This window comes from Canis lupus, chromosome 31 (assembly GCF_011100685.1).
Source record: "Canis lupus familiaris isolate Mischka breed German Shepherd chromosome 31, alternate assembly UU_Cfam_GSD_1.0, whole genome shotgun sequence".
Lineage (NCBI taxonomy): Eukaryota > Metazoa > Chordata > Mammalia > Carnivora > Canidae > Canis > Canis lupus.
The window spans coordinates 6,685,399-6,757,487 of NC_049252.1; positions in this window are offsets into that span (position 1 = coordinate 6,685,399).

Below are 72,089 nucleotides of genomic sequence, written 5' to 3' on the forward strand. Positions count from 1 at the left end.
CAGTAGTTAATATTAATTTTTTTCTTCATAACAGCTATACTGCTTTAGGAAGTATATTTTTGTCTACTTTAAAATATCACTTTGAATGTCTTTATTTCATGTGAAACAAAATGTTTTATTTTGCTTTACTTTAAATAAATGAGTTATACCTAGTTAATATGTATTGGTAAAATCAGTGTATATAGTCTTACCTTTGTCTTGTTATGTTATAGGAGTAAGGTTTGTCTTTTTCTGACCATTAAACAAAATAGGACATCCAGTGCCTTTAGAACACAATAAAAAATTCCAACAAATATTTTGTCAGTTACAGTCATATTTTGAGAGAGCACATTCTTAGAATTTCTTGGAAAACAAGAGAATTTAACCAAATATTATGTTAAAGCTAGTATAAACTTGTAAATCTACTTGTTATTATATTGTGTTAAAGAGAGGAGGATACTGTTGGGTGATTCATGGTTGACAAGAAGAAATTAGTGAACTGCCCCTAAGTACTATCAACCTACTGTAGATTAGGACTCTTCTTCCATCTGCTTCTCATATTTTCTGTTTCAAATTCTTCATGTAGCAATGTCAAAAGCAGCTGTGGGTGTTTTTACCTAGTTGCTGTATTTCATTGTCAGGCTGTTTTTATGATTCATTATTTGGTCCAAAAGGATCCATATTAGATGAATCTCTAGCCTCAGATTATCCTTTGTCATCAAGCACATTTACTGCCTGATATGTATGACTACCCCTTGCTGAATATAATATTTGTTACAACTGGAGCTTCTTACTTTGACTTGATATTTGGAGATGAGATTAGTTCTGTTCTGCAGTTCTACTTTGTGCTATAGTATTTTCAACAAATTTGATAATAATGCATGCAGGTATATATCTTATATGAATTGGATATTTTCAATTTACTTTTCCCCCCATTTCATTGTGTTATCTCACCTTTTAGGGAAACATGTATATGGATATTGAATAAAACAAACAAACACAAAATAAAATAAAAACAACAAAAAATAGCTTTGATGTAGGAAATAAATATGTCACTTCAACTGTCATTTACTAATTTTTGGAATTTGGAAAAGGGTAATGATTAAAGATGACAGAAAACAAACAAACAATTTTTTTTTCTTTGGAAATCCTCTGCCCAAGATAACTTCAATATTACTATTGGGTAAAGAAGGATTCTTTAATGAATGCATTGATATGATGCCTTTTTTGTAAGCAAAATAACTCCATGAATATGCTAACAATTTGTGGTTTGATGTTAATGAATAGAGAGTGGGACAGTAAAGCAAAGAATACTGGATGGGTGATCCAGCAGCCCACCTCAACAGTTTATAAAATAATTTTGGTATGCCAGAAGAGAGAGAATGAGATCAGTGAGGGCAGCTTTGTATATACTTGTAGCTCCTGATGTTTAGGTGAGGTGAGGACAAAAAAACGCTCATTGGTTTGCATGAACTAATCCATGAACATTTTGCTAGATCAGTAAATGGACAATGAGAATAAGTTCTTTTTCCCCCTACTTATTGTTACTACTTCATACTAGAATTAGAATCACAGGGTAGCATAAAATGTTGCCCACGAAAAGGATTTTCAAAGTTATATATGATCCCTGATAAAGAGGATGATTCTTCAGAGACATGTCACTATCACTTGGAATCTTTGTGAATGTTATCAAGAGGGGAGAACACAATCATTTAAACCTAGCCCACTTTGGTTTTTGATAGCTTTAATTGTTACATACCTTATCTTATATTTTTCTTATATTTTCTTATATTCCCTGTACTTTCCCAGTATAAATTCTAGTCCTGCTTTCTGGAGAAATTCAATGTAAGGTTAAACTCCATTTGGAAGCCAGAAAAGTCCTTCAAATATCTGCAGATGAGTATCAAATTGGTCTTAGATTTTTCCCTCCCTCATTCTCCCTGAATGTCAAGCATTCCTCAGGACAAACTCTATCTATACCAATACAAGCTTTAAAAATTTGGTTTCCCAAACTGACACAATGCTTAGGATGTTGCATGACACATCCAGCATTTGGTTAATGTACTATATCTGTAAGTTTCAACACCTTATTTTCTTTAATCATTTCCCATTTTAGTACTGAGTCATATTGCTAATCCTTTCATAATATTAGTCAACAAAAACTTTAGGCATTTTTCATATGAACTATTTTTTGTCAAGCTTTCCTAAAAATATAATTATAAAATTGATTCTTTGAGCCCACTTGCAGGATATTTATTTTGGTTAAATTGATTTGTGTTAGTTTGGGCCCATCATTCACCCTGCCATTTTTATTTTTGCACCTTGATAATATTAATTGCATTAGTTAATCCTCTCAGATTTGGATAATCTAAAAATTTAATCAGCATTTTTCTTTCTACATCTAAGGCATTAATAAAAGTGTTAACTGGCTCAGAGTCAAGGACAAAGTAAAAAACTATGACATTTATTAAGCATCTTTCTAGTTACATATTGATCCATGGTTCAATGCTTTTGTGTATTCATTTAACAAGTATCTATTGAGTTTTTATTATGCGTCAGAGACTAATCAAGGTACTGAGGATATGACAATTAAAGCATACCAAATGCTTGTCCTCATAGAAAGGACTATTGATGCTTTATATTGCACCTTTGTGCAAATTATTAAAAAAAAGTGAAATAAAACAAAACAAAGTACCCTGTCAGGTGAATTCAAGCTTTTAAAAATTATTAAATAAAAAGTACCTCTTTTATTGGAAAACAGTCAAGTGTCAGTTGAATGATTTTTTAAGAAGAGCTGGCTGGACATCAGTTTCCAAGAGATCTGCAACTGTCAATTTTATTCGATGTACAAACTGTACAACTTTCTATGATGAGCCCTGCACAGTCTGTTATATTCACATTCAACTCTTTCATGCCCTTATTAATTTTTACTCATTATTCGATATTCATATTTGTTGGACTTGCTTATAATGCTCTTGGAAGCATTATAAGCATTCTACTACATTAGAATGAAGAATGATTAATCTACCTTATAAGAATTACAAAAACAAGAAATGGAGGAAATGTGAAGGTGGTTTAAGATGATGATATAAGGAGATCATGAACTCACCTTCTTTCAGAGACACAACAGAAGTATATATAGGAAAAATCCTCTGGAAAAAAAAAAAAAAAAACCCGAGAACTAGCTGAAACCTGCCACACGACAAGGATAAAAGAACCACACTTTGAGATGGGTAAGAGGGGCAGAAACATGCTTTCAACAAAAATCCCACCACCTTGTGCAACAACCTGTAGATGAGAGGGACCTCAAAGAATAAAAACCAAAGATTTCTTTTTCTCTGAAAAGGATGAAAGAAAAGATTGGTACTCCACAACAGGCAACTCAATACTCAGGTTCTGCACTGGAGACATAAGCCCCAAACATCTGGCTTTGAAAATCAATGAGGATTATGTTGGGGGGGGAGGGGGGGAACATAGGGTCATAAGGAACAAAGATTCTACTCTTTTAAAGGGTTCATGAGCAGACCCACTTGTCCTGGGACCTAGCACAAAAAAAGAACAATTTGGGGACCCCTGAGTGGCTCAGAGTTTGAGCGTTTGCCTTCAGCTCAAGGAGTGATCCCAGGGTCCTGGGATTGAGTCCCTGAATGGGGCTCACTGCAGGGAGCCTGCTTCTTCCTCTGCCTATGTCTCTGCCTCTCTCTCTGTGTCTTTCATGAATAAATAAGTAAAATCTTAAAAAAAAAGAAAGAACAATTTGAAAAGAGCCCAGAACATAGGTAAAGAGATTTGCTTGCTAAACTTAAAGTGTCTGTCGGAGGGTCAGAAGTCTGTTGGTACTCTCTCCAGGGGCAAACCACTGGTAGATACCATCTTTATAGTCTCTTTCTACATTGTTGGCACTGGCTTTGGAAGGTGCCATTTTTGCACCCTCCTTCTAACCACCTTACAATGGCAAGTAAACAATGAAGAAATCAAGGAGAAATTAAACATTTTTTAAGACAAATGAAAATGGAAATATGGCATTCTAAAATTTATGGGATGAAGCAAAGATAGTTCTAAGAGGGATGGCCATTTCATAACAATATAGACCCACCTCATGAAACAAGAAAAATTTCAAATAAATAATTTAATTTTATCCATAAAAAAACCAGAAAAGAAGAACATATGAGGCTCAAAGTTAGTAGAAGGAAGGAAATAATAAAGGTAACAATGGAAATAAATGAAATAGAGGCTAAAAAATAATAGAAAAAATCAATGAACTAAGGACTGGTTCTTTGAAAAGATAAAATTGACAGACCTTCAGCAAGGCTCATGGAGGAAAAAGGGAGAGGGCCCAAATTAAATCAGAGATGAAAGAGAATTTACAATTGATATCACAGAAATACACAGGATCATAATGGAATAGTATGAACAATTATATGCTAACTAGTTGAACAACCAAGTATCAACCAACTTGATGCATTATATTAACAAAATGAAAGATAAAAACCATATATCATCTTAAGAGATGAAGAAAAAAGCATTTGACAAAATTAATACCAATTTATGATAATAACTCTTAACAAAGTACATATAGCAGGAATAATAATAGCAAAGGCCATAACTGAAATACACAGCTAACATCATACATGATGGTGAAAAGTTGGAAACTTTTCCCTTAAGATCAGGAACAAGGCAAGAATGCCACCCTCCTCACCACTTTTGTTAAACATAGTATTAGATGTTCTAGCCACAATAATCAGGCAAGAAACATAAGTAAAAGGCATCTAAATTGGAAAAGAAAAAGTAGAACAGTCAGTAGTTGCAGATGACATGATATATTAAAGGGTACACCAAAAAGCTATTAAAACTAATAAACCCAACAAAGTTGCAGGATACAAAATTAATACATAGAAATATGTTGCATTTCTATATACTAATAGTGAACTATCAGAAAGAGAAATTAAGAAAACAATCCCACTCATAATTTCATCAAAAAGAATAAAATACCTCGGAATAAATTTAATTAAGGAGTTGAGAATGATACTGATGAAAGAAATTTAAGAAGATACAGGTAAATAGAAAGATAAACTATGCTCATGGATTAGAAGAACTAGTGCTTCTAGAAAATGTTTATGCTGGGTAGCCCGGGTGGCTCAGCGGTTTAGTGCTGCCTTCGGCCCAGGGCGTGATCCTGGAGACCCTGATCCAGTCCCATGTCGGGCTCCCTGCAGGGGGCCTGCTTCTTCCTCTGCCTGTGTCTCTGCCTCTCACTCTCTCTCTTTCTCTCTCTCTCTGTCTCAAATAAATAAAATATTTTTTTTAAAAAAAAGGAAAATGTTTATGCTACCCAAAGCAACCTACAGATTGAATTAAATCTCTACCAAAAAATCTCTACCAGAAAAAAATCCATGCCTATATGGTCAATTAACTTACAACAAAGGAATCAAGAAAACACAATGGGGAAAGGATAATCTCTTCAATAATGTTGTTGGGAAAGTTGGGCCACTATCTTATACCATGTATAAAATGTAACTCAAAATGTATTAAAGATTTAAATGTAACACTGAAACCATAAAACTTCTTAGAGGAAAATATTGTCAGTAAATTCCTTGACATTGGTTTTTAGCAATATTTTTTCTGATCTGACTCCACAGGCAAGGGCAACAAAAGCAAAAACAAATAACACTAAACAAAACAAAAAAATGTTTTCACAGAGAAGGAAACTACTAACAAAATAAAAGGCAATGTACTGAATGGGAGAAAATATTTGCAAATCATGTATCTGACAAGGGGCTAATATCAAAGATATACTAAGAATGTATACAACTCAATAGCAAACAAAACAAAACAAAAAACCAACAACAAAACCCAGAGAATCCAACTTAAAAATAGGCAGCTTTGAACAGACATTTATCCAAAGAAATACAGGTGGTCAATAGGCACTTGAGAAGGTACTCAACATCAATAATCATTAGGGAAATGCAAATCTAAACTACCATGAGCTATCACCTCAAACCTGTCAGACGGCTATTATCAAAAACAAAGCAAAACAAAACAGCAAAAACAAAAATGAAACAAGAAATAGCAAGTGTTGGCAAGGATGTGGAGTAAAGGCAACCCTTTGTACTGTTGGTGGGAATATATATTGGTGCAGCCACTAGGGAAAACAGTATGATGATTCCTCAAAAATATTAAAAATAGAACTACTGCATGATCCAGCAATTTTGCATCTGGGTATTTATCTAAAGAAAATGAAAACACTAACTCAAAAAGATATATGCATCCCTATGTCTATTGTAGCATTATTTACAGTAGCCAATATATGGAAGTGACCTAAGTGTTCATCAACAGTTGAATGGATAAAGACGATGTGGAATATATTTACAATGGAGTATTACTCTGCCATAGAAGAATGAGATCTAGTATTTGCAACAACATGGGTAGATCTTAAGGGTATTCCACTAATTGAAATAGGTCATATAGGAAAAGTTAAATACCATTAATCATTTATATATGGGATCTAAGAACAAATACAGAATAAACAAACAAACAAAAGAAAACAAAACCAGACTCAAAGATGTGGAAAACAGACTGATAATTACCAGAGCTGAGGGATTTGGGGATTTGATAAAATGGTTGAAGGAGATCGAGAGATACAAATTTCTGGTTAAAAACTAAATAGGTCATGAGGATGTGATGTACTGCACAGGTAATATAGACAATAATATTTTATTAACTTTGTATAGATGACAGATGGTAAGTTGCCATACTATGATGAGCATTTTATAATGTTTATTTTGTTGTACACCTGAAACTACTATAACATTGTATTTCAATTATACTTCAATTTGGGAAAAAAGAAAATAAAAAGAAATAGAAGAAGCTCAACTGAGGCATGTTCTTTCCTTTTAGAAATATCTTTTTAAATTTTTTTTGAAGAATTTATTCATGAGAGACACAGAGAAGCAGAGACATAGGCGGAGGGAAAAGCAGGTTCCATGCAGGGAGCCTGATGCAGGACTTGATCCTGGGACCCCGGGGTCATGAATGACCTGAGCCAAATGCAGATACTCAACCAGTGAGCCACTCAGATGTTCCTAGAAACATCTTTCTAAGAGAACAATTACTATTACTATTGGAAATTGTGGAAGGGACAATTATCTGTCCACTAAAGATTTGCATTCCTGGTTGTAACTTCCTCATTCTCTTTCCCCAGTTGCACATGAAAAGAAAATACATGATGCCCTCCTGTAGTAGGTCTCAAGATCCCTCCCATTGCAAGCTTAAACAATACCGAAGATCTCAAGAGCATTCATATTTATAAATTATATCCATCAATACTTACTATATTAGAAATGGAAATTGAAAAAAATTGGGATCCCTGGGTGGCACAGCGGTTTAGTGCCTGCCTTTGGCCCCGGGCGCGATCCTGGAGACCCGGGATCGAATCCCACGTCGGGCTCCCGGTGCGTGGAGCCTGCTTCTCCCTCTGCCTATGTCTCGGCCTCTCTTTCTTTCTCTCTGTGTGACTATCATAAATAAATAAAAATTAAAAAAAAAAAAAGAAAATTGAGAAAAATTTTAGAATTATTTATTTTAATACATTTACCATAAAAGTAAAAACCCATTACATAAACAATTTTTATGACAAATAACTATATTTTCCAAAACAAAAATAGAGTCAGAAGGGTGGCATTGTTTACATTTTGAAACTCTTTCTTAATTCCTCATTCAAGTGCCTATATCAGATATTATATAGTTTTTGAACATGCAACTATTCACCTCTGGGATAAGAATGAAAGAAAACAAATGGCATTTTATTACTATGTTAAAGCTAACTTTATTTCATGGATCCACTGAAAGTGTCTTGGGATTTTTAGGGGTTCTGGATCATTGCTGTCCTATGGGAATCCTAGGGAGCCATGACATAGAAGGAGCTGTGGTTTGTGAATCAAATGGAGGAAGCTGAGGTTTCTGAAGGAGATGGGATTTCTGGAGTATGGAAATCCACATCCTACAAAGAACACACATTCTTTACATGAGTAAATGTACTGTATAGTACATGAGTAACATGACTGTTACATGAAAGAGAAATAAAATGCTTTTATGTTAAGTCACTAAGATTTGGGAGTTTCTATATTACAGAAGTTAGAATCATCCTGTCTAGAACAGAAATCCACAGAATATACTAATTCTGATATAGGAAATTTTACTTTTTATGATGTTTATCCAGGAATGGCTCTTTTTTTATTCCTAGCATACATGCCCAGCAAAATCCAGCAAATGAAAACTGACATACAATATCCACAGGAGGCCCAAGAAATAATGGGATTTATTTGGTTGGGAAAAGAATTTTAACAGGAAAACTAAAGGTATTGATCTAGCTTGGAAATGAGATGGCCATGGGAACTTACTATTACTTTTTAAGTTTATGAAGTCTTATCTAGATGATAGCTTATAATACTGTGTGTATGGGGGGGGTATTGGTAGAATGACAGAGAAGAGGCTGAAATTAGAGTACCTCGAATTTGGGTTAATCAGTAGAAATGATGACATGATCACTATTGTTTTGAAACAGGAAATTGCGTTCTTCAGAGCTCTACAAAATATTATTCTTTAGAAAGATGAGTAAAGATGTGCTATGAAGAAGTCTTCTTGAGAATGGTTAATACAGAAAGAGCACTGAGTACGTGTGTACATAATCACATATAATGATAAACTCACAATAACAATGAATATTAGGTGGAATTACTGTTATAACCAATCCCAGAGAGGGAACATGGAGGGAAACTGAGGCCTGATTTATTTATCTTTGAAATTTATGCACTGTGAAGGGGAAGAATTGGTCATTTGAACCCATTTTTAGACCGGTTTCAAATGATTTCTTTTTTTTAATCTTCGTAAACAAGTCTTTATTTAAATTCCGGTCAGTTAACATATAGTGTAATATTAGGTTCAGGTGTATAATACAATAATTCAACACTTTCTTGAACTCATTTGATGGAAGAATTGATGAATACCTATACAGTGTTGTGTAAGCTTGATTGGCATCTATTGTTAAGAAAAAATGTTCTGTTTGTAATAGCTAAGTCTTGACACCATGAAAATTTTTTTTCTCCCATTTCTTACTTAAGAAAAAAGTATCAGTAATTACATTTATTGAGCAACACATTATAGTGCTATGGTAAAAAATACTGTTGGCGGCTTCAACTCTTGACACTCAGAAATTTAAGAAGAGAACTGTGTCACATTTGATAATTCAAAGAGTGATCTGTAATTTATTTTGGGGTATTTATTATATAATGAATTACTGAGTAAGCACTGGAAAAATTACTGTGTAAGTACTGATTTAAGGATATCTATAGTTGTCATTAGACGTTATAAAATTTCTCTTTAGGATTTGGCTTATGGCTTACAAATCTTGGGAAAACAGAATTATTGACTTCACAAGGGATATAGTCTCACTTTCCTTCTTTTAAGTCACTTTTCTCCCGTATTCAGCACATGCACTATTATTTATAAGCGTTAAGATGCACACTTACATACTTCACTGAACACAAAATTAACTACAGAGAACAGAAAATGGCTTATTTATCCTCAAGCAAGTGCAGATTGAAATAGAACATGAAGATGGGAAAAGAGAGTCTATTTTGATTTATTGATCTTTGGTCTTTCTTGTTATTCTGTTCCTCAAATACTTCCTCTGTCCTGTCCTTTAAGGAACCGGGACTTCAGATGGATCTTTTGACTTTCTATGAGCTTCCTTTCGAGAAGTACTTCTCTCTCATTCTCTTTTTCTCTATGTCTCTGGGTCTTTGTCTGTCTCTGTCTCTCTTTTCTTCCTCCAATTTAATATTTTGCTTTCCTCAGTGCGTCTCAGTACTTGGGATGGGATACTTGGTGTGAGGTGTTACATGGGAATTCTGTGCTTCCTGTGGTAAATGACAAACAAGAACAAAAAGACAAAATGAGAATGGGTCCAATGGTTTATGCAAATGTTGGTGGTGAGACAGAGAGAGTTGAGGGGCATGCAAGTGGAAGAATTTAATAGAAACGCACAAATATGCTTTAAGGAGATGTGAGTCCTGTGTCTAATTTCCTGGTTCATGCGTCTGAGTTACTGACCGTGGCAGTAAAGTAGGTAAACAAAGAGTCCTCCTGTCACCTCTAACTAGGTGAACTCTAGGTGCCTTAGCCTGGACAGCTCACACGTGTACAAACTAAATGTATATAATAAATGTGAATTTTTACAGACTCTACCAATAGATTGACCAAGACTTATGGTGTATGCCATTGTCAATTTTATCTTGTCTGTGCATGTTGTCATGTACACGTTAGTGATATGTTGGGGGATATTTTCGTCATGAGCCGGGTGACAGATGCCATTTTCAAAGAGAAATTCTCTTCTCTATTTGCTTTTGAACTGCAGATATGCAAGTTTCAGCTGCTAATAACTCTTTGGTTTGGGCCTAGTAATCTCTTTTAAAATGGTTTCTACTTCAGGAAACCTTCCAAATCATCAGTTGTGAAAGAGATGACCGAGAATGTTTGGCTTCTGGCTCAAAACATGCTTGTGATTAATACTACAATGATTTGAAAATACTGTGATTTTTCCCTTTAGAATAAAGGTATAACTTTAATAATAATAATAATAATAATAATAATAATGTCCTTTGACCAAAAAGTTGCTTAATTGAGATGCACAAACAAGACCTATCATTATGAGACCACATCCAGCAATTACTCTGAGTCTATTCCTCTATTTTGGCAGCTCCAGGGAAAAAAGAAGAAATTCAACTTTAGCTAGTCAAGGGGAATCCAGTACTTTTTCAATCACTAGCGTTTTCCTGGGATTGAATCTGAACCTAGTTTTAAGGACCAAAAGGTTCAACACTATTCATTATTCCACTGTTCTGCTTCTGAAATCAGATGCACTGTTTCACTTTCAACTGTGAGGTTTTTCTAGTGTCTGAGCTTATTACCATACATCGGTTTAAGCAGATTCTCATTTTCTTCTATTCTGCCCCTCTTCCTTCCTTTTTGGTTCTTCTGCATGATTTCCCTATCCTCACTGTGTCTGCTTTGTGTTTCGTTGCTCATCTTAGAGCAAGCTTGCCTACTTGCAGCATATCTATCCTCCTCGGGAGGCATTTAAATGGCTTGTTGTTTGCAGCCCACTGCACTCTGGGGCTGCAAATGGAAATAAGAGGAGGGCTTGTGGACATTTCCCATTGTCCTTAAATATCCAGGGAGCTACACTGTGATGAATTAACTGAAGATTGTAAGAAACATAGGAACGAACAGATACAGTCTTCTTTTCTAATCCGTGTTATACAATTTTTGTGATGGATTTTTTCCTGATTCATCTCGTTCCCTTTTTGCTCGGTTTTGTGAAACAGGCTGAAACACATTTTATTTTCCTGCTGTGAAGCAGCCTGCACGAAAATGAAGCCCATTTCATTTGTCTGGTGTCACACTAAAATACTGCAATTAAACATATATAATAATTTAATTAGGATTCATTCAAATCTGCTCCTCTCCTATTTATTCTATTTTCAGGGAAGGATCATTAAAATGCCCAGAGATGTCAACTCCTGTTGCTTTCTAGTTTTTCTCTTACAGATACAATGGAGGATTAATTGCTGCATTGTCTTGAAGACTCTGAATGCTATCAACAATATCATTTTCAATCTTAGAGATGGGTCATAGAGTGCACGCCTCTTATAAATCCTCATCTCTCTTCTTTTAATCCTACCAGTTGACTAATTGAAATGAGAAGCATTTCCTAGCAGCATTTCCAAGACCTGATTTTCAGCCTACCTGCCTTTGCCTGCCTAGTAAAAGAATGCACACTCCGTAAAAGAATACAAGAGTCCCCTTTCCCTCCCACTCCCACTCTTACAGGTTTTTTCAGATGGCTATAATCAAAATTCTGCAGCTTCCTCTCTGATGTTATGTTCTTTACATGACATCTAGAGGCCAAAATTGATGTGAGCCATAATTAATCTTTCCACGTGGCAATGCAGACCCTTGGTATATCAGGGATGAGAATCACACTGTCTGCATACTTAAACTTACAGAACATCCCAGCACCAATCTATATTCTGAGCAATGCACAGTTTGATCCCATCATCCTACGGATATAAAAGATATAGGAAAAGAAAGCAGCCTTATGAGGAAGGAAAAGACTTAAAAGAACAAAACTCCTTTCTTCTGAGTTTGCGCTTTATATGCAATAATGTCTGCTGTTAATTTCCACACAAATTGTGAAATAATCTAATTAGTGTTCCTGACATTTACCCATGACAGTCAAAATCCTGCTGGTAATCAATAATGTAAATGTAAAGTGGCTGATTAAATTTCCTTTTTTTTCCCCCTCAAAAATTTTAAGGGCAAAATTCATTTTATGGTCCCTCATGTATTCTCAGAACAATCTTCTGACTCTAGCTTTAATCTGCAAATTCGCAGAAGGCAAAGAGAAGAATTTAACTCATGTGAAGGATAATTGATACTGTCACCACTTGGCTATGAAGCAGTTCTCTGCATTTTTTAGTAGTCCTCCCCAAATAAGTATCAGAACCATAGAATCACTTTAGCTGTAATTAAGGACATATTCCAAGCTTCCTTTTCTTAAGATCCGAATATCAGAAATTATAAATCCTACCATTTTGTAACTGAATCATGGGGTAGATTAAAATGTTTAAAATCCTTATATACTGCAGTGATGCAGTAGAAGGAATGTTTATGTCCTCCCCCAATTTCATATGTTGAAATCCTCAGCCCCGAAGTGGTGGTATTAAGAGGTGGGGCCTTTGGAGGTGATTAAACCTGAGGGTGAAGCCATCATGAATGAGAATAGTACCTTGATAAAAAGAAACAGGGATGGGGGTGGGGAATCCCTTCATTCTTTCCCCACTGAATGAGAATACCAAGAGAAATTGGCAGTTTATAATCTGAAAGAGGGTTCTCACCAGAATTTGCTATGCTGGCGCCCTGATCTTGGCTTTCTAGCCTCCAGAACTGTGAGAAATAAACCTCTGCTGTTTATCAACCCCTCATTCTATAGTATTTTGTTAGAGCAGCCTGAACTAAGACAGAGGATAACCTTTTAAAATATGTTTCACACACACACACACACACACACACACACACACACACACACACACACAGTTGATTAAGTCTTCCATAAATATTTTGTGAAATTTATTTTTTACACACACATATCTGGTCTAAAATTATATTCCAACTCATTCAAACAATGTAGTAAAGAATTATTTTTGTGTACCTATTTGTGTGGGTGCACGCTCCTGTATGTGTGTGGGGTGACCTTGATCACTTTCCCGCTCTGCTTTGCAGCCATCCTTGTTGCTCTGCCACAAGTGGCTTCCTGCATCTTGATGCTGCGTTATGGTCCACGCCTACTACACGTTACTGACCGATTCGATTCCCTGGTAACTGCTACTCTAGGACGCCCACATTTTCTATTACCATGGAAAATGCTAAGTCTCTCTATATATATCACGACACTGATTTGTGCACGTGTTTTCTGGAACATATACTAAGACTGAGATTTCTGTGTCATAGGAAACACGCATACGCAATTTTGCTAAATATTGCCAGATGGCTTTCCAGAATGGCTGTTGCAGTATAGACTGCCAGCAGGGCGTGAAAGTTCCTGTCTACCCACATTCTTGCCAGTAATTGGAATTAACCCATATTCTGAATGCAACATTCTGATGAACATGAAATTTTAACTCGTTGTTACAACTTGCAATTATTTCGGGCAGCCCCAGTGGCTCAGCGGTTTAGCACCACTTCAGCCCAGGGCCTGATCCTGGAGACCAGGGATCGAGTCCCACGTCGGGCTCCCTGCATGGAGCCTGCTTCTCCCTCTGCCTGTGTCTCTGCTTCTCTCTATCTCTGTGTGTCTCTCATGAATAAATAAATAAAATCTTAAAAAAAGAAACAAAAAATCAAAACAAACAAACAAATCAAAGCAACTTGCAATTATTTCATTAATAGTAAGTTTGAACAACTTTACGTATGCCTGTCAGATATTTGGGTCCTTCTACAAAATGTCTTTTCAAATCTTTTGTTCATTTTTCTTTTTCTTTTTTTTTTTTTAGATTTTATTTATCTCTTCATGAGAAACACACACAGAGAGAGGCAGAGACACAGGCAGAGGGAGAAGCAGGCTCCATGCAGGGAGCTTGAGGTGGGACTCGATTCCCGGTCTCCAAGATCAGGCCCTGGGCTGAAGGAGGCGCTAAACCGCTGAGCCACCTGGGCTGCCCTTTTGTTCATTTTTCTATCATATTTTCTTTCTTTTTCTGGGGACTTGCAAGTATTTGTATATTCTCTTTTTAAATCATTTATCATAAATTTTAGATGTTGCAAATATATTCTTTCAACTGCCCTCTATTAAATTGGGCATATTTACTTTTCTGTAATTGGTTCCTTAATCTGAAGGATATGTTTATCTATTGTGTAAAAGTAGGGACCCAGATTTAACTTTTATTTAAAGTATAACTTAATACTTCCCTGGACTATTGTGAAAAAAAATCATCTATCCTTTTCCCATGACTTTGTGATGCCCTCTTCCCTCAAGTAAGCTTTTTTGAGACATAATCGACACATAACAATGTGTAAGCATAAGATATACAACTTGATTTGATATACATATATATTGCAAAATAATTATAGCAATAAGGTTCGTTAACATTTCCATCTCCTCACATAATTACTTAAATTTTTTTTTTTTTTTTGGTGAGAACATGTAAAATTTGCTTTCTTAGCAACGTTCAATTATATAAGACAGATGTCATAGAGTATTGTTAACTCTTTTCACCATGTTGTATATTAGGTCCTCAGAAATTATTTGTCTTAAAACTGGGAGTTTAAGCCCTTAACCAACACCCAGCCCCTGGCAACCACCATTCTATGCTTTGTTTCTATGAATTTGGTGTTTTTGTTTTTGTTTGATTTCACATATAAACAAGATCATATGATGTTTGCTTCCCTCTGTCTGACTTATTTCGTTCAGCATAATGCATTCGATTTTCATCCATGTTGTTGCAAATAACAGGGTTTTCTCTTTTATAATGGCCAAATAACATTCCATTTTTATATATGATACATTTTCTTTGTCCATTCATCCTTGATATGCACTTAAGTTGCTTCCATATCTTAGCTACTGTGAATCATGTTACAATGAATATGAGAGTGTAGGCAACTCTACAGATGGTTATTTCGTTTACTCCAGATGTATACCCAATAGTGGAATTACCAGATCATATGGTAGTTCTATTTTCATTTTTAGTTTTTTGAGGAAACCCTATACTGTCTTCCATAGTGGCTGTACCAGTTAATATTCATACCAACAGTACATAAGTATTCCCTTTTCCTGAAATCTACTCCAAACTTATTTTTCAAAATATTTTTTCTTCATTCAAATTCAAATTGCCAACATAGAGTATAACACCCAGTGGTCACCCCATCAAGTGCCCTCCTTAATGCCTATCATCCAGTTACCCTATCTCTCCACTCATCCCCCCTTCAGCAACCCTCAATTTGTTTCTCAGACCTTTGTTTTTTAAGATTTTATTTCTTTATTCATGAGAGGCACACACACAGAGAGAGGCAGAGACACAGGCAGAGAGAGAAGCAGGCTCCCTGCAGGGAGCCTGACGTGGGACTCGATCCCGGGTCTCCAGGATCATGCCCTGGGCGGAAGGCAGGCGCTAAACCGCTGAGCCACTCAGGGATCCCTTGTTTCTCAGACTTAAGAGTAGCTCATGGTTTGTCTTCCTATCTATTTTTTTCCCATTTGGTTTCCCTTCCTTCCCATATGGTCCAGTGCACTATTTCTAATTTTTCACGTATGAATGAAACCATAATCTTTCTTATAATTTTGATAGTATCCATTCTAACAGGTATGAGGTGATGTCTCATTATGGTTTTCATTTGATTCAATGTTGAACACCTTTTCATGTAACAGTTGGCCACTTGTATGTCTTCGAAAAGTGTCTAGTGAGGCTCTCTGCCCATTTTTAATCAAATTAGTTTTATAGTTATTATTCGCTCTTAAGTTGCTTGAGTTCCTCATATATTTTTGGACACTAACTTCTTACGCAATATATGGCTTGCAAATATTTCTCCCAATTTTTTAGGTTGCCTCTTCATTCTATTGATTGCTTCTTTTGCCATGCAGAATCTTTTTAGATTGATGTAGTCCATCTTATTGATTTTTGCTTTTGTGGCTTGTGCTTTTGGTATCATCTGCAAATATTTTTGCCATGACCAATGTCAAGTAGTGTTTTTCCTCTGTTGCCTACTAGGAGCTTTATGGTTTCAAGTCTTATATTTAAGTCTTTAATCCTTTCAAGTTAATTTTTGTAAGTGGTGGGATGCCTGGGTGGCTCAGTGGTTGAGTGTTTACCTTTGGCTCAGGGCATTATCCTAGGTCCTGGGATCCAGTGCTTCATCAGGCTCCTCACAGGGAGCCTTCTTCTCCCTCTACCTGTGTCTCTGCCTCTTTCTCTCTGTGTCTCTCATGAATAAATAAATAAAATCTTAAAAAAACATTTTTTTTGGAAATGGTATAATAAAGGGTTCCAATTTCATTCTTTTGCATGTGACTATTCAGTTTTTGCATTATAATTTATTGAAAAGACTGTATTCTTCTCATTGGGTATTCTTGGCTCCCTTGTCAAATTAGTTGACTGTATGTGTGGGTTCATTTCTGCATACTCTATGCTATTCTATTGGTTTATATATGTGTTTTTATGCCAGTATCATACTGTTTTGATTACTAAAGCTTTGTAATGTAATTTGAAATTAAAAAGTGTGATGCTTCTGGCTTTGCTCTTCTTTCTCAATATTGCTTTGGCTATTTGGAGTCTGTTATGGTTCCATATGAATTTTAGGATTTTTTTTTTCTATTTCTGTAAGTAATGTCATTGAAATTTTAATAGGGGTTGCACTGAATCTATAGATGGCTTTGGATGGTATAGGTATTTAATAATATTAATTCTCCTGATTGTGGTGCCATCTCATTGTGTGTCAAGTACTTATTTATACATTCTATTATTTAATTTATTTACCTGTTCTACACTGGTACTATACCCATGTTTTGTGCTAAACTTTCTAACTATGCTTCTGACTGGTTGGATGAGTCATATATCTTTGTTCTTTATCAAAAATTACCCTATGTATATGTAAACTCTTATATTCAACATGAATATTATAAACATTTAAATTCAATGTGAATATTATAATTATTTTGTTAAGTCTTAAAAGTATTTCTCCTCGTGGCACCTGAGTGGCTCAGTCAGTTAAGTGTCTAACTCTTGATTTTGGCTCAGGTCATGATCGTGGGGTCCTGGGATTGAGTCCCATGTCAAGTTCCATGCTCAGCAGGCACTCTGCTTGAGGATTCTCTCTCTCTCTCTCTTTCTCTCTCTGCCCCTTTCCACTCCCTCTCTCTCTCTCTAAAATAAATAAATCTTTAAAAACTAAAAAAAAATTCTCCTCGAATATAATTGATTTTGTAGATTTGAGAGAAATTTAAGTGCTGCCATATCCATATGAATATAGAATATTTTTCCACATATTTAAACCTTATTTTTGTCTTCTAATAGAAGTTATAAATTTTCTCCAGAAAGTTCTTATTCATTTTTGACTGCATTAATAATGAGAATGATTCCTCATCTTCTATTACAGTTTCTAATTGGTTGTTGCTGGCAAGGAAAACAGCACTGATTTCAAGTTGATTATGTGTCTAGAAAACTTGAGGAACTCTTACAGTAGTTATAATATTTGATTGTTTCTGTTGGATTTTCTTATAGTTTATTGCATCATCTGGGGCTAGATTCATTGGCCTGAGGAGATCTGTTGGATATTCATTATTTGCCCCTTTAGATTAACTTCTCATCATTCTTCACCTTACTATGTGCCCTGGGAGGCTATATAACAGAATCCACTAGCTGGCTTCTTTGCCTTCTGGCTTTTGATTGGATTCAGTTAGAGTTACAAGCTGGAGGATTCACTGGGTGGCGCAGCGGTTTAGCGCCTGCCTTTGGCCCAGGGCGTGATCCTGGAGACCCGGGATCGAATCCCACGTCGGGCTCCCGGTGCATGGAGCCTGCTTCTCCCTCTGCCTGTGTCTCTGCCTCTCTCTCCTCTCTCTCTGTGACTATCATAAATAAATAAAAATTTAAAAAAATAGAGTTGCAAGCTGGATATCAGAGGGTATCTGTCAAATGAGTCTAGGGTATTTATTCTGCTGGCTCATTCTCAGCCGTTGCCACTATTCTGGTAGTGGTTGGATTTCTCTACTGATGATCACAGGTTCTGCTAATAGCTCTTTTTCCTATAGCTTTGATTCCTTCTCTGACTTTGGTAAATATTTTACTGTTCAGGCTTTGGTGTGGTAGCAGCTTCCATTATTGCCAGTCCTGAGGTACTGTCCCTTCATTTGTTAGTTTTCATTAACTCTGTTTACAAAATGGGAGGAAAAGAATCAGCACTGGGCAATGTGCCACCCTCAGAGGGAACTAGTGCCAATTCTATACATGCCAGATAAGACTTACCTTTTCTTCTTGCCACAGTCCAATATTAGAGGATCCAGGCATCCTAATATAAGGAGGATAAGAAGTAGAAAACTAAGATATGGGAGAACAGAGGACTCAGCATTACTACTCCACCCAGTCCTGACTTCTGTGTTGAAATCAATTAAAAGCTGGGTGGGAGAGAAGCTTTATATTAACTAGGTATTTTATCATTTAATTAAGACTGTTGTTGTGAATGAAAGTGGCTAATTTTTTTTAATATCTAAATGTATCCAGGAAAAGTTGGCCTTGTCTAAAATTTCATATGTAGCCAGAGAAGAACAATGAGCAATCATGAAGATTGTGATAAAAAGGACATCTGAAAGAATATATTTTTATTTGTTTTGTCTATATTCCATAGAGTTCAACTCGTTTTATAAAAAGGCTACTTATATTTTATAAAATATGGAGGTTCATTTGCATGGATATTTCTCACATGTTTGTCTCTTCATAGTATTAGGATATGAAGAGATAATATCTCTTTGGGATCAAGAAGGTCTAAAAAACTTGTTAGAAACATGGGAAATATTGTAATCTATAGAGAATGTAGTAAAATTATGATATAAAAATTAAATATGTGTATTGGAAAGAAAGGAAACAGGGAGGGAGGGAGGGAAGAAAAAAATTTTTTTAAGATTTTAATTCATTTATTCATGAGAGACACAGAGAGAGAGAGAGAGGCAGAGACATAGGCAAAGAAAGAAGCAGACTCCGTGCAGGAAGGCCGATGTAAGACCCGATCCTGGGATTCCAGGATCATGCCCTGAGCATGAAGACAGGCGCTCAACTGCTGAGCCACCCAGGAATCCCTGAAGGGGAAATTTTAACAACAAAGAGTACAGTTTCAGAAACTGACTATTTTAAAGATCCAGTAGAGCCCACCTCTGACCTTCCAATATCCCTCAGTCAAAGATGACCAAGAATACCCTAGTAGCTGAACAAATTTGATTTATTGCTTTGTTGCAGTGAAAGACAAAATACTCCAAGGGGAAGGATGGGGAAGTTTCAGTAAAAATGTTAGAAAGTCTTATTACAGGATTTAAACTTGTGTTAAGTAATTTTGGAAAGGTTAAGAAAGCAAATATTTGCTCTGGATTGAGCAACATTGGGTATATTAATACATCTTACCTAGAAGAAGACAAGACTAGAATGAGGCTAATGCTGTAGCTAGTAAAGGGGCAACAGTCATTGTTACTATTCAGTTATAGGGGATGGCTCATCATTTTTGCATCTTGGACAATGTTCATGATTTGTTTCTTTATCATTATCCATCATAGTTACAGACTATTCTTGTCTGATGTGGATATTCTCTTAAATTATTTACATCTAGTAAGAGAACATCAAAATCTGTTTTTTTTTTTAATGAAAAAGCATTTGAATGGCTATTAATCATAAAGGCTTTTTTAAAAAGTTTTTTTTTTTAATTTTAATTCGAGTTAGTTAACATACAGCCTTATATTAGTTTCAGGTATACAATATCATGATTCAACAATTCCATACATCACCCAGTGCTTGTCGTGGCAAGTGTACTTTTCAATTCCCATCTCTTTTTTTACCCTTTTCTGACCCAACCATCAGGTTATTCACTAGAGTTAAGAGTCTGTTTCTTGGTTTCTCTCTGTCTCTCTTTTTTTCCCTTTGATCATTTGTTTTGTTTCTTAAATTCCACATGAGTGAAATCATATAGTATTTGTCTTTCTCTGACTTATTTTGCTTAGCGTTATACTCTCTAGTTCCATTCATCATGGCATTGCAAATGGCAACATTTCATTATTTTTATGGCTGAATAATACATATATATATAAATTTATATATATATAAATTTATATATATATATGTATATATATATGCTACTTCTTCTTTATCCATCCATTAATTGATGGACTTGGGCTGCTTCTATATTTTGGCTATTGGAAATAATGCCACTATGAAGATCAGAGTGCATGTATCCCTTTGAATGAGAATTTTTGTATTCTTTGGGTAAACATCTAGTAGCGTAGTTGCTAAATCACAGAATAGTTCTCTTTTTAACTTTTTGAGGAAACTCCATACTGTTTTTTACAGTGACTGCACCAGTTTTCATTCCCATCAACAATAGAAGGGGGTTCATTTTTCTTCACATCTATACTACCACCTTTCATTCCTTGTGTTTTTTATTTTAGCCATACTGAGAGGTGTGAGGTGATATCTTCTTGCAGTTTTGGTTTGCATTTCCCTGATGATAAGTGATGAGTATCTTTTCATGTGTCTGTATGTCTTCTTTGGATAAATGTCTTCTGCCAATTTTTAATTGAATCATCTGGGGTTTTTTGGTATTGAGTTTGATTAAGTTCTTTATAAATTTTAGTTACTAACACTTCATTGGATATGTCATTGGCAAATATTCTTCTCCCATTCAGTAGATTGCCTTTTAGTTTTGTTAATGATTCCCTTCATTGTGCAAAAGCTTTTATTTTGATGAAGTCCTAATTATTTATTTTTTAATGTTGTTTCCCTTGCCTCAGGAGATATTTCTAGAAAAAAGTTGCTAACACTGATGTCAGAGAAGTTATTGCCTGTGCTCTTTTCTAAGATTTTTATGGTTTTGGGGCTCCCATTTACATTTTTAATGCATTTTGAATTTGATTTTGTGTATGGTATAAAAAAGTGGCCTTGTTTCATTCTTTTGCGTGTTGCTGTCCAGTTTACTCAACACCATTTGTTGAAAAGACTGTTTTTTTCCCCATGGATATTCTTTTCTGCTTTGTTGAAGAATAATTGACCATATAATTGTGGGTTTATTTCTGGGTTTTTATTCTGTTTTATTGATCTGTTTTGTGTGTGTGTGTGTGTGTGTGTGTGTGTGCCAGTATCCTACTGTTTTGATTACTACAGCTTTGTAATATAACTTGAAGTCCAGAATTGTGATTCCTCCAGCTTTGTTTGTTTGTTTGTTTCAAGATTGCTTTGGTTATTTGGGGTCTTTTGTGGTTCCATATGGATTTTAGGATAGTTTGTTCTAGTTCTATGAAAAATGAAAAATAGTAGTTAGTATTATTTAGTAGTTAGTTTAGTAGTTACTATTTTGATACAGATTACATTGAATGTGTAGTTTGCTTTGGGTAGTTATAGACATTATAGACATTTTAACAGTATTTGTTCTTCCAATCCATGAACATGGAATGCTTTCTATTTCTTTGTTTTGTCAGTTTCTTTCATCAGTACTTTATAGTTTTATAATTTGTGCTGTCTTCAGCTCTTTCATTAGTGCTTTTAATGGAAGTACAGGACTTTCACCTCTTTGGTTAGGTTTATTTCTAGATATTGTATTACTTTTGGTGCACTTGCAAATAGTATTGTTTTCTTAATTTCTCTTTTTGGTGGTTCATTATTGGTATACAGAAATGCAACAGATTTCTGTACCCTGTTCTGTAGGATTTTATATCTTACAACCTTGCTAAATTTGTTTATGAGTTCTAGTAGTTTTTTGGTGGAATAAACAGGGTTTTCTATATATAGTAAGTCATCTGTAAGTATTGAAAGTTTTACCTCTTCTCACTAATTTTTATGCCTTTTATTTCTTTCTATCATGTGATAGCTGTGGATAGAACTTCCAGTATTATGTCAAGTAAAAATGGTAAGAGTAGACATCCTTGTCTTCTTCTTGACCTTCAGGGAAGAGCTCTCAGTTTTTTTCCCATTAAGGATGATGTTAGTAGTGGGTTTTTCATATATGGCCTTTATAATATTGAGATATGTTCCCTCTAAACTTACTTTGTTGAGGGTTTTTATCATGGAATGATGTTGTACTTTGTCAAATGCTTTTTCTGTATCTATTGAAATGATCATATGGCTCTGATACTTTCTCTTGTCGATGTGATATATCATGTTGATTAATTTACAAATATTGGACCACCCTTGCAACCCAAGAATAAATCTCATGGATCATAGTAAATGATTTTTTTTTAATGTGCTGTTGGATTTAGTTTGGTAGTATTTTGTTGAGGATTTTTGTGTCTATGTTCACCAGAGATATTGGCTTATAGTTCTCTCTCTCTCTCTCTCTTTCTCTCTCTTTTCAGTATCTTTAATTGGTTTGGGTATGGGGTAATGCTGGCCTCATAAAATGAATTTGGAAGTTTTCTTTCTTTTTTTTATTTTTTATTTTTAACAATTTGAAAAGAATAGGTATTGACTCTTTTTTAAATGTTTTGTAGATTCTTCCTGGAAGCCATCTGGCCCTGCACTTTTGTTTGTTGGAGTTTTCTGATTAGTAATACAATTTCTTTGTTGTTAATCTGACTGTTCAAATTTTCTATTTCTTTCTGTTTCATTTTTGGTTGGCTATATGTTTCTAGGAATTTATCAACTTCCTCTAGGTTGTCCAACTTGTTGGCATATATTTTTTCATAATATTCTCTATAATTATATTTCTGTGGTGTTGGTTGTTACTTTCCTCTCCCATTTGTGATCTTATTTATTTGAGTCTTTTATCTTTTTTTCTTCATAAGTCTGGCTAGAAGTTTATCAATTTTATTGATTTTTTTTTTTCCCGAAGAACCAGATCTTGGTTTCAGTGATCTATTCTATTGTTTTTTAGTTTCTATATAGTTTTTTAAAAGATTTATTTATTTGGGGGAGAAGGGCAGTGAAAGAGGGGAAAGAGAATCCTCAAGCAGCCTCCACACTGAGCATGGAGCCCAAAGTGGGGTTCAATTCCAGGACCCTGAGATCATGACCTGAGCCAAAATCAAGAGCCAGACACTTGACTAAATGAACCACCCAGATGTCCCTAGTTTCTATGTCATTTACTTCTGCTTTAATCTTCATTAATGCCTAGTTTTGAATGCCAGGTCAACTCATACCAACACCAAGTTCTAGCTGATATATCAAGCAACTAATGAATGTCAGGGGATGCTTTTCAATTTTTTATACCCCATATATTCAACAAGCCCTGTTTCAAGTGAGAGCACTTTCAAGTGAATGATAACAGAGAGGTAATAGGATCCCTAAGAGTTTTCCAGTGTATGCAGAGAAACTTTGTATAAAAGTAGAGTATTTTCTCCTAGAGTTTTGTCATTGAAGGAACAATTGGATAGAAAGAACATCTCACTGTAGCACCCGATGAGTGAGCAATGGCACTGACAAATATCCAAACTGTATATTCTCTAATACCAACCAAATAATGGCAGCTCTTCATATGTCCATATATCCAATTATACAGACTGTTTTTCACCTACCTCCTACCATTTACATAGGTCTAGGACTCAGGACCTTCACAGATTTTAACAAGGTTGCAAACATATAAATTCAGTGTGTGAATTTTTGAGGTCTATATAGAAGGAAAGGATAATATATTAAGTAGGATGGAGTGTCCCAGGACATATAACAAATTGTTATTCCCCAAAGTTCCTCCTCATCATGCTGCCATTTTAGCTCTTCGATGCTTTCCCTTATAAGACTCTAGATCTTTGATTGCCTTCACATATTTTAGATTTTGATTAGGACCACCAAATTTATTATCTCTGCACTCTTAAGAAATCAAATAATGTAAGCCACTCTTTAAGAAGAAAAATCATATAATCATAGATATAGCCTTTTACAAAGAAAGAATTCACCTTTAAAGGAAAACTATAATTTGATCATATGGAACTTTTGTTTTTCTTAGTAAATTTTGTTAAAATTTTGTTTTTCTTAGAAAATTCTATTGTTTTGGAATATTTATGGCTATACTTTGTTTTATGCAAACTTGCTAGCTATTTATTAGACAAAAAAAAAGCTCACTTTTCCACCTATCTTTGGTTTTGACAATTTCATGGTATACTAAAAAATGTCACTTAAGTTTGTGCATATTGTAAGTTAACCTCTAATAAATGGCACTTTTAGGTTTGTGCAGCGTACAACCTATATAACTGTACATGGGCGTCCTGGGTGTACTGATACCCCAAATCTTTTTTTTTTTAAGATTTTATTTATTTATTTATTCATGAGAGACACACACAGAGAGAGAGAGAGAGAGACAGACAGACAGACAGACAGAGACAGAGACACTGGCAGAGAAAGAAGCAGGCTCCAGGCAGGAAGCCTGATGTGGGACTTGATCCTGGAACTCCGGGATCAGGCCCTGAGATGAAGGCAGATGCTCAACTGCTGAGCCACCCAGGCATCCCTGATACCCCAAATCTAAAAAGATAATACCTCTCTAAGGTTATTACAGGGTCTATCATAACTTAAAAAATAGAAATAATTGTTTATCCTATGTATGAGTATCAAGGTCTGTAAAATATACTTTAGATAATAGCTAACAGAGGAGATAGTGATATTGTATAAGTTATATCTGCATTTAGTCCCTTCAGGTGTAGGTAAATAAAGCCATAGGCAGTTCATTGAGATATATGTAGAAGTTTGTTAGATGAAGGGTGAGGGGATAGAGTTTAAAGTGACTCTCAGTTTATGAAAGCTTAAAGGGAGAGAGGATATATATGAAGATTTATATGTGATAGAAATATAATGCTGAGAGTTTAAAGTATTTTATTTTTTCTTGTATGTAACAGAGAATATGAGGCAGAGAGTGGCTATATATGACAAAGATTGAGAATTTTAGTGATTAGTCAGTGGCTGGGGCTAGATTTCAATAGAGTTTTAAACATACTAAAATTTTTAGAATTAATCTCATGGCGAATTCTATTTATTTGATTTCTTTTGCTGTCTTTTATGATTTAGCTTTGTTTTTGAGGGGAATAACTTATAGATAAGAAAATACTCAAACCATAGGTGTACAGCTTGATGATTTTTAAATATGTGTATACCAGCCAACTAGATTATTAAAAATATTCAGTATTTCTCAAAGCTTCCTTTCTGATATCTATATTTGTTATTTATTTTTGTTGCAATATTTCACTAATAACATGTCCAAATAAAGCATTGAGTAGTTGTTCCTAATTCTTGGGGGAACATTTAAAGTTCCACCACTAAGTTAAATTATAAGATATGAGTATTAAAGCAAAGAAGCATGGGGGGAAAAGAGAGAGGGGGTGCAAACCAAGAAACAGTCTCTTAGTTATAGAGAAGAAACTGATGTTGACCAGAGGGGAGGTAGGCAGGGGGATGAGTTAAATTGGTATTTGGGATTGAGGCCAGCATTTGTGATGAGCACCAGGTATTGTTACGGTAGTGCTGAATCACTAAATTGTACACCTGAAACCAGTATTAAATTGTATGTTAACTAAACTGGAATTTAAATAAAAACTTTAAAAAGAGACGTGGGTGTTTTATAAATGGCTATAAGAAAAAATCTGAAGCTATTGTTGATGTTTGGCTATGGGCAGCTTTTAAGTCCTACCCTCCTCCCTCTCCTATTGTTTTACTTTGGGAGAGCTGAAAAGAAAGCCTAGTTACTTCTCTTGTGCTGGTGGAAATGTCATACCATACATGTAGCAGCATGGGAGAGGATATTACATACTTGATTTCTTAAACAAATAAAGGATTATTAAGAATTGGTTTCAGCTTTTTTTGAGGATATGGTAATTAGAGAAAAAAAATCTCTCACCACATCTGTGGTTTGAATGTTTCTTTGGTGTGATGTCCGCAGAGACACAAGAGCTCTGCACAGGTTATATCACGTAGCAGCAAAAGACAGTAATTTTTTTTTCATAGATTGTGTATCCACAAAAATGTAACAAGCAGACGTTGTAATGAGAAGATGGGTGGCTCCTGGACTGTGTCACGGGCCATTGTGCATAGTACCTCTAGCTCTGCAAAAGGGCTGCAACCAGAGCTCTGTCACCATCTCTCATTCATTTTTCCTTTTATGGGCCCCATGGTGTGGTAGTCAAGTTTTTCTTCCTCTACTTTCATAAGAATTTGCCTGTCTTAATTAAGTTATGAAACCTATTGATCTCAAGTAGTTCATAATATTCCATCATTATCCTTGTATGGTGTATAAAGTCTGTAGTAACGTGCCCATGATATTGGCAGTTTCAGGTCTCCCTAGGAGCTTATTAGTTTCATTAGTCCTTTTAATAATCAAACTTTCTCTCTGTTGGCTTTCTCCATTGTTTGTTTATTTAATTGATACCTACTTTTATTACCATTACTTTATTTACTCCTATACCCCTACTTATTTTTATTTTAATTTGCTCATCTTTCTTCTCTTCCTAAGCTTGAAAATTAGATCACTAATCATTTTAAACTATGTTTCTTTCTGAGCATCGTCTGCATGTTCAATGATCCTTCTGATGTGCCAACTCAATACATTTGATGCTTCAGAACTTTGTTGTTCTAGATTTATTTTTTATTTTCCTCAGATGTTCCATTTCTCTTTTTCTAATTCTTAGCCTGTTATATCATGTATTTTTTAAACATATGTATAATGATTGTATATAAGTCTTTCCTATGACCAATAGATGGTTCATCTATAGATCCACTTATATTAGAATTTTAAAATTGTGAATATAATTTCTTGCTTTGTATACCTCATATCTTTAAAAAAATATATATATGTATATATATATATGGAAATTCTGATAAAAACCCAACAATTCCTAAGGTAGTAGATTTTACCACTGTCCTTAACCCCAAATGTGTAAGCCATTTATTCTATGCACCAATTAAAATAAGAGGCTGATTTTTCAGATTCTTCTAAAATCTATTTAATCTAGGGCATCTGGGTGGCTCAGTGGTTGAGTGGCTACCTTTGGCTCAGGCTGTGATCCCAGGGTCCCAGGATCAAGTCCCATATACTCAGTACCCAGGCTCTGGTGTTGCTACCACTGCCGTTATGATTGTTCTGATGTTCTTAGTATTTGAACTGGTAGTATATTTGAACTGGTAGTATATATAGTAGGACCATAGTTTTAGATGGTTTTGATTTACCAATATATTTCATGTGAGTAGTAACCTGGAATCCAAACACCACACGATATATAGAATTGTATGAATTTTCTCTGCTTTCCAGACTTTCTCAAGTGTCTCAGCAAATTTCTAGGAATGGAAGAGTAAGTGGAAGAAACAGTGACTTTAATAATTATTACTTTTGCATTTGGGGCTTTTCTACTTTATAATCCATTATACCTGGCAAGAGTCTTGACAAAATTCATCTGATTTCTCTCAGCCCACATTGGTGCCCAAATGAAGTGCTTACTTTTGGAATGAAAGTTGCCATCACTCTTTGTTCTTTGAGGAATTTCTCATTTTTTCCTGAATTTAATTCAAGAATATGTTGTGCATTTACTACTCTTTGATATTCCATATTAAAGTATACATTTTTAATCTGTCCATTTTCCCTTTTGTTGTTTTCACAGATTTTCTCTTTCCTTGTTCAGCTAGAAATGGAATTCTCATTACATTAAACAATTTTATGCAGGTCAGCAACATACTTAGGTTTTATTTTTTAAAAATCTATTTTGATATATGGAGACTGAGTAAAAGGAAGGAAGATACCTAGCTGAAAGAAAAATTAAGAGAGAGAACAACAGTTATGGAGAAAAAAATATCCTAGCTTATACTTGGGTAATGTCAAATGAAGAATATTGGGTAGGTTTGAGAGCATCCTTTCAATGGTAGCACAGAAAGAACTTGATTATTGATTGGGTACTAGGGTGAGAGAACAGCAGAATTACAACTGATATTCAGATGTCTGGGGCAAGTAGATAGATCTCTAGAATGTAAATTCTATGAAAGCAGGTATTTTCATCCATTTTATTCATGATATATCACAAATATCTAGAACAATACCTAGCAAATAGAATGTGATACATAAATATTGATGAATATGATGGATGAAAAAAAGGTTAGAGCGGTAGGGAGCATTTTGTGATCATTTATCTTGACTTTGAAGTTCAGTGTTTAAATTGGAGTATATGGTAGGTATGTCAATCTGTAAACTAAAAGAAAAGCCCTAGCTGAAGACAATTATGTTGTATAATCATCATTCAAGCCTTTTTAGATCTTTAACAATGACTAACAATTAGATATTAGAAAATAATGAACATATTAAATTTACATGTTTATTACAGATAAAGAGAGTCTATTATATGAATGAAACTTTGGCCTAAGTATACAATTACTAATGATGATGATTTTGTTATGCATAATATCTACAGAGTTTTATTCACAAAATTGTTACCATGTTACAGTGGTTTCAAATGTCTTTTATAAAAATCAGAATTATTCTATACCTTTTTGTTATCAGTACCTATAAAGTTTCAGGAAAATGCCTTGAAATGTACATTTTAAAGTTTTGATGAGCCATACATATTCATGAAATCAATATCTAGAATCATAGAAGTTGCAGCAGTAACTCTTATTTTGTGAAGAGACATGTTTTATCAATGTATTAGTTTTGATTAGAAAGTCTAAAAATAGGCTGATGGCTTTAGTGAATCTTGGAATATAAATCTACATTTCCTTTGTAATAAAAGATAAAAATGAAGTTGGATTTTAACATGATAATGTGGAGTTTACCAAGAATTCATTTCTACTTATCGTTCTTTAAAAGTAGTAGGGGATATTATACTAGTTGTTCAGCTGTCCTAGATTTAAAACTATAAAGTCAGAAATGTATTAAAAATAACAAAAATCTTCAAGTGACTTTAATATCATCTGGAAGGGTGTGTGTATGTGTCATGCATACACCCCACACTTACTCCTGCCTTAGTAAAGTTTCATAAGTTTCTAGGGTTAGTAATGTGTGAGATAGATAGACAGTATTACCTCTTTTTTTGTGTGTGTGGGGATTATATCAAATTATTTATCATGTAATTTATTTGTGTTGCATATTGATTATACCACTACTTCCTAAATATAATACTTGATATCCAGTTAATTATTTTGCGTACACAGAGAGGCATTTTATAAATTAGTGTTTTTAATATCATTTAACTTCAGATGAATATTAGTGTGTGTTATGTGTGTGGTGATAGAAATTTCTTTGTAAATATCCCGATTTTACTGATCATTTTGAATATGATCTTTAGTATTGCACTTCCTTCTGGACAAACATAGTAATAGAATATAGAGTAATATTTTCTACTTTTTTATTGACTTCTTTATATGAGTAATGTAAGATTATAAAATATACATTACAATTTATTTGTAGATGATGACATTACCATCTAATATCCATTGCTGCTATATCCAGTATCCTTCTTTTATTTCCATACATAAAAAGTTCTTTTATTTCCACTGCAAATGTAATAATTACCTCTTCTTTTTATTATTTGGGAAATATAATATGTCTTTAGGTATGTTTGTATTATTATTATTTGACCAAAGGATTTCTTCAAGGAAAATGCTTACTTTTAACTTCATTATATTTTAGCTGGAGACACAGAAGATGAACAAGATCATGAGTCAAATATATGATATTATAGAATGTGGTTAATCCTATGAAGAGACACAATACAGGAAAGTGTCAGTGTGTATATGTGTGCATGTGTGTAGGGGTTTGGAGGCTGTAACTTTCAATAGTATATTAATTTCCTGTGGCTACTATAACAGATTATCAACAGAAATGTATTCTCTCATATTGAGACATCAGTAAGACCACTCTCCCTCCAGAAGCTCATTAACCTGCTGGTGGCTGTGAATATTCCTAGTGGCTACATCACTCTATTTTTGTCTGTTTCACATTGCCTTACTTCAGTATCCCCTCCTCTTCTGTCTTAAATCTTCTTCTGTCTTTCTATTATAAGTACTCTTGTCATTGGACTTAGGGCACTCTTGAATAATTAAGGATTACTCCATCTCAAGATTCTTGACTTAACCATATCTGCAAAGACTCTTCTTCCAAATAAAATAATGTTCACAGATTCCAGTAATTTGATGTACCTTTTGGTGGTAGCAGTTTTTCAGACTATCACAATGATTAAAGCCAATCAGATTAAATTCTGAAATGGAGCAAAGCAATGTTTGCAAGGAGGAAGAGAAATGAAAAAATCTTGAGATATACAACTTTGCAGGACTCTGCAGAAATAAAAGTTTATGCCTTTGCTATTTAATTAATTGGGTAATTAGAAATAATTATGGAAAATGTGTATGCCAATGTGTATATTGGGAATCAAGCTCTCCAGTCCCCATTATTAATTATTATATTTTCCTAGGGGAGCAGCTAGCCCCAGAAATCATTAGCACTGCAGAATAGCAGACAGCTTTAGGTCCCACACTGCATAGCACCATTATTATAAACATGAAGGGCCAGGTTGAATATACCAGAAAGTCTTTAAATAAAGATGGATGCAGAAGGCATTTTGAGATATTCTTCTATTACAGAAGTTCTTTCATGTTATAAGTGAGGGTGAAGTACTTTCTTGAGAAGCACACTATGGAAGGAACTTATACCTCAGGGAGGAGACAAACTGAAAATAATTATATTTAATTAAATTACAATGTGGTTAGTGGTACATTTAAGGTAACTATATGATGTGGGTGAGCATCAAGGGTTTTTCAAAGCCAAGGAAACACAATACAACTAAAGTAGCAACAAAGAACACATCATTCAGTGGTGGTGAGAATGGTGAAATGGTGTGAAATAGATTGACAATAAGTGAATTTCGTTGAAGAAGGAAAGGTGGTAAATGATGGAGGTTTTGGATATTCTTCCAGAAATTAGTTAACTGTGTTAAGGCTTTGGTACTTCAGGGAAGCATCCCTAAAGAAGCAAGAGTGATAAAGCTGTGTTTGATATAAAATAGAGCTTCAGAAGAAGGACAATAGCTCTATGCTCACTCTCCTTTCCAAACTGAGAGAAATGATGGTTAGCTCCCTGCTGATGATCAAAATATTTGATTCTGACTATCTTTCCTGTAAATTTGTGAAAGCTCTGTGTTGGTGAATTGGACCCTAGAACTGTGAAGCTCTAGATAATGTCTGGCCCAGGATTTTTTACAGTGCCAAAACAGGAACAGGACAAATTTGACATACAAGCTATGTTGGAACTTTTAAATATCACTTGCCAAACTAACCTATGTCTACCAGTAAGACGACTTGTGATGAGACAAAGTATCCAAATATGGATGCTGTGATCTCACCCTCTCTTACCTCTACCCAAACCTCTTCAAGTGTGGATTTTTCTTTTCATTTTCTGATCAGAGTACAGGTGAAAATGAGAAAATAAATAGAAAATGAAATGATTGGATGACCACGGAGCAGGTTTATTTAGAGTAGAGGAAGAGGGAAGGGAGGAGAAATCAGACAGATGCAGGTTGCTAAGAGTGAGGTCTGGAACTTGAGGATTGAAGAGTTTTGAGAAATTTTCTTGTGCTATCTACAGCCTATTTCCACATCAACTTCCCATACAGATAAACATATTGCATCAACAGGAAATTTCAGTAGAGAGCTACGCAATTCTTTGGTGCTTTTGGAGTCAGATTATTCTTTACAGAATGCCAGCATTTTGTATTTATCTTTTTCCTTCCTTCCTCCCTCCATCCATTCCATCCTTTTCTTCCTCCTCCCCCACCCCCTTTTTTTTTTTTTTTCTATTTCCTGTCTTTCTGTCTTCATACATTTCCATGAACACTTACTGTGTTCTTTCTTTTGGAGTATCTTATATTCTGAAATCTTGTTATTTTTACATTTTAACTTTATAGTTTCTTAATTTCTTTTTTCCTGTACTTTTTTTTCTTTTACAAAATTATGTCCAAAGTGAATAGACGTTTTTACTTGTTACCTGACAAATAATGTTAAAAATATTATGCTTGTTCCTCCGTTAATTTATGTGTTTATATATAAAGTGATATAATTTGTTCTGTAGGGGATCCCTGAGCCACTGGGTAGCTCAGTGGTTTAGCGCCTGCCTTTGGCCCAGGGCCCGATCATGGAGTCCTGGGATCCAGTCCCGCGTCGGGCTCCTGGCATGGAGCCTGCTTCTCCCTCCTCTAGTCTCTCTGCCTCTCTCTCTCTCTCTCTCTCTCTCTGTCTATCATAACTGACTAACTAACTAACTAAATAAATAAATCTTAAAAAAAATTATTTGTTCTGTGAAATCCAAATACTATCTCAGGGGGTAAAAAGGATCAGTGAAAATTAAAAAAAAATTACAAGGTTTGATCAGATTAATCATTCACAGAAAGAACTTTGCAGTGTGGACAGTGGATAAGAGAAGGGATAATAGATGATGGGGAAAATCCTGTGGCTCAGCAAATAAAGTAGGAATTTATGAGTATAGATCAGGGGAATGATAATATAAACTATAAGAGAATAAAAGTGAAGAGGAAAATGTATGCTGAAGGTGAAGTTGCTTTTGCTGTTTTTAGCAGAATAAACAATGTTTGTTGATAAATTAGATATGAATGATAGGAGAAACGAAAAGGTTAGGAGGCTCTGTCTTCAAGCTTACATGGATGAGTGAACAGAATCACCATAATGTAAAATAGGAACAACAGTAGGAAATACACATTTTGAAAAGGAGAGAAAGTAGTGATTATTTTGACAGATTATAGGAGGTCTGTAAAACCACTCAGAAAACATATAAAAACTGGGAAGAATCTCCCAATTACAGAAAACACTAAAACAACAAAAGAAAACACAGAAAAAACTCCCAAACTTAAATTTATCTGAAAAAGTGCTTTATCTAATTTCGGTGCTAAACAGTGTTGGCAGAGATAATACATAGATCTGTGCCTTGATAAACGTGGAGTTTCATTCTTGAATATAAGCCTGAGTTTTCCAACTGCATGCAGTTACTGTGTGTGTGTTTACGCACGCACTATCTACTCTGTGTATGTATATATATGTATACATTCCATACACACGTGGTATCCGTATATTTATGTATCTTATAGCCTTGATGAAGTGTGATTTGCTGGAGTATTGAAAAGACTGTAATTCTCTAGTCTCCTAATGTTTTCAGTTTTATTGTGAAACACTTTAATTATTTAATTTATGCTTATCTTCTGAATACACAAGCCAATTTAAACTTTTAATTTTTTAATTTATTTTTTTCCACCAAATAGAGTGCATTTGTAAATACAAGTTGCGTTAGTTTTCCGTGGCTTCTGTAACAAATTATCACACATTTATGGCTTGAAACAACACACATTTATTATCCAGTAGTTCTGTAGGTTAACGGTCAACATAGGTTTCGCTGACTAAAAGTTAGGTGCTGGCAGGGCTTCATTCTTTCCTGGAGGGAGACTCTAGGGGAGAATCTATTTCCTCACCTTTCTCCAATCTAGAGAGGCTGTACACGTTCCTCCTCTAGTGGTCCCTTTGCTCTCTCTTTAACATAGCATCTCTTGACCCTAATTCCATTGTCCTATCTCTTCCTCTGACTCTCTTCTTTTACCTCTGTCTTTTATTTTTAGGATTCTGCCCTTGTGCTTACATTGGGCCTGTCCAGATAAACCAGGATAATCACCCTATTTTAAGGTTAGTTGATTACCAAACAGTTTAATCTGAAACCTTAATTCCCTCTGCCATATAATGTGATATTCTTGGGTTCTGTGGATTAGGATGTGGACATCCTTCGGAGGTCATTATTATTCCTACTACATAAATTTACTGGGATTTTAGGTATTTGTCTGGATTCTATGATTTCCTAGAATATTTTAGAGGGTTAAACAAATTCCAAACTCCTTTCATATCTATGAGAAGCTGCCTTTAAAATGGCTTCAAGAAAAAAAAAATAATAAAATGGCCTCAAGATCTCCACATTCCGTTATCCACACCTTTGTGTAATCCCCTTCTCAAGTATGAGCTGAAATTATTAAGTTATTTTTAATCAATAGAGTAGGGCAGATATAATGGGATGCTGCTTCTGAGATTGCATTAGATGGACTGTGGCTTTTATCTTAGTTGCTCTGTCTTGATCTACTGCTTCCTTCTTCACTTGCTTGGATGTCAGCCAGCTGCCATATGAGCTGCCCTCTAGAGAAGACTTTATGACAAGGAATTCAAGTTTCTGGCTAAACATGGTAAATATCTGAAGTCTACCAATGGCTATATAAGTAAGTCTGGAAGTGGAACCATCTTCAGATGGAAGACTTGAGACTATCATCCAGCCTAATACTTTATTGTAGCTTTGGAAGAAACTACTTTTATTTCATAAAAATGACCCCCAACTAGGCCATGCTTAGATTTCCTACCCATGGAAACTGTGAGGTCACAACAAAACAACAACAACAACGACAATGACAACAATTTAAGCCATTAAGTTTTGGTATACTTGTTATAGGCTAATAGAGAAATAATGCATTTTTTTATATCTAAATGTAGGAATCTGCCTTAATACACACATAATATACATATATACACATATATTGTATACATATATGTATTGCATACAATATATGATATATAGTTATATATTGTTAACAATATATGTTATATATATTGTTATATATATACACACACACACATATATATGTATAAAACTTTGGATATAGGCAATAAGCAAAAGCTATAAAGATTTGAGGAGGGGTTAGAGAAAGCCTAAATTGCACTGGACAGACCATTCATAGAAATACTGACCTTGAGAATTCTGCTGAGGAGGGCTCAAAAGGAAGTAAATAATATCTTATTGGAAACTAGAAGGAGGATCTTTGTTTAGTAGCACAGAAAGCTCTGCACCACTGTTGTCTACAGTAATATGGAAATTAGAAAATGCGCCTAATGAATTTGTTGATCTAGCTAACAGTATTTATGAACAAAGTGTTGAAGATGCAACCATATCTTTTATAGAGAGCTGAATTGAAGGAAGGGCCATGGAAATAAAAGGACTTTATGATTTTGAAAATTCTCAGTTTCTAGATAGCAAAGATGCTGTAATTAAGAAATGACTTCTGAGCAGTTTTCAAATACAGGACATTGCCGGAAAATCTGGCCTGGAGATGAGGATGAGTCTCTGTCTCATAGATTTTTCTCGCTTAAGCAGTATGGCCTATAAGAAACTATATGCATATAGGGAAGAGATTTGTGGGTGTTGTATTTTGCCTAATGGGAGTGATATATTTATAGAAGGTTAGTATATTTATAGAAGGTTCATCACATTAAATACTGCCAGCTTGAAATGAAAGGGGTAGAATTTCACTACAAAATGTAAAGAGGCAAGGAATAGTCTCAAATTTCTGTTGGCAGGGAATAGGCTGAGAAAACTATTCATTTGCAAACTTGTACTACCTTTCCTGAATTATGGGATTCCCCAGATGGTGAACCCAAGAGTGAGGACTGTTACCAGGTTAAGAACAGTTATCAAACTTACGAATTTCAAAAATTATCTTCTCTGCTGATACTGGAGTGGTTCTAATTTTTGAAATACCTATTGCAATATTGTAAAATTATTTTTCCCCATCTTTAATTCTATTACATACTCAGCTATGAGTTGTTTAAAGTATGAATTTTGTTTTCCACCTCTGTGACCTTATTACTTATCAATATCTGGCACTAGATATAGTGCTTGATAAATATATATTGAATGAATGAATGAAAGATCAAATTCATGAATATATGACTTGCTATTAGAAATAGATGTAAAATAACCCCAAACATTCACTGATGTTAATGAAAATTTTTTTACATATGTCCCTAAAGCATAAACATCTTTTATCTTTTTTTGATATGATTAATAATTTTTACTTTTAGGAGAGTTGCTTTTTATTTTATTTTAGCAGCACAGGGACTATTTTATTATTTTATTTTATTTCTTATTTTCTTATATTTCTTTGCTAAGGCTTTTTTTAAAACTTATATTAGAAAATATCTAAGAAATTTTCCTCTTTGCACTACTTTTATTTTTAAAACATACTTTCAGCAAGATTGTCTTTATCATATCTTATAGATGATATCTCAGTTCAACTTTAATTCATTGTTAGAAATCATTTTGGCTTATTGGATTATCTTTAACCTATTTTCAAGTTGTGATTTGCCTTTAAATTTTAAATTTAGTAATCCTACTGGATGTCTGATAAACCTGTCATTTTAAAAATTATACTTTTTTATCTTTCAATTCTGTTTCCTGGATACCCAATGAGGTGAGAGAGGGCAAGGAAACATGACCACTTTGGTGGCTTTTTATTTATCATCTTCTGTGTACCTACTTGTTTCTATTCTGAGCCTCAAGGGGATGTTCTTTGTAACATCTGTCTTATTATTTAGAATGTATTTTTACTAATAAAAACCTAGAATTTAAACATTTCCCCAGTAAATCTTATTTGTTTTCATAAAAGTAGCTTAAAAAATCTCCTTTATGGTAAAATAATTAATTTCAGTCCTATATTGTCATGAGGACTGTCATGCAGTCTTTTAGTATGTGTTTATTCTTCACAGTTTATAATGTAGTGCACCAGAAGAATTTTAATGATAGAAATCTGCTATTTCTGAAAAACTGACCAATTATTTCTTGCTTTCTTGAAATTGGTTTATGATTTTTTAAAAGGATTCTATTTATTTATTCAATCATGAGAAGCACAGAAAGAGAGAGGTAGAAACACAGGCAGAGGGAGAAGCAGGCTCCATGCAGGGATCCTGATGTGGGACTCGATCCCGGGACTCCAGGATCAGGCCCTGGGCCGATGGCAGGCGCTAAACCATTGAGCCACCCAGGGATCCCCGGTTTATGATTTTTACAGTGTTGGTGCTTCTCTTTCGAGTTTGATATGTCTCATCTATTAAGGATATGACTACTGTTCTTAATTATATATTCCTATATTAAAGGCATAATCTTTCTCTCCTTAATATTAAAATCTTCATAATCTTTAAAATAAGAATATACTCTACATACATTACCATAGTTGTACTTCAATTTAAAAAAAATATAGAATGATATGGGTGCCTTGGGAGCTCAGTTGGTTAAACATTGAATCATTGTTTTTGGTTTAGGTCATAATCTCGTGGTCATGATCTCAGGGTTGTGGGGTCGAGCTCTGCTCCAGGTTACATGCTGAACATGGAGCCTGCTTGAGATTCTCTTTCCTGTCTCGCTCTGTACCCCTCTCTCCAAATATGGAATGATTTAATTACATTTTCCATCTGTATTTCCCTCACATGCTCATCTTTTAAGTGAACATTTACCAAATTAGGAGGTTATATAGAGTAGATGCCTTTTTTATTATTTTTATAGAGTGATTAAATTGTTTGGTAATCATAAGAATAGGATGGAAATATTATTTAAGAAATTTAATTTATGCAGTGTCATTTAGTATTATTTTACTCACAGGTTTCCAAATTGCAGCTAATCTTCAATTAAAATTGGGTATCTGTACTCTATAGATATTCTATGTTTATTATGTATTTGCATGTTAACAGCAAGTAGTTTTTATTTCTTGATATAACAACCTTTTAAGGCTTAATCTTGTCTGTCTCCATGAAATTGCTTATCCAGTTATTCCTCATCATGATTCAGGGCCAATCTTTCAGAGAAGAATCCTGGGGGCTCTTTTTCTGTGCACAAAGGCAGTTACTCAGATTAACAAAGAGCAGTAGTTCCAGTTTAGGTTTTAGTTTGAGCAATAGCTTCAGGTATAGGATAATGAAATACTTGTAGAACTGCAATAAAGTCCGTCTACTCAGTATAGTAAGTGAAGAGAATGGGGTTAGGTGAATTTAGAGAGGTAGGAAGAGACCAGTTGTAAAAGACTTTTAAAGCCTAATAGGCATTTCAAAAAAATCTCATATTAACAAAGATGGATAATGATTAGACACTTTTAAGCAAGGAAGTGTGTTTGTGCAGAAAATGGTTTGGCAGTGGGACCCTGGTTGTGGGCAGACTCTGGACAATCACAATGGGAAGCAGAGGAGGATTCACCCTGCTGATGTACATGCTGGTCCTGGCTGTTCTCTGCCATTTAGGTAATAGCCTGACATGCTATGCCTGTACTGAACCAGAAGGTAGTTGCAGTAAGACCACCACTTGTTTGGTTAATCTTGATACATGTCTTTTCACCAAAGCTGAGACCCCCAAATTTTACCAGCAGTGTTAGAGGTTTGAAGATTGCAATTTCAAGTACATTTCAAAAGCCTTAGGGCTTGACAAGCTAGAGAACCATTACTGCCAGCAGGACCTACGCAGCAGAAATGCTTTTCTTGTGACTCTGCTGCTGGCAGCAGCCTGGACCTTTGTCTCTAAATTAACACCAAGAGGGCTTCTTCTAAACTTTCTTGGTTCTGTGTATTCCTTATTTCCTTTACAGCAGCATTCCTCGTTTTTCACCTAGATCCTGTTGAGAAAGACCAGAAGTAGTAGCTCGAACAACTTGTTTAAGAGAGACTCTGAGAGACTTTGAAGATCAATCCTGTCAGCAGCCAAGACCCATTGGAGGGAAAATAATTTAAGATTGCAGCACCTGTGATTTGAGCTGGATCACATGCTTCTTCCTCTGATTTTTGCAAGACCAACTCTACAGTGACAGCTTGAGTACATAAGATTCTCTGCATCCCCCAGTTACTTCCCCTCTGATTCCTTGGATGTAGTTATTAAATACTATGATCAGTGCTTTTTGGGGGGACTGGGGCAGGGGATTCTTTTCAACAGCCTCTCACGAAGGCTTTCATCCTTTCCCTTTATGGCCTCCTGCTGCCATACAGGCACAACAAATCTCCCACATGTCAGCTCTCAGTCTGGGCAATGCAGAGTGATCAGAATGACCTTTGTATTCTCAACTGGCAGGTGTCTGGCAGGGAAGGAGGGGAGTTTTCCATATGGCAGGGTGTGGAAACCCCAGGTCTGTCTTCCGAGAGGTAGCAGTGGCTAAAATATGAGTTTTCTTCTGTCCCTTAATTGTGAGTTGGCTTTGCTGTCTTCACTAGAAAAACTTAACAGTGTGTATTAATGATGTATTAAAACTATCCCCCCAACTTTTTTATTGGATTGGTGGAATGTCTTGGCAAACAGTCTGAAAAGAATCAGTGAAGTACACTGAAAAGCTCCCAGAAATGAAATCTATCAATAAGCTGAGTGAAGTTGTGCAGGGTAGTTTTTGTCAGTGCGCTGGAGTTAAGCTACCTGATTACAAACCCTGGGTTTCACATTAATGGGGTTCAGGTTTGATGTAAAGTTGGTCTCTTAACCTCTTTATTCTAGGTCCCATTGGTAAACAGTGACACCTTAGTGCCCATCTTACAAGGTCATTGATAGGACTAAAAGAAATGTATTTTGTTCATTGCTACATTTTCAATAACCTTAATGTATAGAATAAACTGAGCATATAATAGGACCTCAATAAATATTAAAGTTACTGTTATTATTGCTGGAAATTGTCCACTGGTGTCCATTGGTGACTTCAGGAAGAAAGAACATAGTAAAATTTGGGGGGACAGAATTGAGAATAGAGATGCTTGAAAAATGAATGAAAATGAGAAATGAAAAAGAATGCATAATAAATTATTTCAAGAAAGTTTTGTGTTAAAGAGTATAGAAAGCTAAAACAAGTGGAAGGAGGTATGAGGTAAAGAAAATGTTACTGAAGTATGAGTTAAAGTAGAGGACATTAGAATCATTAAAGAAATGTTCCAGAAATATAAAATGGAGATAGCAGAGTAAAGTTCTTGGAAAGAAAGGGAAGGAGTCCAAAGAGCATATGGAGATGTATTTTGGTAAAAGATGAAGTAGCTCTTTCATTGTAATATTAGGGGAAAGAAGAGAATGAGGCCAGATGAAAATAAAATTTTCAGATTTGAGTACAGGATGATGAAAATGAATTTTTGTTTGTTTGATAGCATCTATTCATACAGTTATTTAATAATTTTTATTGAATGTCTCCCATGTGTCATGTACTATATTAAATAGTAGGATATATGAAGGCAGAAAATGAAGTAGAAAAAATTTCCTTCAATTATAGAATATATATTATTTTAGGAGGTGGGGAGACATAGAATACTCCAAATAAATAAATAATCATATAGTATTTTAGGTGATAAAGGCCATGGAAAAAAATAAAGCTGGGAATGGGGATAGAGAACTCTAGAGTGGCTGTGCCTTTGAATAGGATCATCAGGAAAAAAACAAAAAGGTAAAAAGATCTCACAGAGAGATTGAGATCTGAAGGAGGTAAAGCATAATGTTGATATCTGGGGAATGGCCATTTCCAGAGTGAGAGAAGAGAGAATACATGGTGCCTTATGCGGAAAGTGCTTGGAGTGTTTAGGAGGACTCCGTGCTTTCCACATAGGAAGTAGCTTTTGCTCCAACTGGCACAGGAAGACATTAGACATTAGAAATGTTTGTGCAGAAATCATGTGCAACAACATGATTTCAATTATATTTAACAGAATCTCTCTGGCCACTGTAGCAAAAATAGACCAAAGTAGGCAAGAATGAAATCAATAACACTTAGAAGAAAAGTAGTGGAGTTTGTGGATTAGAGGTACTTATGTCTAAATAATTAAAACGATCCTAGTTTGATCCAAGGTGATAGTAATGAATTTAATAAGAAATGAATCTAGATATATTTTGAGAGTGTATGTAGTGAGATTCTGGATATGTTTTGAAGGCATGCATAGTGAGAAAAAGTAGGAGTCAAGGATGACTCTGAAATTTTAAGACTGAATATCTGAAGAATACAGATTTCATTACTGAGATGAAAGATTTTAGGGGTACAGTCAAGAGAGAATGTAAGGATCGTGTATTCTCTTCTCATGTATGAAATATCTTTTAGTTACTCAATTGAAGACATGGAGTGGCCATATTTAAATAGCCATATTTATGGGACACCTGGGTGGCTCATTTGATTGAGTATCCTGACTCTTGATTTTGGTATAGGTCATGAGCTCAGGGTCCTGGGATTCAACCTCTATTGGGTTCTGCACTCAGCGGAGAGTCTGGATATGTTTTGAAAGTAGAGCCTGTAAGATTTACCAGCTAATGGATTGTGTGTTGTGGAAAAAAATAGGAGTCAAAGATGACTCTAAAATGTTTAGACTGAAAAAAAAATTAAAAAAAATGTTTAGACTGAACATCTGAATAGAGATTATCTGGGTGTTTTACCGTACTTTTAAAGAATTAAAGTATAGTTGACATACTATGTTATAATTGTTTCAGGTGCACAACATAGTGACTCAGTAAGTCTATATGTTATGCTGTGCTCACCACAAGTGTCACCATACAGTGCTACTTAAATACCACTAACTATATTCTCTAACCTTTTATACCATGACTTATTCATTCCATAACCAGAAGCCTGTATCTCTCACTATTCTTCACCATTTTACCCATCTTCCCATCTCCTTACTCTCTGGCAACCAACAATTTTTCTCTGTATTTATGGGCCTGTTTCTGCTGTTTGTTTGTTTCGCTTTTTTAGATTCCATATATAAGTACAATGATAGAGTATTTATCTTTCTTTGTCTGGCTTATATCACTTCACATAACATCTTCTAGGTCCATCCATAGTGCAAATGGCAAGATTTCATTCCTTTTTATGGCTGAGTGATATTGCATTAAGTGTGTTTATCTATACACCACATCTTTTTCCATTTTCTGTTGATGGACACTTGGGTTGTAGGTTATTCTGAGCCAGGTCTCATACCAAACAGTCTGATTTAATTGGTCTGAGGTGGGACTCAAGGCAGATATTCTAATGTACAGTTAGTGGGAGAATCCCTTTGTGCTGCCGTGCACTGCTCCATTTTCTCCTTCAGATACTTTGTGTTCACATGATTAGAAATGTCATCCAACATTGGGTTAGAAGTCAGATAAGAATTAGTCAGGCTGTTTCTTCCTCCTTCATTGCCTTTCCCATCATTTCTCATGTCTGACCTCTAAACTTAAGAAAGTACTTATTAGCACTGGATGTTATACTATATGTTGGCAAATTGAATTTAAATTAAAAAAAATGTTAACAAAATAAAATTAAATTTAAAAAAGAAAGTGCTTATTAAATATTTGCTGAATGAGTAAATATATAGGTGAATATAAGTCCCATTTAACTATTATAAGTAGTTGGATTTTGGATGAAATTTTATGTATTACTAAATTGCATTAAAATCTAACTACCTGTTTGGCTGTTTTTCAGCTATATGGAACAAAATTGTAGTCAATAAATGCTTGAATTATCTATTTTATGATTGCAATATATTTTAGAGATCCTTATTAGATGGGTTTGGTTAAAATATATATTTTAGCTGACTAAGCTATATATATATGTAGATATATATATATAGATATGCATCAAGTTCCATAAAAACTGATGGGCCTAAAAACGTTCTATCTGTGAAATTAAACAGTTAAATTTTAGTTCAATGGTCAAAATCTAGTTTTGACCATTTTTAGATTTCTGAGTCAACCTTTCTGAGTTGAGAATTCTTAGATAAAAGTAAAATACTGGGATGTCATAACTTTAGTCTCTGTTGTGCTAAGCTACCATTTGTGCAGTCTCTTATGGTAATATCAGCAATAGAAAACTGATATTTTGCTTCTTTAATAGCATCTCTTTTGTCAGTTTCTAATGAAATTTAAAGGGATTTAAAATTACTTAATTCTGGTCAGTGTTTTTTATATTTAGTTTTACCTTTTAAGCCCAAATATCACTATCTCCTTTGTATGTAGACAAGGCCAATATGAAGATGGCAGTGTCAAGAATTAAAGATGAAACCAAATTTACTAGGTTTTGCTTTTAAATTCTGTTTTCAAAACTGCTTAGAGGCCCTTCAGATACACTGCTGTTTACAAGATTACCAAATTGGTGGAAAATATTGAAACATTAAAATGTTGAACTGCTATAGAGCCTCATAAACACATTCATAAAGAAAGGCAGAGCCAATTAAAAAAAATAAATTCCTCATGTGCTGTAAGATAAATCGCTGCAAGCCAACCAGTAAAAATAATAGAGCTGTCAAAACAATATAATTTCTGTGCACAAACCAAAGCATATCCAATATAATAATAGAATGAAGATTTCCTGAATAAATACTTAGGAATGAACTGCCAGGGAAAATACATTTATTTAGGGCTCACTTAGTTCATCGAAACAAATGTCTGCTTATAAGTTTGTAATATTTGACAGGAGGAAGATTATAGCTCAGTCAGGGCCTCCAATAACATAAAATATTTGAGGCTTTAGACCTTGCTCAGTTAAATGAGTTACCCAAATGTTCACCTCTCACAGATTGATAATCTGGATATAGACTAGGACACTTCACTATCTGTGAATTGATGAATGATCAAGGCATTTAACTTGATAGATCAGGGTCTTTTGCTAAATAAATTAAAGTAAATAGGAGTAACTGAGCAGGCTGTTGGATGGTCTAATGGGTATTTGTCAAATTAATCTCAGTCAGTGGTTGTGAAAAGATGTGTTTTAATTCCATCCTGTTCATTAGGGGACAAAGTGTATTCTTGAATTCTGAGTGGTCACACAGCATTTGCTTAGATGAAGTATATAAGATCACACAAAAGCAGAATTCTATGTAAAGCTGCCTTTTACCCATACAAAAGTCTAAATATGGGCTCAAGTAATAAACACCAATATCTGTAATAGGAAATCAGTTGTGGAGGCACAATAACAAAATCATTCATGCAGATCCTTTGATTTGTGAAGACAGGGATGCAGGCACACCTCATTGAGGTACACTCCAAGTAAGGGTTGTTGGGGAATCATTTTTTTTTTTTTTGAGGCATACAGAGACTGCTCAGCAGAGATAACATCTTAACTTCAAATCAGCAGAAATATGTCAGAGAGTTACAATTACTTGGAAGAGAGATTATGAGAATCAATTGTGTCAAGACTTAGTTCTGTAACACAGGAAACCAGATATATTCAGTGATTTGGTGGTGAGAAATAATATTTGTGGAAACTAGGGTTTCTTTTGAAAGCCCAAATATAAATAAGAAAACAAGACTACTAGAAGTCATTATTTGGCACAATTTAGTATGAACAAAATAATTCAAGGTAGTTACCTCACCATTACTACCTATGTAAGATGTATTTTGTAAGATGTCTTTAACTCACTGATATTTTCTCAATTTTCTATGACCTTATATGATCAGGTAACTCTGGTTCCAGAGTTGCTCACAACTGGAACTAATTCCTGAAACTCATACAATCATAAATATCCTGACTCTGCTTTCTGTTACAAATGGTCTTTATTACTGTTAAAAGATAAATTGAGGCATATTAAATATTTTAAGAGCTTATTGAGCAAAAACAGATTCAAGTTGGGCAGCATCCAATCTAGCAATAGTAGGGAGCTCTGAGGAACTACACAAAATAAAAGACTTTTAAAGACAGAAGATGAATGACAGGAGTCTATCAGGCAGATTACCTAACTAGTGCTCATCAGGTGATTCCTGACTGGTTTAAGATTCCATTTCTGGGGACACCTGGGGGGCTCAGCGGTTGAGCATCTGTCTTCAGCTCAAGGCATGATCCGGGGATCCAGGATAGAGTCTCACATCAGGCTCCCCACAGGGAGCCTGCTTATCTCTCTGCCTATGTCTCTGCTTCTCTCTCTATGTCTCTCATGAATAAGTAAATAAAATCTTTTAAAAAAAGAAAAAAGATTCCATTTCTGAGAGAGCTGAAACTACAACTAAGTTAAGTCTCAGGTTGGTGATATGGGGCTTAACGTAAGCTACTCCATATTTGTTTGTTTATTTTTAATAGATCCCCTATATTGATAAGACTCTCAGCCTAATTGAGAGAGTCAGAAATTTTAGGCATTTATGCTACTCTCAGCTACTATTCTAGAGTTCTTGGAGTTTTTGCTAAATCTCTGTGTGGTATTCATAGGGCAGTAAATTGGGGTCACATTCTTTTTTTTTATTGGGGTCACATTCTTAAAGTTGATCATTTTCTTTGTTCCTTTTTCTATGCTTTATTTTTAGGAAGATCATTCGCCTGGTGGTTAGTGGCTGCAAACTGCACCTAGAGCTTTTGAGAAATTGCAATATATGAGGAAGGCTACCATGACTATTGGAAGTAAGATAAATCCCAATGTCTGGAGTGTACTTTGGAGCTTTGGTCACCAAGACCCAAGCCAATCAGAATCAAATAAGTCCCTGTTGAAGGAATCACTTTCTTAAGCCAACTGGCATTTTCAGTGACCTTAAATAGCTGAGTTTCAACTTTCCTAGAAGCAGCAATTCAAGTGCAGCAAGTGATATTGGCTATAGAAAAACACCTCCTTGCTCAGCTGAAAGGTTATCAAAGGCTATTCTATTATCAAGAACGACTTTGGCCAGAGAGTCTAGGGATTGATTGATTGATTGGCAGCTGTTTCTTTAACCACAAAAGCTTTAAGAGTTAAAGAAAGTTTCTTGATCAGAGTCTCATTTGCATTTACTCCTAACCAGGGAAGTAGGGACCTAAGGAAACAAATTGGATCATGAATATCTCCTGGTAATTCCCACTTGAGCGTATGGCTTGGGAGTAAAAAGGTGACAACCACAGAGGCCAGTAAAATTTAAGGGTTTGTAAACCACATAGGTAGTATTATTCTAGTTATCCTAGCCTTGAATTCCTTTCTTTGTACAGAGCTGGGATGCAAGATTCCCTGGGTCTGTTTTTTTTTGTTTGTTTGTTTGTTTTTTAATCTTTTTAAAAAAATTTTAAGTCTGGGAGCCTGCTTCTCCCTCTGCCTGTGTCTCTGCCTCTCTCTTCGCTCTCTCTGAATGAATAAATAAATAAATATTTAAAAAAAATTTTTAAGTCATCTCTTTTAAGATTTTATTTATTTATTTATGAGAGACACACAGAGAGAGGCAGAGACACAGGCAGAGGAAGAAGCAGGCTTCCCACAGGGAGCCCGATGTGGGACTCGATCCTGGAACCCTGGGATCACACCCTGAGCCAAAGCCAGACACCCAACCATTGAGCCACCCAGGCGTCCTGAGTCTGGGGTTGTTAAACAGAGACAGGGAAATGGACTCTCAAGTTAGGACTCTGACACAATAGAAAGTCAACTGAGTTTATTCTAGAGGAAATGAAGCATTGAAAATCCAGGAGGAGTTTGTCATAGGCAGGATTATAGGATTACCCCCATAGTAAATATAACAGTTATTTGGTGGTTGGACTAGCCCGCTTTGCAATGGCCTTCAAAATGTGAACAATAGCATGATATTTCCATGACAGAGAAAGGCAAAAGATGAACAAAAGAATCATAAAGACTGTCATGGTGTTAGAATTAGGAAAAGGATGGTCAGAGAGGGAAGGAAGAATGGAAAGAAATGTTCTTGATCTGACATCTTGGGAGGAAGCTATCTACCTCAGTATTGGCTACATCTCATCCTAATCAATTTGATTTTGAGGTCTTCAGCATTTACTTAGATGTCAGGTGGAGCCTTCTTTAGTTGTGAAATAATCACCCAAGTTTCAACACCGTATAATTTGGAAGCAGTATCATTGGTCAGGTGTACTTGTTAGTATCCCTTCCATAATCTCACTTTTTTAAAACGTTAGAATAAAATGAGTCTGTAAATGACAAATGACTTTAAAATTCCCATAGAGAATTGATGATAGTTCATTATGGTGGAATTGATAAAGAAATTTGGTTATTTCTGTGGCATACAACATTAAGATAATAACTGGAATTATGACTGATAACTTTATGCCAGAACATATTAGATTGTTAGAGATTTTATACAATATTTAAAACGCTTGTACTAATAACATGCATTCATAAAATATAGTCTAAGAAGGTTTATCACTTATTTGATAATGTTTCTCATGTAATTTAACATATCAAATAAGCCTAATTAGTTTAATACATCTCTTTTACAAGGTGAAAGACAGATTATTTGAGATTTTCTAGGAGACCTCTGGGAAATCTCAGAGTTACTTTGAGGTCAAAAATATTCCAGTTAGAATTTGATTTGGGGAAGCTGCCAAAATCTCAAAAGGTCTGAACATTTGATAAAGAAGATCAAATATCTTTATGAAATAATAATTATCTATTTAACTAAACTGCAACAGAATATCTTAAAGGCAATACAGAAGCTTACATAGCTGTGAACAAAACACATGGAGAAGATTGGGTATCTTAAGTAATCATAAAACTGACAATGGGAAGCAAAGAAATAATTTGTGTAATACCCAAAAAGTTACACGCACGCACACACACACACACCTTTCACAATCTCATCAAAAGCAGGCTGATAGTCCGAGGACTGTCCTTTGAATCAAAAGAAAACCAATTCTAATTTTCACCAGTGTTGATGTTAAAATCCATTCTTTAAAGACTTAAATAAATTTGTTCCAATCTTAGCTTGACCACACATAAAATGTATCTCCCAAGATTCCTTTTCCACAAACCTTTATAACTATTTTATGTACATTAATGTTTTGTGCTATTTTTTCTCATGCTGGAACAACCAGTCATTTTACTTTCTTTCCTACTTTTCATGTATAGTTGTTTCTTTTCACTGTTATTATTCTTAATATTCTTGATTGTGTATGTTGATTAGAATTTTTAACCCTTAGAATCTTTTATTCCTAATGAAAAAAAAATAAAAGAAGTAATCAACTGTGGATTGTCCGTTGTACCAGCATGCTGTATATTGGTAAATTTATAAATACATTTTGTAATTTGTAGAAGTATATTCTTTTTCATGGCAAATTTTTCAGTGTGACATAAGACGTGCTTACTAATAGACAAAGATATCTTTAGTTCATTTGTAATAAGAACACAAAAGTAGGTAAAGTCGAGTTCAATAATTAATATTTCAGTGTTCTGCCTTATTTGGAAATGATCTAGATAGTTAATGAATATCCATCCTTTAACTTTTCTCATCGTAACTTTAAGCTTCCAAGTTACCAAGGGTCTGTAGACTGCACAGGTCGTTTCATTCTAGTTATCTTTGCCCGGTGTCCCTTTCTCAGAGCTTGGATACAAGATTCCATGGACTTGGGATTATTAGCCAGGTGCGGAAGAATGGAACTTCAGAGTTAGGGAGTCTGACACAATAGAGAGGGATTGAGTTTATTCCAAGAAAGATTTTGGAAGTTATTTTTAAGTATATATAAGGTATAGTTATTGATGAAAAGTTTATTTGTAAACTTTTATCTTTCTGTTTAATTTACTTGTTCTTAAATAGTTATAGATTACTCATGAAAATTTCATAAGACATGAAACAGCCAACGGTTGCAGGATTTCTTTTCCTTCAGTGCCTGCAGTTCTTGGTCCTGCCACTTCAAAAAATAAATAGATAGACCAGACAGAGTTGGGCAGCAAAGCAAAGTTTATTGAGTGATAGTAAAGTTCACTGAGTGATAGTACAAAGCTCCCAAAGAGGGGAGGGCACTTGAGAGGGTTGCCATCCGAGTTTCTAAGTCTAGAGGTTTCTATGGGCTTGTTGGAGGGCTGTTTTCATCTGATTAACCCTTCTAGCACCTGTCATCCAATCAGGTTTTTGTCATCTATCTATCATGTGGGGAAGGGTAGAGGGATCCTTATGGGGGGTGTAAAATCCTTTTAAGGGTGCTTTCCTCTTATCATGGGGTGGGGGTCTTGTCCTTGCCTGCATTTCTTCCAACTATCCTTCATCACAACTATCATCTTAAATTAACTTTTTTTTGCTGACAAATTCTGTAACAGAGATAATATGCACTTATTTGAGTTTTAGTAAACCTGGGTAGAATAAAAGTATATTTAATGCTGATAACCCTAAAGACTATTTTAATTAAACTGACAAACTTAAACTAGCTTTTATTTACTGAAGAGTATCCTAGATCATGTGAACTTGAAAAAGTTTTGGTTATTTTCTGTATTTCTGATATACTTGATTTATATAGCACTTGTTTGTCTCTAAGCCAATTAAATAGAACTCTTCACTAATTTTGTCAATCCATCCAGAGATAGGAAAAAAAATCATACATCAATAGTATACATATATAGATGTACGTAATTACACAGATAATCACAAACAGAGATCTTAGGGTTTTATATAACCATGGTAAAGCTACAATAATACAGACTTACTAGTTTATAAAACTGATGGATCCAAATTATGTTTCTGGCAGATGGAATAAGTTAACATTATTTGTCCAGATGGGTAAGCTTTTACTAATATTTGTAGAAGAGACATAATATTTTTCATAGGCCTGGTTTTCAAAATAACTTTTTCTTTCTCTCCTCCTCCTTCTTCTTCTCTTCCTCCTTTAGAATTACTTTGTTTCCTAGAAAGAACAGATAGAATATTTACATTTCAAAAAACAGAAAAAGAATGCAAGTTCCACCAAAAGAACTTTTGTTCCCTAATTCCACATCTTTTACAATATCTTCCAAGCCTTTTGAGACAATTAAAGAAGGTTTGGTGATTGGTAAAAAGGAAAGATGGGTTTTGAATTGGTTTTGGAGTTAAATTTCTATTACATGTATAGTTGTTTTCAATTCCCCAAAGAATTGGGCAACCTGAATTATATCCAGGCTCGCCCACCCAACTAACTACATTTTCTTCAATTTACTTCTTAATATCAGGGAGGAGTTCTTCAACTAAGATGAAAATAAAACAATTTTATGTTCTAGATTTACAGCTGTGTGTCTTTGGGATGTTTTAATAAATTCTCTCACAAAGGCTTCAGAATGCCCCACCTCCCTGTCTCGTATATAGTTTCAATTATCTTAGGAAAGAAGACTTTTAAAAAGTTTCTTTCACCCTCTAATATCAACTTCCAGTTGGCTAACTCCTTACTACAGAGTTACTTAAAACAAACCAACAAAAAATCCTTTTGGGGATCTTATTAGATTTGGATATCTTATCAGGATATCTATGGACACAAGAGACATCCTTAAAGAGATTGCAAAAGACACCACCCTTCTGAAATCCAGAGTCATTCCCAAAGATAACCAACAGAAAGAAAGACTTGGACAATTCCCCTGAGAGCTGGCAATAGTGAGTAGAACCCAGGCTATAAATACAGTGCAGTCCATACATCTGTCCAGCTTTACTCTTGGATGCCTAGCCTGACAGTTCCCAAGCCAAGCAGTCAGGACACAAAATGAGACAAGAAGGTAATAGCTCTCCCTAGGAGAGAAAGTACCTACATCTGATGGGTACTTGAAAGTAAATTCATGAATCACAATTCAAAGATCTGATTATTACTTTTTGTTGTTGTCAATCTGAATTTGGAAAGGAATGGACAACACTAAATTTTACATTCCTCTCTTGACCAGGCATCATGGATAGATATCTGGGAGAGCTGACTTTGGTAAGCATTCTCATTTGCTGGCTTCTGCCAGTTTTTCCAGGATCCTGTTTGCAGGCTTTTGAATGAACAGCCAGTCTTATCCTGGTCACCAGATATTGTAGAGGAGGAAAAATAATGTTCCCTCTATGCTTTATCATGAATACTTGACTGAGACCCCTTTTCCTCAGATAAATGGATACGCTTTTCTGAGTTAAAAATTCTCTACTGTGGCCACTATAATTCAAGATTTGATAAGGTTAACCTTCTTGTTCAGGCTTAAAACAAAATTTTAGTCACTGAGGCCTCATACTGGACTCAGTTTGGTTTTTAAATCAGACCCAGTTTGGCCCTGGATCCAATTTAGTTTTGAAGTTGGAACTAATCTGACTCCAGCTTGTTTCCAGATCCAGTATAGAGAATGAAATGCTCAAATAAAGTCATAACACGTAACTCATAACACAAGAGCTACAGAACTAGGATCTCTGAAGGACATACCCACTACCTCAAGGGTCAGTAAGAAAGCAGTGGGCTCAAGGGACTTAACAGGTATCTATACCTGCTTGCTTGTTGCTCCTGGGGACTGTCAGGGGTCTCCAGTTCCCTCTTCTGACATTAGAAGTGTTAAAAGGTAAACTGAGGCATATACAATTTTCTTAGTTTATTCGAGAAAAAAAAAAGCAATCTTAATTGGGCAGCAATCCAGTCTAGCAGATAGAAAGGATCTCAGAGTTGCTATACAAAATAAAAGACTTTTATAGGCAGAAGGGAAAGGGAACAAGGAAGTCTTACTAGGTGAAAGAGTGGGTTGGTTTTTACATGTTTACTGTCCTTTAGTGGAAAATAAGGATCTATCCAACAGGGATCCCTGGGTGGCGCAGCGGTTTGGCGCCTGCCTTTGACCCGGGGCGTGATCCTGGAGAACTGGGATCGAATCCCACGTCGGGCTCCCGGTGCATGGAGCCTGCTTCTCCCTCTGCCTGTGTCTCTGTGCCTCTCTCTCTCTCTGTGACTATCATAAATAAATAAAAATTAAAAAAAAAATAAAAGGACCTATCCAACAGATTACCTCATTTTGTTGACCAGGCAATTTCTGATTAACTCATTTAAGATTCCATTTATGAGAGAGCCAAAACTATGAAGTCTCAGTTTCATGACATGGGGCTTAACATAAATGATTTCATTTTGAGTCTGTTGTATTTGTTGTTGTTTGCTTGTTTTTAGCATTAGATAAACCAATCTGTGATAGCTAAGCATCTCCTTACTTATACAGTATTATTTTTGAAAGTAGGTTAAGTGTATCTATTTCTGGAATAATACTTAATCCATGGCTCTACACTAGAAATATCAGATTCACTGGACATTTAACAGGGAAGATATCTGGGGTGAGGAAAGAGTCTTGATATAATGTAAATTTGATCTGCTATCAACTATGTCTACTGTATGCCCTTTTAACATTAATTTGAACTGTAAAATGAAGTCAGAGGTGGGACTACTGATTCAGGAGAGAGTTGGAATGCTGCTCAATTTACCATATTTTCCACTGCTCAGCATCTCCTTCTAATCAGCTCCATGCTGGGAGAGACATTATTACCTCTGAAACTGATAAAAGATAGCCCCACCTCCTGTTGTCTGTTTCCTGTTAAGCAACTTGTTCATATGCAGAGAGGCACAGAGAAAATACTGAACCACCTACAGGTGTCTGCAGACCAAGCTGATCACTTGAGTGAAACATCCTAATGGCTGTTTCCATTCCATTCTGTGTTTCTAATTGGCTCCAATATGCCTGTTACAGCTTTTTTTTTTTTTTTTTTCCTATATTTTTCTCCTAACCTTTTGTGAGTTAATTTAGTTTTGTGGTACTTATAAAGAAAGATTGCAGGTACCATGTTTCAAGTCTAAAGAACACCAAGCATATTAGAGCTCGGCTTCTTTGACTTTCCTAAAAGGGCATCTGGAATAATACTTGTTTTCTGGTAAGGCTGATGTTTGCTTGGCAATCCTATCACTATGAGATGATTCTTCTTCAATAATATTCTCTGGCTAATGACAGCACATATTTTATCTCTGTGCTTGTGCTGATGGTCCTTTACAATTAATTGCTTAATTTTTTTTCATAGCTTATTAGAAACTGTTTTTCTCCTCCTAGTAAGTATTGCTATCCTACTATGCATTCAACAAATATGTACTGACCACATTCTAACTGCTAAGAGTGCTAAAAGCCATCCTAGACCCTGGGCTACAATGATAATAAGCAAATGGAGACTCTGTTCCTACCATCATGAGGTTTTCACTAGCTAAACTATTATTTAAAAATGTAAAATATTGGGCGCCTGGGTGGTTCAGTGGTTGAGTGTCCGCTGTCTGCTCAGGTTGTGATCCCAGAGTCCTGGGATTGAGTCCTACATTGGGCTCCCACAGGGAACCTGCTTCTCCCTCTGCCTATGTCTCTGCCTCTCTCTGTGTCTCTCATGAGTAAACAAAATCTTAAAAAAAAAAAAAAAGAAAAAATGTAAAAGAAAATTGTAAAATTATCACCAGCTTTATGTGGATGGGGAAAAGTATATATGGGCAAGTATGCATGACTTACTTGCATAAGTCATGTAAGATTTTACCACACCTGGAGACCAGGCAAGTCTCCACTAAGAAAATGATTATTGTGCTAAACTCTGAAAGCAGAGTAAAAATTAAATAAGAGGGATGAAGGAGGAAAGGGCATGCATAAATACCCTGTCGTAGAATGAAGCATGTACTATTTGAAGAATTTATGAAAGCAAGAGAAGAGCTAAATTTGGAGAGATTGGTAGAAATGAGATCATGAAGAAATCAGCCATGGAGGGATTTATAAACCATATTAAGAATTTGGGGCCTTTCCTCTGAATCATAATAAATCAATGAAGCATTTTGTGTTTAGTTTGGGGAACATAATCACAAGATTGTTTTGCCCGCAGCATAGAGAAAAGGAGAAAGTTTAGGTGCAGGGTGCCCAGTTAAGAAGCTATTACCATGGCACAGAGTAGACATAAAAGTAAATAAGAATAGACTAGTGGGTATAGAACTGATTGGAAAGAAAGAGGCAAATTCAAGGAATATATAAAATGTAGTATCAGTACATGTGGAGATGGGTTGGATATAGGTGTAAAGGTTATGGTGAGGGAAAGGACAGTATTAAGGATATTGCCCAGTTTTCTGAGCCGAGAGAACACAAGGCTTTGGAGAATAGATCATTAGCTCTGTTTGGGACTATATTGAGTTTGAGATAACTTTAAGAAACCCAAGTTAATATTAACGAGAGAAAAAGTTTGTATGTATTGGTTTCTAATAGAAAGAGAATGTTTAGGCCACTAAAAAACAATTGTGAACCATCTGCTTACATGCGGGTGGTTAAATCTATGTTCTTTTGTATTAGTGATTTACAAATATAGATTCATTTAATCTTTGTGACAACTCAATTAAATAAATACCTTATAATCCTCATTTTAAAATAAATGGTAAAACGGAGATAAAAGAGGTCAAGCTCTTGCCATAATTACAAAGCCCATAAGTGTTGGAGGTAAGATTTGAACCCAGGCAGGTTGGAAAATAGAATCATATTCTTAATCATTCTATTATGCCACATGTCATGAATGAGAGTGTTTGAGGAGTAAATACAGATTGATTAAAGAGCCTATGACTGAGCTTTGAGGACTTCCAACATTCAAAGACTAGAAGATGGATCCAAGGAGGAGACTAAGAAGAAGCCTGAAAGGAGGAAGAAAACCAGGAAGGTATGATGTCTTGAAAAATTAGAATCTTGTAAGATGTAGAAAATATCAGATACTCCCAAGAAATCAAGTCAGATCAGATCCAAGGAAAAACCCAAACTTTGGATTTAGAACACTATAGTTTATTGGTAACCTTACTGAGAGCGTCCCTCAGAGCACTAGAGGCTGAACCTAATTTGGAGGGAATCAAGGAGTGAGTGAAAGAGTTTGGAAGAAGAGAGAAGAGACAACTGTTTTTAAACTTTGATTTCAGCGACAAGAGAACTAGGTTTATAACTGGAGTAGATGGGAGGTGTTTGCTTTGTTTTCTTTTAATAGAAGGGTTTGGAATGTGTTTCAAAGTCTAAAGATCTAGTTGATCCCACTCTTCTGGATTTAATACTTCCTCACTCATGACTCCACCTGTTTTTTCTCCTGGCTTCCTCTCAGCTTTTTCTTGTGAAAGTGTCCCAGGGATCAGACTATGAACAGTTCTCTTCTCAGTCTAAATGCAATCCCTTGGTGGTTTCATCCAATTTTTCTAATGCATCTAGAACTGAACTCCTGTTTTGTTTTGTTTTTTCTCCAACATGCTCTGCCCATACTCTTCCCTATATCAGTACATGGTTATTACACCCTTCTATTTGTTCAGACCAAAATAGTTGGAGTTATTCTTCACTCTTTTGTCTCCTACCCTTTTCCCAACTCCTTAGTAAATCTGATAGTTCTAGCTTCAAAATGTATCCAGAACTGTTAGAAGTCCTACCGGGTCCACTGACATCACCATAGTCCCAGTTCAGCTATCTCTCATTCAACGTACTACAATAGGCTCCTGTCTCTTGTCTCCATATGCCCTACTAGGCTCAATTTGAACAAAGCTGCCACAGTGATCCTATTAAAAGGTGAGCCAAGTAATGTCACCACTTTTTAGAAAATTGAGGTATATTTTACAGAAAATGAAAAGCACCAACCTTAAGTATAAAATTTGATGGGTTGTAAGAAATACAGCTGTGTAATCTATATCCCTAGGAAGAAGTCAACTAACTATTTCTGTCCTTCATGATTTTTTTCATATGCAGTTCAGTGTTCTGGCACTGATGCAAGGGGACCTGTATCCAGAATTCCAAAACTCCTCTTCTGTACAGATCCCTCTTACCTGTCTTCTCAACTCAGTGAGACCACCTTTCTCTCTGTACCATGGTATATAAAGTGCTTCCAGGCAGAAGGATGGGAAGATAATGGAATTCATCTTACTAGTTTTCCTTCACTCAGTTCTCTGTTGCCTGTTGTGTAACATTTGAAAACATAGTTCCATATATTTTGTTTAAATTTCTCCCCTTAGAGAAGGGAAGAAGGCTAGTCTTGTGTCAGTTACTCTAACATAACTAGAAATGGAAGATACTTCACTGTCAACATGTCAGATTACCTCACCATCTTATTGTAGGCCACAACAAGTCTTTATACTTATATTACTCAATTACTTTTTAAAATTTTCCTGACTTACACTGGTACTTACTCTGTCATGTGGACTTCTCATAAATAGTATCACTGCCTGTACTTTGAGTCATAGTCCTTCATTTATGCTTGTCTCATGGCATTTTAGCTCATTTGGGTAGCTAGTTATATGTGCTTGCGTTATCCTTCATACAAGACTGTAAACTTTTCAACAGTAGAAAGCAGCATGCTATAAATATTTATAGGATTGAATTGAATATATCAGAGAACCAAGTGAATAAGAATGAATTTTGATGATTATGATTTTATGGTGAACTAACTGTAGGCCCAGGAGATGAAGAAATCTGTTAAATTTTTAATTACTTTTGGGATGTTGTGGGTAACTAATACATATTTATTGGCTGACAGGCAGGACAGGCTCCACAATAAGGAACCCATGACAGTTGAGTTAAATATCCAGAAGTTCTGAGTATTTGCTTGCATTCTATTCCCATATTCACAACTAAAACCTATGCAAATACTCTCCCTTCTAGGGTGTGAGTTGGGATGAAGATGACCCCACTATCTAGCCATGTGTGAATGACCTCTGTCAGGCTAATTTAATGGAAAAACTATTATAAAGAAAACCATTTGTTTTTGTAACTTTTCTTTTGTGTGGAAGCAAAATCCTGTTTGCCATGAAGGGGCTTGTTTGGAAGTTGATAGAATATGCAAGAATAGTCTATTTAAATTGCTTTTTCAAAAGAGGCAATCCCAAACAAAACAAAAACAAAACAAACACATACACTAATGAGAAACAGAATAGAAGGAAATTGATTTTCTGACTGTTGATCCTAACCAGCTACTCATAAATTTAACAAACTGGTCTGTGGGGCCACCTATACAATTGATTCTGTAACTCTGATAGCAGTAATGTAATACATGAAAGAAATCAAATCAATGCTCTGATCGAGTGAGGTGCCACAAAATGAAATTATCAGTTCTGCTGTGATGTGGCCTTTATCTCACGGTAAATTTTGTAGTATTCATGGTTAAACTATTAGGCAATCTCTTAAAAGTTTATGTTACTTCATTTCAAATAGTAAATGCTTATTATTATTATTACTATTTTACAATGCTGGGCAGGCAGATAGAACTGTCATAATAAATGTATCTGCTTCCCAGTCTTAAAGGTTGCTAAGAATTTCTTAGAAATAGATAACAAAGCCTGCTAGATTTGTAAATGAAAGCTTTCTTTTGGGACTGTTTGGGATATCTCGGAAGCAATAAAGTGACAAATAAATATGTTACTATTGGCTATGCACATAAGTTCTTTTTTTTCCCCCATTCTGGTGTGGAAACAAATGAATAAATATTGAAATTGCACTGCTCTAGAAGTGCATTTTATTTACAATGTTCACTACACCTCAGGCCATTGTCATTTAAGAGACAGAATTATACATGATTCTTTTGTGTTTGAGGTTGTAGAGTTATTCCAGGTCTCTGACCCTACTAAAGTACTCACAATTCTTGAAAGATAAGCAGTAGTTTGATCTCTAGAGGAGTAATCTGACATCTAGAATTAGATTAAAAGAAGGGTCATATTTCAGGAAAAAATGGTGTAATTATGGCTGGATATCCTGAGGTGCTGCTGCTGAGCATATATACTTGAACCTTTCTTAAAGCTAATGTGTTTTGGTTGCATTTCAATTATTATCAGTGCGAGATTCTAAAGGACATTAACTGTTATTTGTGTTGTTTTCTAGACAATTACACAGAAATAGGATCCTTAATAGATATTTTTGTTATTAATGCTATCATAGAACTAACCTAATCTGGTTATACCTTACAAAGGTAGAGAAGCTAATACCCACACAACCAAATGTTGGAAATCTCAAAGGGAAGGGAAAATGAAGAAGCAAAAGTGCTTTCTTAACATAAGAACCTCATTCACATTGAGTAATGATTTCTACAAATTGAGGAAACGACAAGGAACAGATGGAAGGTTGAACAAAATGGAGCCCCTAAAATATCAAATTCTAGCCATGTAAGTCAGTGGTTCACAACACTACAGATGGGAATACTTCAGGAAGATTTTGAAAAATACCTATGCAGCAATCTCATTCCCCACCCCACTCAGTTATGATTTAATTGGTCTAGGTCCAGCTTTGGCATCTAAGGTCTTAAAATCACCCATGGAGATGTTAATGAGCCAACAAGTTTGAGAAGCACTGTTCTAAGTCTCTTTTATGAAAATGATATCATAATACTAAGCTAGAAAATTAGAGAAATATTTTAATGTATTTTAAATATATACATAAATATTTATCATTATAGAAAGCCAGATTAAAAAAAATATCACTTTTCCCTTTTCCTAGTTAAAATACTGAGGCAAATTCTGGCCTTCTTTTTTTCTCATTCCCTCTCAGATACCTTATGAAAATGAAGGATTGAAATTTCTAGCTTCTATCAATGGATTATAGGCACCATGCCAAGCAAACCCCAAATTACATAGAACTAGGATTTACTGTTTTCATTATAGCTCCTTGTTAATTCTGTCTATATGGTGAAGCTCTTGTGGGAAGGGGGTTACTCATAATATTGAGATTCATTGTATGGTTCGATAGATCTATGGGATTTCACATTAGTGGAGCCATTATTATTTTTTTCATGCATCTGTAATTTGAGGAGGAAAAAAATCTAGCCCACATAATGCAGATTAAGGTGATGGCCTAATAGAATTTTCCAACTTAAGTCTTTTCAAAATAACATCACTGTTAATTGGGCTGATGGTCAGGGATTCATTACATTTATTTCTGTGATAGTTAAAAGTGAAAAAGGAGATTTTTGACTGACATATTGCAAGAAAAATCATCTTCAAGTAGCACATCTATTTTTCTACAGCCTAGGTTTGTCTGTTAATTGTGCTTACTTGGTGAGAATTGCTAGCCTATCATGTTCACTTTAGGCAGGCTTCCTCGCTGATTATACCTCTTTAATGAGCTAATTCTACCTCTATATAGACAAGGAAAAGTTGTCCTGCATCGTTATCAAGTTTACCTTAAAGGCAGTTGGCAGGGGAGAAAGTGAATGTCACCCAATACTGTGTATTACTTGATAGTTATTCATTTGACATGTTTATATTTCTCCCTAGGCATACCAATTAAGAGAGTTCACCTGCTTCTGTTAGAAAATTGAGAATGGGCTGCTAAAACCAACCACAATGCCCAAGGTCATTGTCTAATAGAGTAAATTGTCCAATTATAGAGTCAGTTGCAGAAACAATAGGGAAAACATGATAAAAATACTTTAATTAGTGCTGTCTCAGTAATATACTGGCTCCTTCCCACACTGTCTGGACAGTAAGATTAAGCTAATCTTTTCATTTCTTCAGGGTGAAGTCTTGGCAGGATTATTGTTGTAGGAGGGGCTAACAAATATTTCAAAGCTGCCCATCTCACACCTACAAAATGCTTATGATAGTCAGGAGCTATTCTAAATGCTCGACATTTACTAACAAAATCCTCACAACAATCTGAGAGTGTAGAAATTAATAGTGTCCCTATTTTATAGAAGAGGGAACAAAGTTATTGAGAACAGACTAGAAAGAAATGATAATTCAATTGTTTTAGAACTGAACTGAAATGATTTAAGAGCTATTTTTTTCTTCAATAAACATTTATTCTTGTATTGGATTTACTAACTTTCTCAAAAAGATCTGTTTAAGTCCTGAACCCCAGGGCCTATGAATATAACCTTATTGGAAATAGGATCTTTGTGCATGTAATCAAGCTAAGATAAGCCTATATTGGATTAGGGTGGACCTAACATCCAACGACTGGTGTCTATATAAGATAAAGGAGCTGGACATTTGGAAACAGACATAGACACAGAAAGGGAAAATGGCCATATGAAGGTAGAGGCAGAAATTGGGGTGATGTAGCTGTAAGCCAAGGGATACCAAGGGACTGTAGACAACCACAAACTGAAAGAGGCAACAAAGGATTTTTTCCTTAGTCTTCAGACAGATCATGGCCTTGTTGACACCTGGATCTTGGACGTAGAAGTCCAAGCCTCTAAAACTTTGAGAAAATAAATTTCTGTTCTAATCCACCTGGTTTCTTATGGCAAGGCTAGCAAACAAATATACTGCTGCTGTTGTCTAGTGGTATTTTTTACTTTACATGTTTACCAAGATAAGGAATTGCATAGTATATCCATATTCATTACTCTCTCCTTATCATCCTTCCTCTTTTCCTTCTTTCTCTCTCTTTTCGGTTTTGTGATTTTAGAATCAGATAAATTTCCCCTGGAAATCTAAATATACATGCAATTTACTTATTGACTTATTTTATTAACATTCAAGAGCCTCCCTGAGATAAGTGACCTACTGGATATTCAGGGAGCAGTCAGGATATATGTACAGAAGAATAATTTTTTTTAAAGATTTTATTTATTAATGAGAGAGGCAAAGACATAGACAGAGGGAGAAGCAGGCTTCCCGCATGCGGGACTTGATCCTAGGACTGGGATCACGACCTGAGCTGAAGGCAGATGCTCAACCACTGAGCCACCCAGGTGCCACTGTACAGAAGAATAAATTGTTGAGCTACATCTCCCTGGGCTAACAATCAAAATCCAGTAAGGTGAGGACTCCCAGATCAGGAAATCTTAATGTGCAATTACCCTCATGGCTCTGCTGCTCTGACCATGGCAATACAGTACATTTCGTTACCAGTGAAACTCAAAATTGATACAATGGGCTAAAAAATGTGGTGCCAGGAGTGGAACTAATAGCAACATCACAACTCCATACCCAGATATTAGATGGAAAGCTATTGTCCAATTTTCCCCTATATCCTTTCTCTTTATCTTCTGACTCCAAGTAATCTAATATCATTACAATTAAATTAGGACCTTTGTGCCTATTGCCAAGACAATTTCTTAAGTTCTTTTCCTTTGCTTCTACTTTCACATCTATATTGGTAAATTGTTTTGTTCCTACAGCATTGGTACCCATGTAACCTTTCAATCTGAGGCTTATTATTTCCCTCTAATCCTACAATCAAGGGGCTAGTTGGAGGTGTCCAAATCCTAGTTCTCCACTGCCTTTCTCAGGTCATTGTTTTGCTCCCTCCTATTCCATGCTTGTACCTATACTCCTTCTGGCTTTCAAAAGATTCTCTCCTACAACATACAAATAAGCTCAACTACTTAAACTTTAGAAATCATCCTTGCTCAGATTGTCATTTTTTAGAGCATCTTTTCTCACTTTTCAGAAATCTTCCACATGAAGTTCCTTACTTCTAATTTACCTCTCAATACACTTTGTTCTCACGTCCCTTCCCCACCTGACAGTAAAACTGTTCACCAGTACCACTTCCTCATTGTGCTTCATCTCTTACTCTCCTGATAGGATTCCTTTATTTCCTTTGTATTCCTTTCTCTCTCTACCACACATCTGTCCTTACATACAGTGAAACTAAGTTAACAAAATGAGGTATTGTAAAAGAAGAAGGAGCATAAAAGGGATCTTAATTTGGAGACCACAAGAGGAAAGAGAAAGCATTGAAACCTGAGTGCATTTTTCCCTAGTGACCTCAGAAGGAGATCTACTTCAGTGGTCCTAAGGGCATTGGTCAATACACCCATTCCTCATGAGGAGGTGGTAATGGCAAGTTAAATAGAACAGGCACATCTGAAAACCTACCTCTGTCTATTCCACACGTTTCCAGAAGTTTAAAGATTTTGTACCTTCTTCTGCTGTGTGTGTGTGTGTGTGTGTGTGTGCATGTGCTGAGGTGATAACATGAGGGTTTGAGGGTTTTTAATAATGGATTGTACTGCTAGGCTTTGCTAGTACTATACTTTATATTTTAATTCTGAGAGAACTCATGTAACTTTATGCTTTAAACTACCACCTGCAATCTGATAATGCCAAAATACACAACCCTAGTCCACAACACCCTTCTGATTTACCGAAGTAATGGCTTTTTTGATGTGGCAACTTGGCTAGGCTTCTGTACTCAACTAATCTAGTTGTTGCTGTGAAGGGATTTTGCAGATGTAATTAAAGTCCCAAATCAAGTGACTAAGTAAAGGATAATACCCTGGATAATCTGAGTGGGTCTAACTTAATCAGCTAGATAGGAGGTAGAGCCAGATTTGAGGCTTCAGAGAGAGGGGGAGAAAGAAGGAGAAAATAGTGGAAGAAGGAGAGGGAGAGAAAGGAAATTCTATGGGTTTTGGCTGTTCTTTGCCACCTGAATCCTTATAATCATGTAAACCAATTTCTTATAATGTACCTTTCTCTCTCTTCCCCTCCTTCACCATATGTATATCATAATATCCATATTTATTTATATCTATATACAGACACTTATAGATAGATATAGATATGTGACATATACACGATGCAGGTAAATATGATATCCTATAGGATATATTATATTTATATCTCCTACTGGTTCTGCTTCTCTGGTTGAACGACTGATTCACTTACTAAAATCTCCACTTGAATGAATGTTCTACAGGTACCTCAAGCTCAATATATCAGCATTTAGCCTTGCTTCTGGAAAAGAGTACGTGCATATAAATCTTTGCTGAATTAGATATATTAACAAAAGCCCAACTCTACATCGTCATCCTCCCCAGTTCAGTCTTCTTTAGTCCCTACCTCATTATTGGTACCACCATCAGCCAAGGACCCATGCTTCATATTAGAAAACTTTTCTTTTCCAAGCCTCATCATTCAAGCTCCAAGCCCAAAAAAGCTTTTATATTTTTCTTTTTTTTTTTAATTTATTTTTATTGGTGTTCAATTTACTAACATACAGAATAACCCTCAGTGCCCGTCTATTTTCCATCTCTCTTGCCTTAGATCAGTTTACGCAATAATGCCTTAACTACTTGCTTCTCCAGGAGGACATTTTCTTCCTTGAATTTGAGTGTTCTTTCTCAAATGCAAATCTGATGAGCCTACCTTCACATTTTCAGTGTTAAAATAATTCCACCCATAAGTTATTTGAAAATACAACTTAAACTGCAAATACGTTTTGCAATTTGGCTCCTGAGTGCCTCCAATCTTATGTATAAATTCCCCACTCAAGTTCTAAGCTCAGCCTCATAAACAAATTCCATTTTTTTGAATTTTTTGAATTCCTCATGTTGTTTTCTACCTTTGCCTTTGCCTTCAGTCTTGCTGTTTTCTCTACCAATAACACACTTCCCAATTCCTTAATTGCCTACTTAAAGGTTACCCACCCTTAAGATTCAGCTTCAGCTTTCTTTCCAAAGGGAGAATTCCTTCCTTCACTTTTCCCCATGCTGTTGGCGTTTCCTCTCTATGAAGCATCCTGTTCCCACCAACTCTACAGCACTCATCACACAGTTCCCCAATCAGTGCTTTCCTTATCCGTCTTCCCTATTGAAAGGTAAGCACTTAGGAAACATGTGGAATTCAATTTTGTGTTTGGAATTTAATGTTCACAGCATATTTTTTGAATAAATGAATAATTAAAATCTGCATCTTGAAAATCACTCTCTTCGCCTGCCATGCAACACTGTGTTCAGTATTCACTGGGAAAGAATTATCATTTGCTCATCTTCCCTTTCATCCTCCATGGAGCCTCTCTGACTTCACCTTGTCTTAGTAGAAGCATTTCAACTCCTTCTCAAGCTGCTGATTTTCATATTGTCTTTTTTGTTTTCCCCTCTTGTAACATAAATCTCTTCCCCACTGACATTCTGGATCTCAATTTTCAAATATATGGAGATATCCTCTGTCCTCAAAATTAAAATCTCTGACTTGTTTTCTTCTTCCCTTAAGTTGCTTACATCCTTCTTTCCCACTCCCTAAAAGAATGTCATTGAATGAGTTTTCTGCAGCTAACCTCCTATTTCCTCCCATCACTCTCCTTTCTCAACCAACTGCAGTCCAGACCTCTAGTTGATTTCGTCATAGGGCAAACTGACATTTCTAAGATACCTGGTCAAGCTAAAACTGAATGCTAAAAAAAGTCTCCGAGAGTTTTGTGGGCTGTTCCCCACTCCTTTTCACTCCCTTTCTGCATCTTACAGCCTGCTCCCACCTTCCTCTTACTTCTAGTGAGTTCCTCCTAGTCACGTTCCTGGCTTCCTTTCTTTGCCTTTGCTGACCACCTTTCACCAGTAACTCACACTCATGTTCATTATTCTGAAATCTTTTTTTTTTTATGATTTTATTTATTTATGAGAGACAGAGAGAGAGAGAGAGAGAGAGAGAGAGGCAGAGACACAGGCAGAGGAAGAAGCAGGCTCCATGCAGGAAGCCCGATGTGGGACTTGATCCCGGGACTCCAGCAGCACGCCCTGGGCCAAAGGCAGACGCTAAACCACTAAGCCACCCAGGGATCCCCCATTATTCTGAAATCTTTAACCATGAATTGCTTCTGCTTTCCAGACAACTTTTAAATGCCAGCAAGTCATTTTCAATATAATACATATAGGACACTCCAACATCTACACCTAAGACTTAAATTACTATCTTTTCTACCAAGCCTACTTTTTCTCATGTACTCTCTGCCCAGGTAATATACTTCCAACAGGTGAAAAATCCCCAAATACCTTTGAAGTTTTCTTTATATCCACAACTTACAGTTAATCAAGTACTGTTTGTTACCTCACCTCTAAAATGTTATTCAAATGTGGATTTCTTTTTTTAAAGATTGTTTTAAATATAGTTGTATTAAGTAGACTCCACACTCAATGTGGAGACCAAGGTGGGACTTGAATTCATGACCCTGAGAACAAAACCTGAGCTGAGATCAAGAGTTGGATGCATAACCAACTGAGGCACCCAGGCACCCTTCAAATGTGTTTTTCCCTTTTCTTTCTTTCTTTCTTTCTTTCTTTCTTTCTTTCTTTCTTTCTTTCTTTCTTTCTTTCTTTCTTTCTTCTTCTTTTTTTCTTCTTTTTCTTTTTCTTTCTTCTTTCTTTCTTTCTTTCTTTCTTTCTTTCTTTCTTTCTTTCTTTCTTTCTTTCTTTCTTTCTTCTTTCTTTCTTTCTCACACTTCAAGCTTAAGTCCGTACCATTCTCACCTGCACTAGGACGATAATCTTCCTTGATATCTCCTGATATATTTCACCATAACCATATTTGCTTTCTAAAATTAATACCATAATTGGACTCATTTAGAAATATTGCCATTGTTTAATATTTACCTGACAAAACTAATTTTCTTTATAATCTTAGAGCACACAAGGTCAACTCTTTGTAGATGCTCAATAACCATTTATTAAATTGTAGTTGCCCAGATATTAAGTGGGAAAGTAGAAGTTTAGTCTCTAGTTAGTGCAACTCCAAAATTCATTCATTTTTTTATGATACTAACATAAGAAAGTTGTATCAGAGTGTTAGAAAGGAAAATTTTCAGTCTCTGGGAAAGAGTAAATATTTAACCAATTTACAATCTCTTTCACAACCTTAAAGCTCTGTAATGAGAAATGAAGTTCAGAATGGTAACACTGGCATTAATAATAATAGCAAATATTTTGTTAACCCCTACACGGTGAATACTAAACTGTACATTATGCCATTTAACCTGCAATATAGCTTTGTGTGGTAGGTAGCATTAGATTACCTTGTGGCAGAGACTTCTATCTATTCAATAAATCCATTTTCTCTTCTTCCTAGTCACACAGCCAAATAGCATCTCTACATCCCTTACAGTTAGGTGTAGCCACTTAAATTTTAATCAGTGGAAGATGAGCAGAAGTGATATGTGATTGATACAACTTCTACACTTGATTCTGCATTCTCTATTCTTCTCTCATCAGCAGATTAGGCAATATTAGTAGTTACAAATTGGAGACAGCAGAACATTTATTCTTCTATCACTACTAGACCAATTCATATCTCTCCACTTCTCCCTACTACACACTGCTGGCTCACCAAAAGCAGTTACTTTAGCTTTTTACTGAGTCAGAAATAGAAATATAGTCTACACAGTAAAGAGTGAAGTGTTCATTTGAACTGAAATCTACCCAACTCTAGAGTTCACAGGTAGATCATCACTACTGCCTTGACACTCAAAAAAAATGTCAACTAATATATTAGAAATCTTTTTTCAATGTAAGATTTTCAAGCAAATAATTGTGTGTTTAAACTTGTACTAACCAATTCCTTGAAAGAAAACAATCAAAAGAAAAGAGTTCCAGTTTGTCAGTATTTTTCTGAGGTCTTTACATCCTGCTAAATTATCATTCACATGCAGGAATTAATGACATATTCTTTTTTGAAAACAGTGTTTTGCTTGTAATCTTGTCATTGCTAAGTTGCTACATAAGTGTTCAGTAAAATCCCTTTATAAGGAGAAGGCAAACTAAAGTTTATTTTATTTTATAAATAAACCTGTATTATTTTATTTTTCAAATTAATATTTTCCTTTATTGATCTTTCTGGTTATGTTTGTGTTTTAACACAAATTTTCAAGAAAATTTTGTGTTCTTAATGGGGAAAATGTTTGGAGAAAACCCTTGAAAAACATCATGAAGATAGTTATCTCGGTAACCACCTAGCAAATTTACCTAGCTCTTTTGAACCAAGTTTGTATTTGTTTGATCAGGGACAGAACCAAATATTCTAGTGAAGAGATAATAACCAATGCTATTAGATAAAAATTTTTTATCTGTCTAACACACAGAAAAAAAATTATCTTTCAGTTGAGCTAGGCCTTCTTTTTGTTTCCACATGTTGTCACTCTTGTTTGACACTCACTTCTTCAGAGGAGTTATTCAGAAGTGAGGTTCAGAGTAGAGAGCATTTTCATTAGTGAATAAAGGATGGAAGTACTTGCTTTGGAGAGTGTTTAGACAAAACTTTATATTATCTTCTACAGACTAGAACTATGTTTCCTCTTACTAGCCCCCTCCCAGCAGAAGAGGTCTTAGATTTGTTCTCTTTGCAGATTGAAGCACCCTTCTAGAGGCAAGTCCAGGCTTGATGGAGAGTCTTAATCAAAATCATGGTGACTTGAATAAATTGTCTTCATTTATTTTCATGGTGACTTGAATAAATTGTCTTCATTTATTTTCATTAAGATCATCTCATATCTGAAGTCATCTCATCTAGATTCTACTCTCAGATAGAAATGAGGTTTTCTTCTCAAAAACTTGTCCAAAATGATCTGGTTATTTATTTAGGTTGATTGTATTTTGTCAACAATTCAAATTTTAAAAATTTCTTTTTTTATTATTTATTTTTTTTAAGATTTTTTTTAATTCATTTATTCATGAGAGACAAGGAGAGGGAAAGAGAGACAGAGATACAGGCGGAGGGTGAAGCAGGCTCCATGCAGGGAACCCGACATGGGACTCGATCCCGGGACTCCAGGATCACACACCAGGCAGAAGGCAGGTGCCAAACCATTAAGCCACCCAGGGATCCCCAAATTTCTTTTTTAAAAAAGCTTTGGGAGAGAGAGAATGAGAGAGAGCACCTGTGTAAGAGTAGGTTGGGGAGGGGCGAGGGAGAGAGAGAGAATCTTAAGCAGACACTGCACTGAGCTTTGAGCCCCAGATGGGGCTCCATCTCATGACCCCATGATCATGACCTGAACTTAAACCAAGGATTGGATGCTTAACCGACTATACCACCCAGGTGTCCCTAAAAAAAAATGTTTCAATCATGTTGAATTTCATAGGATATTAGATTGGGACTCGTTATGGAAAATGGAAATGTTGAGGATGTATGAATCTGTTATTACATCTTTCATTTTTTCCACTAAAATACTAGACTAGTATATTTTAAACTATTCCTCTCACGACAGATTCTCAGCTAATGTCATTTGTATTTTTTAGAATATAAATAGTCCCTATATACTATATTTTAAAGACCAAATTGATAATGGTAAAGTATTGTCACTCAGAAGGATTCAGAACTATTTATATTTTTGTGATTTTCTTCAGTTGTCAGAGACCATATAAACCTTGACAAGATAAATTAAATATAAAACTATTCTTCTAATTTAAAATAAAATGGGATAATGGATAGATGTGGGTATGCAATGGTGTATAAAATTGAAAACAGAGCAAATATTAGTATTTATTGCCTAAGTCATATTAGGAGTACTGTCTTATAATATGTGTTATAAGCCAATAAAGTTTGATATAATTTTGAATGTCCAAGACATTCAGATATTTCTCTCCCCAAGAAAATATGTTTTCATCAAATTATTAAGGCTATAAATTGTTTAATACATGGAGCAAAAAGAATTTCCTCACATCTTGCTCAAAGCATCTAACCTCAGAAATAATGAGGTTTTATATATAAAAGAAAAATGATTCAGTAGTATTTTACCCCAGAATCACTGGTCTGAATTTAAAAACAAAATTTTAACCAACATCAAATGTTAAATAATAGAATTTATATCCTTGCAATTTGATTAATTCGATCAAAGATCTCTAAGGGAGGAGGTAGAAATCACTACATTTTGCATGATAAATACTCTTAAGTAAAAAATGAATATAAAATGTGTTTTAAAGAACTACTCAAATGCACATAAAATTATCTATGTATTTTAAATATTTTTTGTTTAATTTTGTGTGATGTTTATTTACATATAGTCTAGGCAACTTTTTGTGACTTTCAAGTTTGTAATTCCTTTCAATAATTCAGCTCCTCCTCTTAGATCTTTGATTAAAGATTAAAGATATTGGTTTAGAAAGGCTATCATGTAAATAACACTATAATTGGTTTATGGAGAAAGTAGACTTTGAGCTTTCTTTTAGCAAAAATTTTGGAAACCCAAAGAGGAGAAACCAAGAGAAAGTCTCAAGTAGATATGATATAGCATGTATAAAGACTTAGTGCCCATCTTAAGGCTGGTATGACTGGAGAATCCTAAGATGATCACTTTTACTACAGTGAAGAATTTGAGTCAGAGAGAATTTGTATCAAGAACAGGGTTGAATAGTTCAGATAAATCTTACTTATCATATGGAATCATTGTGTTCTTTTCCATTGGACACTGATTAGGAGATAAATGTCATGATCATGACTGGAAGGAAGAAAGGGACAAGTGGGAGTGTGTTGAGTTGCACAGCAGTTGAGATCAGAGATAATGAGGACATCAATGAGATTATGAGAGGAAAATGATATAATACATTATTTAAAAAACAAGTAATTTACTTGGTGACTGACAAAGGGATGAACTGAGGAAAAGTACTATAGACTTTAATGTTTCAAGTCATAAACAAAAGCCAATTACAGCCTGTTGATAATTTCTAATGGAATCCAATTTGTGGGCATATGATTAAGTGCTTGAGATTCGACATACTGTTAAAAGAATGATAATTGTGCCAGAATCCCCTACCACTAAAGCTGTTAATTTCATTTCTCTATTGGAATTTTTTCCTTTGTCCACTGATACCTATTTCCATTGTTAGTGCCACTCAGTGCTTGACTACCTGCATTTTTTACCATTACTGAGATTTTCCCTAAAATTTTCCTCATCTTTTTTTAGACCTCTCCCTGGTCTTGGACACATCCCAGACCACTACACAACTCTAGCCATGGCAGTAGGTATTGTAGCTACCATCCAGATCAGATCTATTTCTCCTAATTCCTTTTCTCAATTTCAGACCTCTTTACTTTTAGTTATTTTGGGGAGTTCTATACCTTACATATATAGGCATGGTAATTAATAATTACCTCTAAATTTTTTAAGTTAAAAGCAATCAACATGTGCTTTACTACACATTAAAAGGAAAGGGACTCCTCTCCACAAAACAAAACAAAACAAAAAAAAGCTCCAAGGATTGATATATTTAAAAAGATAGAGCTATAAATAAGGTAAGTAGATTTTTTCTGACACTCCTTTGATTAGCAAAATTATATGTTAAATTCATGTTATATTGAGGACTTGTATGAAGAGACTTCAACTCCTTCCAACATTTTGAATATGATAATAGGTTGATGGAATGAATGATTCAGAGTTGTTAAAGACTCTCAAAACTAAAGGGTCAGATTTTTCTTCTCACCCTAAAAGGTCAAAGTTTATTTGCTAATTGAGTGGCTTATTATTAGAATTTAATGAAAATGTACCCCCCAAAGCATTGGCATACTAGTCTGTAGAGTGTTGGCATACTCAATACAGAGGATTTAATTAGCAGTTTTAATCTAGGGTTGAAGAAATAATTGAATCAGATTATATTTGTGTTTGTCCGTAGAACCATCCATCACTGAAACTTTGATTCCTGTTCCACATTATTCCTAGTAAAAGACATTGGTTAGAGGACTTTTGTTAATAATTCTTTATAAATGTATCCCTATATTTCAAACTCAATGAAAAACTATGTTATCAATTGGTAGTGTGATTCTCAGCATTTTAACATAAATGACTACTTCTTTACTTTGCCAAATTTAGAAATGGTATGATATTTAGGATTAGCATTGATTTCCTGTCTTCTGGCTTACTGAATAGGCTTTACATTTAAGCTGAAAAACTTTCAAATGTTTTTACCATTAACAGGACATCACTATTATTTAATTTCATCTCATCTGGTATATAGACATTCATAGAAAATATGGAAGCAAATTGAATTTTACTTGAGAATTATAGATATGTAGAAAGTGTGATTTGATGCTGCCCAAAGGAATATTCTGTAATGATGGAGTTGTTCTTTATCTGCACTGCCCATTACTGTAGACTGTAACAATGTGGCTATTGACTACTTGAAATATTGGTAGTGTAACTGAGGGGCTGAATCTTTAATCTAATTTAATTTAATTTAAATTATTTTAATTTTTATTTTAAAAGTGGTGACAGTGACTGCCATATTGGACAGTGCAGATAAGAGAATATTCCATCAGCTTTTTAACCTTCCTGTTTTTCTTCATATTTTACTAAAATTATGCAGACATCTTTCTAATTAACATATCAAGCATTACTGAGGAACCTATAACTATCACCACTATGATTTTAAAAAGTGATCAGAGTTTGAATTATTAGCCTGAAAACTTCCCAATACTTCTCTTTTAATATTAGCACAACAAAGTTCTGTTTTCAAACAAGTGACTCAAATAATGATAAGCATAGGAGGACATATATAATTATATTACTAAAAATAAATTTTTCCATAATTGTTTCTTTTTTATGATCACTACTTTCAAATTTTAATGGCATTTCTTTTTTAAATGAATGACTTTTCATAAAGACATCCCTTACACTTTCTAGGATCAATTGACTTCTTGCTGAATGCCTGCTTTTAAAAATAGTTTCCAAGTATTCATTTCAGGGCTTTTAATGATAAAGTCTTCACTTGATTAAAATATATGTTTCACTTGTTGGTATTTTGAGAGTGACAATTTTATATAGACAAAATAATTTATAAAACCTGTCATACAATTGAGACATTTATTATTGTGTATCTAAGGAAGTTCCTATCCTAGGAATTGTCCCAAAAGTGCTTCTGAACTGTGGATAGAGTAACTAACATGCTGTTATTTTGAGCATATTCCCCATATTAGTGATGGATGGCATATCTCAGATCTAATAAAAAGAATTTAAATTTCAGTCTTAGAATATTTATTTATTTATTTATTTATTTATTTAAGATTTTTTATTCATTCATGAGAGACAGAGAGAGAGAGAGAGAGAGAGAGAGGCAGAGACACAGGCAAAGGGAGAAGCAGGCTCCATGCAGGGAGCCCGACGTGGGACTCGATCCCGGGTCTCCAGGATCACACTCTGGGCGGAAGGCGGCGCTAAACCGCTGAGCCACCTGGGCTGCCCTCAGTCTTGGAATTTTTAGACTATATTTTCTCTCCCTTGTGGTTTATTATAGTCATGTTATAATGCGCTATTGCTACCTGTTTTACTCTACTGAAAAATTATAAGGCTTCTATTTTTGAAGGGTGGACACACAAGGGAAAGAGAATACACATATTGCCTCAAAGAGAAATCTATGAAGAATCTTTTTTAGTCTTGTTAACGATACTTATTAGATAAGGAATTGCTATTTTTAGTCACATTTTTTATACTTATCACATGATCTTATTTGCCTAGAAGAAATATAAAGAATTGAATCTAACATTGGAATAGTTTATATTTGCTATTTTAAATAATATTGTATACATAAATAAATAAAAATTGTATACATGTAAGTATACTTATAATTTGATATACATATACATATTTAAGTTAATACTGTAGTCAAGCTGTATACTTTCAGGGCAAACATATAAGTATGTGAACTATTTTATATATGTGTTATTTAGGACATGGATTAGCTGAGAAATATTAAGAAAGCTTGGAAATAAACATACATAT